This window comes from Strongylocentrotus purpuratus, unplaced genomic scaffold (genome assembly GCF_000002235.5).
Source record: "Strongylocentrotus purpuratus isolate Spur 01 unplaced genomic scaffold, Spur_5.0 spur5_scaffold_2, whole genome shotgun sequence".
Taxonomy (NCBI): Eukaryota; Metazoa; Echinodermata; class Echinoidea; order Camarodonta; family Strongylocentrotidae; genus Strongylocentrotus; species Strongylocentrotus purpuratus.
In genome coordinates this window covers 40103355-40175443 of record NW_022145605.1, presented here as the reverse complement: position 1 = coordinate 40175443, position 72089 = coordinate 40103355, and the positions used below count along the sequence as shown (strand labels likewise).

Below are 72089 nucleotides of genomic sequence, written 5' to 3'. Positions count from 1 at the left end.
CAGTGTAGATAGTTGAAAAGATTTCAAGTCTGTCAGTATTTTCGGAAGGAATTAATATTTGACGGAATCTTTGTTCGTGTGATCTCTTGGTTGAGCGTGTAATGAGGTTAGACAAACTTCAAACAAACAAGAAATAAATTCAGGAATAGAGACTGACCTGAATCCATTGGTTTAAATCGTTTGTTTTGGCAGTCCAGGCTCCGCACAGGGCTCCGACTTGAGCTACGTTTAACCGTCCTCGACGCGGACCGTGGTTGGCGTCCCACTCACTAAAAGCTGTCAAGCTCGAATCTGGGATTGCCCCACTTTCTAGGCCTAGAGGGCTAGCATCCTGGATAGGACCTTATTTTCAAAGAAAAAAACTATGGCTTGATAAATGAAATAGACTCATCCATCCTAACGAAAGTCATGTACGTATAAATAATACATATTGGCCGGAGCTGCATAGTCTTCCAACTCAATAAAGCTACTGGACCTCACTCATTGGCATTGTATTTGTATGTCAACAAATGTCGGAGACATTTCGTAAACAATCAAAGAGAACATTGCAGGCCGCATGTCTTTCTCTGGCTAAAATGTTATGCTTTAATGTACTGAAATGACTGTAGCGTTGATGAAAAGTTGACTTTAAATATTATTTCTTTCTTCTTGATTCCCTTTATTTTTATTGTTTTCATTTTTTTTTTCCATCTTTTTTTTTCTTTTGTTTACATTTTTCTCGGAGTTTCACTGTTCTGGGACTTTTTTTCTCCATTTATTTGTTAATTTTTCCAATAATTTAATGAAAAAATTAAATAATGTTTTTCATTCTACAGCATTCCATAACCTGAGCAGTTATAGTCTTTACTCTGTAAACCGTGTCTCCTAGCCCCGCCCCCGAACATTTCCGGGGCGTTTCCGCGGGCAAGAGCCAGGGACCGTCACCCTGATAAACTAGCTCATCTAATATATATATATACACTACATAACATTTAACCATTTCTTTGTTTAAATGAACTCACCAAGGGGTTTCCCAAAGATCTCCATACGAAGAGAAATACGTTCACGCCAAGTGTAAGGTAAAAGGCGAACATATCGACACGACATTGGCACGGGAAAGCGATTGTAAACCACGGTGTTTCGGTCACTATTTCCGGCAAAGATCTGAGGAAAACACGCTAGATCAATTACTTGAGAATAGAATAAAGTGTAATTTCAAAGAGAGAGATAAATGCTATGATTAACATCATGAAAAATAAAAGGAATTGAGAAACGCTCAATAAACGAATCACACGTGACCGGTAATCGACCAATTAACTGATAAGGGTCGAAGGATGAGTAAATCGGTACGTACGTTGTCGTTGTCGATGTTATTCGGGTCTTTCACTGTATCAAAGGTAATACTATTCATACTGCAGGCAATCTTGAAGCTGGATACCCACTGGGACACGGACACATCCTGGCGACCTTGCGTTGCCACTCCTACGATGATGTACGTAGCTAAAAGATCAACCTGAGATTTGAATGATAATGGCGTTGAAAATAATATATTTTTTTGTTTTTTTAATGTTTATGTATAATATTATATATATATATATATATACCATTTTTTTTGGTATTAACAGGACATATAACCCTATATGAGTTACCTCGTCAATTCCTCAAGAAAATATTTAGCAATAGTTAATCGTTAGCAATAATTTGAAAAGAGCCTCATTTTAGTTTGTCGGCTGCTCTGAAAATTACTTTTTTGATTTTCGTCATTTGAATCTTGTTTTTATTTTTTTAATATTTTTTTTGGGTTCTTTTTCTGAAAATGAGATAGGGAAACTGTTTGGCATATTCTGATTGTTTTTATTTTTTTAAAATTAAAACTGTGTTCATTTCCTAAAGAAAGTTCTGCAATAGAATGCAGAAGTGATTTGTCACGTGGTTCAATTGCGGGATAGCTTATTCTTGCATGCTTGATCGGAAGTATTTATGTCTATTTGTGAATGTGTACCTGTATAGTAATACGGCTCAGCGCTCGGACCGGGTGTGTGCATACTAAATTAATACATGTATATTTGAAAATGATGTAGATCATGAGCCTGAATACGTCGAGATTAGATGTTACATTATAGATAGTTGAAAAGATTTCAAGTCTGTCAGTATTTTCGGAAGGAATTAATATTTGACGGAATCTTTTTTTGTTTAATCTCTTGGTTGAGCGTGTAATGAGGTGAGATAAACTTCAAACAAACAAGAAAAAAAATCAGGAAAAGAGACTGACCTGAATCCATTGGTTTAAATCGTTTGTTTTGGTAGTCCATGCTCCGAATAGGGCTCCGACTTGAACTACGTTTAACCGTCCTCGACGCGGACCGTGGTTGGCGTCCCACTCACTAAAAGCTGTCAAGCTCGAATCTGGGATTGCCCCACTTTCTAGGCCTACAGGGCTAGCATCCTGGATAGGACCTTATTTTCAAAGAAAGAAACTATGGCTTTATAAACGAAATAGATTCATCCATCCTAACAAAAGTCATGTACGTATAAATAATACATATTGGCCGGAGCTGCATAGTCTTCAAACTCAATAAAGCTACTGGACCTCACTCATTGGCATTGTATTTGTATGTCAGCAAATTTCGAAGACATTTCGTAAACAATCAAAGAAATCATTGCAGGCAGAACGTCTTTCTCTGGCTAAAATGTAATGCTTAAATCTACTGAAATGACTGTAGCGTTGATGAAAAGTTGAGTTTAAATATTATTTTTTTCCTTTTTAATTCTCTTTTATTTTTTGTATTTTTTTTTCTTCTTCTTTTTTTCCCTTCTTTTTTCTTCTTTTTTCATATTTTTCTCGAAGTTTCACTGTTCTGGGATTTTTTTTCTCCATTCATTTGTTAATATTTCCAATATTTAAATGACAAAAGTAAATAATGTTTTTCATTCTAAAGCATTTCATAACCTGAGTAGTTATACTCCTTACTCTGTAAACCTAGACTCCCAGCCCCCCCCCCCGAACATTTCCGGGTCGTTTCTGCTGGCAAGAGCCCGGGACCGTCACCCTGATAAACTAGCTCATCTAATATATATAGACACTACATAACATTTTACCCTTTCTTTGTTTAAATGAAGGAGGAACTCACCAAGGGGTTTCCCAAAGAGCTCCATACGAAGAGAAATACGTTCACGCCAAGTGTAAGGTAACAGGCGAACATATCGGCACAACATTGGCACGGGAAAGCGATTGTAAATCACGGTGTTTCGGTCACTATTGCCGGCAAAGATCTGAGGAAAACACGCTAGATCAATCACTTGAGAATAGAATAAAGTGTAATTTCAAAGAGAGAGATAAATGCTATGATTAACATCATGAAAAATAAAAGTAATTGAGAAACGCTCAATAAACGAATTTCACGTGACCGGTAATCGACCAATTAACTGATACGGGTCGAAGGATGAGTAAATCAGTACGTACGTTGTCGTTGTCGGTGTTATTCGGGTCTTTCACTGTATCAAAGGTAATACTATTCATACTGCAGGCAATCTTGAAGCTGGATACCCACTGGAACTGGTCCTGACGACCTTGCGTTGCCACTCCTACGATGTTGTACGTAGCTAAAAGATCAACCTGAGATTTGAATAAAATGACGTTGAAGATAATATTTTTTTTGGATTTTTTTTTAATGTTCATGTATATATATATATTCATATATAAATATATACCATTTTTGTGTATTAACAGGACATCTATATATATAACCCTACATGAGTTACTTCGTCAATTCCTCAAGAAAATATTTAGCAATCGTTAGTCGTTCTCCGCTCACTGACTCAAGATGTAATTCAATATTGTTCCTTCTCATGCTTATTTCCTTTCTAACGCGCATTTCTCTTTCCTTATCCCCTTTTCAACCCCACATGCAGCTCATCATTTAGTATTATTTTCTGTACCCTCGATATCTCACTTCTTTTTGTCATTGTCTACTCTTTGTATTATGACCGGGTTCTTCTATCTTTGTCGTGTAAAGTATTGTCTTATCCCTTTCTCGTCTCTGTTGGCATCCCCCTTCCCCCCCTATTTTGTAGTTCCTTTTGTAGTTACAGATTAGTTAATTTAATTACTCATTATTCCTAAGTTTCATTTGAGGTGTTCATACTTGTACAAGCATTGCTTTTTAGTGAACCCTCTGTTTCCAACATGTATTTCTTAATTTTTTTTTAAAAATGCTTATAATTGATTTGTAATGTTTTGTTGGAAACATAAATGAATTTGAAATCTTCAAATCTTGTTAGCAATAATTTAGAAAGAGCCTCATGTTAGTCTGTCGGCTGCTCTGAAAATTATTTTTTTTGATTTTCGTCATTTGAATCTTGTTTTTATTCTATTTTTTGTTCTTCTTTTTCAGAAAGGGAGATGGGGAAACTGTTTGGCATATTCTGACATTTTTGGTTTATTTTATTAAAACTGTGTTCATTTCCTAAATAAAGTTCTGCAATAGAATACAGATGTTGATTGGTCACGTAGTTCAATTGCGGGATAGCTTATTCTTGCATGCTTGATCGGAAGTATTTATGTCTATTTGTGAATATATACCTGAAGTAAAATGGCTCAGCGCTCGGACTGGGTGTGTGCAAATAATACTTAATAAATACATGTATAATTGAAAATGATGTAGATCATGAGCCCTGAATACGTCGGGATTAGATGATACATATATGTACTTAAAAAGATTCTGTCTGTCAGTATTTTTGGAAGGAATTAATATTTGACGGAATCTTTTTTTGTTTAATCTCTTGGTTGAGCGTGTAATGAGGTGAGATAAACTTCAAACAAACAAGAAAAAAAATCAGGAAAAGAGACTGACCTGAATCCATTGGTTTAAATCGTTTGTTTTGGCAGTCCATGCTCCGAATAGGGCTCCGACTTGAACTACGTTTAACCGTCCTCGACGCGGACCGTGGTTGGCGTCCCACTCACTAAAAGCTGTCAAGCTCGAATCTGGGATTGCCCCACTTTCTAGGCCTACAGGGCTAGCATCCTGGATAGGACCTATTTTGAAAGAAAGAAACTTGGCTTAAATGAAATAGATTAATGTGTTCTTACAAAAGTCATGTATCATACAAAATAATACATATTGGCCAGAGCTGAATAGTCTTTTAACTCAATAAAGTTACTGGACATCACTCATTGGTATTTTAATTGTATGCATATCGCTCCGTTTAGTCTCATTTCACAACGCCCCCCCCCCTATCGTCAGAGTCAGCAGCTTAACATGTTGGCATTTTACCCCCCCAAAATCGTTAAAAAATCTTCTTTTTTTTGTTAAAACGAAAAGCACATCAACCCCGACGTACGTTTTCACTAGCTCTTTCATTGGAACCCGCATGTCCCATGGACTTTTGAAAGTTCACCTACCGTAATTTGATCAAAATGGGTTGCAAGCTCGTCATTGCCTATAATACACATGTGAAACAAGTCGAACTTTGGACTCAGTTTGCCAAGAAGGATAAGAAGCATGAATTATCATAGATCTCTTCTGCTTGGTTCATTTAGTCCATTTCATCAAACCCCCCACCGTAATTTTTCCATTTAGTAAAAGAAAACATTTTGCCGAGGTAAGCAAAAACATGAATATTCATGAACGGTCAGACAATACAGCCTTTTAGTACGTAACGTATAGTGAATAGGAATGGGCGATGATCCGTCCAGGAGGTAGAGGTCAGTGGTTTGTGCTGGCAATGTTCCAGCGAGCGAAAATGAGACAACCGGAGCGATATGTCTACAAATTATGAAGACATTTCTTTGAGCAAAAAAAATGTTTGCAGTGCAAAGAAATATTGATGTCTGGAAATAAGTTATACACATCATTAATTACAAAAGTGACACAATTACTATTTTGCATAAAAAAGCAAAAGCAACAACTGCTTCAACTTATTCCCCGTTAGCATCCAATGTTCCCATCTTTACACAAAAAAAATCCTGTGTCAAAATATGAACCAGAAATACCCTTCATGTATATCGTGCAGGACCGAGACTCGAATCTTAAACCTATACATCAACTGCCAAGTGTTAAAACCACTTAAGCACCACATTTCCGACTCTGGCACTTCTTGTATAAATGATGTCTTCGAGTGATATATGTTTCATAAACAGTCTAGGCCTACTGTCAATTGCATTACCTTTCAATTATCCTACTGGTGAAAATATTCACAATGTATCCCTTTTTTTTATTCCCCTTTCATTGGTTTAGATGGATGTTTCATCCATAAACAAGGATATCATTTGGCAATTTGTTGGCCTCGGTTGGCTCGTCCACTATTTGATCATAATCAGCCCCCCCCCTCTTTTGTTCTCATCTACGTACATGACTTGTATATGCATATGCTTTAACTGATGCTGGTATCGTTTGTTGCTTTTATCTCTTCGATTGCTATCTTTATTTAAAAGAAAAAGATATGCCTAATCCATTGCCTCGGTAGTAAACAACACATACTTGTCTTTTCATTAATTTTGTCTTCGAGGTTAAATAGCTATTGAGTTCATAACGTCTTCGAGTTTCTACAGGCAACATGGTGTAACCGACAAATAAATAAACGTGAAAATAATAGCACGATTATCATCTAAAGTACTACAAACTTACTCATATATCTTCCCCTCTACGAAAAAATCCCAAGAAGATCAAGAACAAGGAAAAGAACAACTACATCAACAACAAACACAACAACAATGAAACAACTTTTTGTTAAACCAAAAGTGGGTTGAGATGTCAGAGTTTCCGACTGTACAGGTGTCAGTGTTGTTGGGTTAGTCATGGGTTCGGTCGTTGCTGTAGGAATAAGGCGCCTTGGATTAATTCTCATGTGCGAGAAGCCGCGTGTTTTTAACCTGAGAGCGCATGCATGAAAGCCGTATTGAGTTAATCCCGGATGCACGATTCGCCCACGAGAAGACGCATTGTGTGTGTCCGAACACCGTTATTATGTTCTTATAAAAGACCAGTTGGAGAGCTTTGATTGAACTAACAAGTTGTATAGCTTTATTGAGGCTCTGTGTCAGTCAGACATCTTTGTAGGCATCTCATGTACAAGTACTCATTGTTTCATAACATGACCTGGCATGAGTCATGGGTTGCAGGTCATTCTATATTTAGTTATACATGCTAGTCTGTATTTGCAGACTCTGTTAAACTACATGTAGCTATCACTACACCTCCCTTCTTTAAAAGAGGTTTACATATACATATATAAAACTTCTTAAACTGTACAGAGTGACAGGGTGGACTACCTGTACACTCGCGACTGTACTAGGGCATTATTCTGTCCCTTAAAGCTGGAGTACTGTCGCTTTCAAATATATAACTTATTACGCGACAGTCCATATCTTTCAAGATTGCGATTCGCGAAACTGGAATTCTCCGTTGAGGTTGAGTGATATCTGTTGATTTTTGTAATCAAAGTGACTGATTAAATCCGGTTATATTTTTAAACTATAACATGCAAATATATATGTCATGCTCATGCAATCCTGCAGTTATGTTTTAAAGTCCAAGTTGAACTCTGTAACTATAAACTATTTACAAAACGCGAAAGTCTTTCTCTGTAGTTCGCTTTCATTTATTTACAAGTTCAAGCGATCTGGCGGTTTAATAACTCGTCCGCTTCTGGTTCTGGTTGATGACGTAGTTGAGCTTTCTTCAGATGCTGGTTGCTCTGTAGCTTCTGCAGTGTCATCTAGCTCGAAGTCATCCTGTGTTGGTAGTGGAATAGACTCGGCTTGTTGTTGACGTGGGACTGGCCTGAGGTGACGTCTGTTTCTGCGACGTATCTCTCCTGTTTCTGTCTCGATCTGGTATGATCTGTTTCGATCCTGGACAGACCTGACAATACCACGTTTCGACCAGGTGTTGGTTTTCATGTCTTGGAGTATGACATGATCTCCAGGCTTTAGTTTTGACAAGTCTCGAGCATGTTTGTCGAATCGCTCTTTTTGCTTCACCTTATGATCCTCCTTTCTTCCCCTCACTGATCGAGTATTGACCTGTTTTGGTCTGGACATTAGGCATGAAGTACAACTTAGGACCATTTCAGTGATTTCTGTGTTGATTCTGGGCCAATAGATGACTTCTCTAGCACGTTTCTTACACTTCTCGATGCCTAAGTGTCCTTCATGGATTTTGTTTAGCATGAACCTTCTCATAGTAGTGGGAACCACTATTTTGGTGCCTTTGAAGATGATGCCATCTGCTTCAGAGAGTTCACTCCTGATGTTCCAGTATTCCCTGACTCTAACTGGACATTGCTGCTTCGTTTCCGGCCAACCATCTCTGATGATGCCTAGCAGCTCTTGCAGTTGATCATCTTTCTTTGTCTCTTCGACAATCTGATTTCGTTTGTTCGATGTAACTGGCATGCTCTTTACAATAGCATCTACGTAGACTCTGATATCTTCCTCAGTTTCAGCATTCAACTCAGCCTTTGGATCTACTGCTCTGGACAATGTATCAGCAGTATACATGTACTTTCCAGGCGTGTACGAGACCTTGAGATCATATCTCTGTACCCTGATGAGTAACCTTTGAATGCGTAGGGGACAGTCACCCAGTGACTTTACAAACAGTGGAATAAGTGGCTTGTGATCAGTCTCCACTTCTACTTGTTGTCCATAGATGTATTGATGGAATCTTTCACATGCGTATGTGATTGCCAGCAATTCTTTCTCGATCTGTGCATATCTAGTCTCTGCATCAGTCATTGATCTAGATGCATATGCGATCGGAACCCAATCTTGATCATATTGCTGTAGTAGCACTGCACCAATACCATCCTTTGATGCGTCTGCTGACAGCTTGGTTGGTTTCTTGCTGTCATAGAAATGTAGGACTGGCTCTTGTATCAGAGCTTGTTTCAGCTGATTCCATGCATCCTCTTGTGCATGATCCCATGTCCATACATTCTTTTTGTCTAGTAGATGTCTCAGCGCTGCTGACTTGGTCGACAGATCTGAAATGAACTTCCCTTGGTAATTGATCATACCCAAGAACCGTTGGACATCTTTCCGACATTTCGGTCTCTCAATGTTCAAGATAGCAGACACTTTCTTTGGATCAGGTTGAACTCCTTGATCACTGATCAAGTCACCAATGAATGTGAGCTTCTTGACATTGAACTCGCATTTGTCTTTGTTCAACTTGAGATTCATTTTTCTCACAATGCTGAGAACCTCTCTCAACCTGTCATCATGCTCCTGTTGGGTAGTTCCCCATACAATCACATTATCCATCATTGTGTTAACTCCCGGAATATGTGCAAACAGTTGGTGCACTATCTTGTGATAGACTTCCGGAGCACTAAAAATACCAAAAGGTAGTCTCAAGAACTTGTACCTTCCGTATGGCGTGATAAACGTACAAAGTTTGGAGCTTTCGTCATCTAGTTGGATCTGCCAAAAACCACTAGACGCATCTAACTTGCTGAAGTATTTGGCTCCTGCAAAATGTGCAGTTATTTCAGCTCTTGATGGCAATTGATAGTGTTCTCTTTTGATTGCTCGGTTCAGGTCTCTTGGATCTAGACAGACCCTGAGCTGACCATTCTTTTTCATCACCACCACGAGAGAAGAAACCCAATCAGTTGGCTCATCAACTCGTGTGATTACGTCCATTCGTTCCATCTTATCTAACTCGTCTTTGAGTTTATCTTGAAGTGGAAATGGAACTTTGCGACATGCATGCTGAACAGGATGTGCGTCCTCTCTTAATGTGATGTGGTGTTTACCAGGAAGACAACCTAGACCTACAAACACATCTTGATAGTCTTGAACTACACTTTTACCCATTACGTGTTCAGTTTGTTTCTCAACATGATACACCCGTTTCACCAGATACAAGTCTTCACTCGTCCGTAATCCTAACAAAGGCTGACGATTTCCAGGAATGACTAGACACGGCACATTAAGTCTGATCCCTTTGTACTCAACTTGTACACAACAACGACCTTTGACCGGAATATCTGTCTCATAATAACCTGTCAACATCACTTTGGCCTTTTGTAGCTTTGGTTTTGGTTTCAATTTGTGAAATACTGTCTCAGGAAGAAGATTCGCCTGAGCACCAGTATCAACCTTGAAGTCAACCGGCTGGTTATTGACTAGTAGATTAACTATCCATTCATCCTTGGATTCTTTTGATTCAACAGAGCAAATCATGAAACCGTCTGAATCTACCTCCAAGTGCTGCAGTTCATTGACCTTGGCTACTGGGGTTTCACAACATTTAGCAAAATGATTCTGCTTACCGCACTTCTTGCATGTTTGACCTTGTGCAGGACATTTGTCTTTGCTATGTCGGTTTCCGCACCTGCTACATGCATCACTTTTAGTACGACCTTGAGGTTCTGACCGTTTTGACTTTGAACCAGGAAATTTCTTCTTAGTCTTGCTGAAAGAATCTACCGGAATTGAGGCGTTTCCCCCTGCGGAACTCAACGCTTGTGCCTGCGTTCGAGTTTGTTCAGCCGCACGACATACTTGCAACGTTTTAACAATGTAAGATCATCTTGCCTCAACAAACGTTCTCTTAGACCATCGTCTAAAATACCACAGATAATTCTGTCCTGGATAAGACTCTCTTTCAACATGGAAAACTCACACGACTGAGCACGACTCCGCAATTCCGTTGCGTACTGATCAACACTCTCATGCACTAACTGAGATCTTGTGAAAAATCTATGTCTCTCATACGTTAGATTACGTTTCGGCATGCAATATTCCTCATATTTGTTCAACACTTTCTCAAGCTTCATGCCCTCACCCTCAGCAAATACAAACGTATTATACAATTCCAAGGCAGCATCGCCAATCACGTGTAGAAGCATTGATGTTTGTAACTTTTCATCTTTTTCAGACATTCCTGAGGCAACATTGTATAGTGTGAATTTCTGTTTAAATCTTCTCCAGTTCTCGGAAATATTTCCCTTTAAGTCGAGTGGAGGAGGTTGACTGAGATTTGCCATTTTGTTTCTTTTTGTTTCTTAGCCTAGTGTAGTCACTCACATGAACAGCATAACAATTAGCTTTTCCTTTTTGTATCTTTGCAACAATTACTTTAAGCTCAACTATTAACTTTCACTGAGTTATTCTGTATGTTCATGTCCCATATATGTCACACTTACTGCCCGTTATACTGGAACTGGCCCGGCACAGAACTATGCACTCCAATCCATACAACGACAGCGCTAACTATTATGGACATAACTACATTCACTGGACATACACTTAGACTCTAAGCCCTCTAGCTCTCATCATCTCTCACATCACAAAGAATTGGATTGAACTGGCCTGATTTCAATGATTCCTCCATATATATATATATGCTGTAGGCTGGGTCGCTCAGCACAAACACTGGCTGCTAAGTTCTGACACCATATTATGTTCTTATAAAAGACCAGTTCGAGAGCTTTGATTGAACTAACAAGTTGTATAGCTTTATTGAGGCTCTGTGTCAGTCAGACATCTTTGTAGGCATCTCATGTACAAGTACTCATTGTTTCATAACATGACCTGGCATGAGTCATGGGTTGCAGGTCATTCTATATTTAGTTATACATGCTAGTCTGTATTTGCAGACTCTGTTAAACTACATGTAGCTATCACTACAACCGTGACGTCCTTTTCAAGCCAGAAAATTTTCAACCTATTGAAAGATTCGTCATACTTGTTTAGCTCCCTCTGCGGCTAAACTAAGTTATTTAGCTTAGCTTGAGTTCGTGTCTAATTAACACTGTACTCTGTATGTTAGGAATGGATCATTATGCACAATAAAAACACCGTTTAAAAGGGTTGTTTACAAGTAATAAGACCTGTTTAAAAAATTCAACAAGCTGTTGTATTGTAATGTACTGTTAGCATTTTAAACAATTACGTTTTATCTGTGTATATATAACCGAATTAATTTTTAAAAAGTAGATTTTTTTCGGGGAGGTAACTTGGGGGTGTCAATCTAGACACACGGGTTATGGGCGCCCCATTCAAATTTAATTCTCCAGCAATTAATGGAAATAAAGACTAGTGGGTTTTTTTCTATCTCGCCGTTAAAAACAATTACGTGCTCGCCATAAAGCCAACGTGTTGATTCATGAATTCTTGTTTGGAGACTATGCTATTCCATTGTCATTTAACTCATAGAGGCAAAACACATTTTACGGAAGGTTTTAAATATGATTTTTTTTCTTTGAACTTGGTACAAAGCCCTCTCCAAAGAAAACATTTTCTCTTGCTCCTGTTCATCTCTTTTCCTCTCTCTCTTCTCTTTCTCTCTCTCTCTCTTTTCTCCCCACTCTCTCTTTTGTTTCTTCACTGGCCACCCATTATGGGTGCAGTCTGCCTCTATATCCGCATTCTGCACCGTGCCCCCCCCCCCCGTACGCTAGTGTTTCTCCGGCTTATTATTATCATTATAATCATCATCATATCATATTATTATTATCATTATTTAGATGTGGAGGGTGATGAATAATGAAAGGAAAGCAATGAATTATAAAAATTCGTTTATAATCGTTTAACAATTTGGGTTGATTTTACTCTTCCATTCAATAAATCTCATTAAAATGTGAAAGCTGCACTCATTATACATTTTTGTCTTCCTCCCTCCCCCAAGTATACGAATGTGTCTCCGGCTTTTCTTTGTTTGTTGTTAGGTGGGGGTAATGGAAGGAAGGTAACAAATCATTCATTGACATTCGTTTAGAAATTAGCGTTAATTTTGCTCACATCACAAAAAAAAATCTTATTAGGATAAATCAATACTCTTGCACAAGATTCGAGATACTTTATTTCTCCAATCGTGCAACATATAAACTAACATTACCAATTGCTCCTGTTTGTTGTACTTTCATATTATTCATTATAATCGTGTGTTTTTTCATAAGCATGTCCATTTTTCTTTCATATGAAATTCTGATATTGCTTGTAATTCATTGGGAGCAGCGTAATCCGCGCTCGCCCTGAAGAAATCTCATGACGGCAAGCACCCTAGTACCTCATGTTAATTTACTTACACACTATTATTGTCAAAATTTGCCAATACTACCAAACTATTACGTTTTCCCCATCATCTTCCGCTCTAGAATCTTCTTATTTATTTATTTTTATTTGTTGGGTCCTTTTCACATTTTTCTTGTCTCTCTCTCTTCAAGATTTATTCTGTTTTTGTAAGGGTATTTATGCTGTTAATGTTTGTATAAATAAAAGAGAAATCGTTATTCTTTCTCTTATAATTTTGTCCACCTTCTTCTATAGATAACCCTTTTGTGCTTTGGTATAATGTTCGATGTATATTACTTCTGTCAATAAGCTTTTGGAGCTTTGTTGGAGTACTTGTATGAAAGAAAGCGTTATGAACTATATAATGCACATGATATGTATGACTTGATATTGATCGCGATCACTTTGCCATTCAGTCAAGTAATGAATAATAATATTATAGAAATTCAAGCATTTATTTTGTGTTTCTATTCAAGCTTGTATTATAGAAAACAATATAATATAAAAAAAAATACAAATTCAATTCATTATGTCTGTACGATGGACATAGTACAATCAAAATCTAGTTCAAGCAAAGCGTGACCAAAGAAAATCATTATAATAATATATCTTATAAATATATATATTTGTGTAGATTATTCATGTTTATTTATACAAGCATATAATGTAAGTATAAATACTAAGTATAAATACTTGAAGTTGAATTCAAAATAAATTGTTCATAGTATTCGGCAATAATGGTCATAAACTGACTTGCTAAACAACAACAACAAAAACTCATTCACCGGCCTGTTTGTGTGTGAAGATGGAGCTGGGGGATTATTCCAATGAAAGAAAACAATAGGCAACGACTATATGGACCATCTTGAGTAGAGTGGGGATGATATTTTAATACTGTGAGATATACCTAGTTTAGAATATTTAAAATACCGTAGTCCTACATTAACCAAAGTGCCATTTACTTTCTGGGCGCAATGTGAACACTACTTAGATCAGCGAAAATGTGGTGTCGTGGTCGAGTGGACATGTCGCCGGACTGTCGATTGCAAGGTTCGCGGTTCGAGTTCCGCCGTGGCACTAATGTCCTTTGGCAAGACATTGATCTACATTTGCCACACTCAACCCAGGTGACGTAAATGGGTACCTGGTAGGAATTAATTCCTTGAAATGCTGGAACGCTGTATAAACGGCTGCTAGGCTAAAGCCAGGGTAATAATAAATGTGCCTAGGAATAAAATTATCTAGATAGATGGCGCTATAGAAATGCCTATTTTTATTATCATTATTATTGTTAGCTTGGCATCTGGGGCCAAGGAAACCTACAGCACAGTACTCCCATCTTATCAAAGTTTTGGTAGAGTAACACCAACCAGAGTCTTCATTATCCGGGTTTCTGCAATAGTTGTCGTCTATAGTTCCGCGTTAGGATAGTTAGCTGGAGTCCTAGTGTGATTACGGGGATACTGAGAGACCATGCTTGACAAGTATGACCGTGGATTGTCTGAGATAAGTTTCCTCTGTAGTTCACTCCTGTAGGATCTTCGTGACATGCAGGTGCGTCTTAAGAAACACAATCAAACGATGTTATTATAAACATGAAAAGTCTGAAACTCTGAATAACAATTTGGTCCACCCATTTTACCCGTGACATCTACATTTAAACACGGATGCGGATACTAGGATGCAGTCCACCCATGGATGGCATCAAAGGGAGTAAAACCGAATAAAAACAAGCCCTAGCTAGTTGATTTTTGTTGTTATTCTCTTATTCTAACTAAAATACTTCATTTCATCAATTTTCAGTATATGATAAGACACTCAACGAATCATACCCAAGGGGCCTATCCTGGGACTGTGATAATTATGTTGGAGTTGGGATACAAAACTGTTATTCAACTGTTTTTTTGTTAAACCCGGTTTTAATAATCTGATCAAGGTAGCTATGGTATTGATAACAGCCTTCCCTTTAGTGCCCCGAGTAATATCGAGTTTATCATCCTGCACACCTGATGATGCTCACTGCCTCATTGATGTACTTGTTACTCGGGTCAAGGTTTATTAGAAGCGTCTCTTATGTAATTCCGCATAATAGTCAGAGATCCGTAAAACGACACCCCCAAAAGTGGTTTTTCGATATTCCGTTCATTTAGATTATAGCGTGTTTAGCGTACCAGCAAAATATTATACCTTGGCGTAAAGTAGAGCAATTAACTATTAAGTATCGTGTGCCTTAAAGTGCCCTTTCAAAGAAAATCATAAATATGGCAAATTACGTATCACTAGAAAATGTTAAGCTAACAGATGGCCACCGTACAAGTTTTAGCTCAACTACATATCGGGTCATTTTTAAAAAGACATATAAAACCAACTTCATAGCATCTAGGATATACGAGAGATTCGCCAGAAAAATAACGATGTTTTAATGACATCACATTATGAACCAATTCTGCCCAAACAGACGACATCCCATAAAGAATAAACATAATTGCAATGCTATTATTTCTCAAATTATAATGAGTTCAGTGTATATAAATGTGATGGCATCTGACACCATTCAAAACGGGATATGATACCGATTCTGATGACTTAATTCTTGGATTTGTAAATACAAAGGATTAGGCTTAATGAACAATCAAAGCAACCACACTTTCAAATTTAGCCTGACGGTAGGGAAGTAAACGAAACAACTGAAGTGAAGATGATAAATTAAAGCAGGCACTGGAAATATGTGAGATGTCATGGGACATGTTCAACATAATTATGACGTCACACGCTCAGCAGCGTACGGAGAGCTTTTTATGTGCTATGCCGGGGCTGTATGTAAGTGTTTTGTAATTGATAATAGTCATTAGTTCGAATTTGTCCTAGCATTGAATTTTGATAACCTTGTCTAATCAAAATTTTACCTTTGCAATAATGACAATAAAGTTAGTTCTAAAAATCAGTTAACCTTTTCTTTAAAGGTCAAAGACACACAAATGGCTCTGCCATCGTGTATCATTTAAAGCCTTCAAAGTGTAAATACACTCTACCATGAAAATATATCGGAGTATAACAAGGTAGCGACTTGAAAATACGGTAAGAAATTAATGAATTGATATGTAAAGTTTTACTAAATCGAAGATTACATTCTGTATATGGGACACGTTGGATAAATGATGTAATTTTTAGCAATTCAGATAATGATTTTCCAGAAATACCATTATAGGATAGAAAGAACCTTTGGGAGTTAATCAATGAAGAATATAGTTTGTACTAGCAGGACCCGTGGAAAATCCACGGGATTCTAGGGGAGGGGGCCAAATAGATAGATAGATAGAGGCCTATGTGCTATCCAAAAAAAAAATAGATTATCTTTATATAGAGAATTTTTATAATATATGCTGTTTGACCATAAATGGCGCATCGTAAAACAAACTATGTCAGATAGGATCTCGATAATTACGATTTGCATTATTAATGTTGTGATTTCAATGTAGTTTCATGAAAAGACTACATATGCAGAGGCTTGGATTATGATTATGTTGGCATTGTTCACAAAATGTGTACAATTATTTTCAAAGTAAAGATTTTACGCGAAAAATCGGACGGTTTGTGCACAAATTGACTCGACTGTGTGTGGGACTGTGAGCGTAGAATCCAGTGAAAGATTTTTTTTTTCGGGGACTCGATCTATATCAAATTTTGGGAAAATTTGGGGGGGGGGGGGGGGCTACTTTTTTATCTTTCGGGGGCTCATTTTTCTTGGGCTAATTTTTCATTAATTCATTTAAAGATGCAGTTTGTTTAGTTTAGTAGCGTAGTGTTACGTAAAAAAAGGCGTACTTTCTGCGTCAAGTTTCTACGCCGAAAGTACGCGAATTTTGTTAAACATATTAAATTGTTTGCGTCCATCTTGCGTACTTTTTTGCGTTCCTCAGGGTATGGTAACGTAGGCCAGCGTACTCTCAGCTCAGCGTAGTTGGTACGCAACTCTACTATGGACCCTACGCCAATTAGTGATCGACCTGCCAGTGTCACAAATAAGGTATTAAAAATATGCTCATCTGACCGTAATTAAATGCCCAAAACCCCCGAGCTTTCAGGGGTTCAGCCCTTTGTACCCGTGGACACCACGCCTGCACTCAAATCGCTTTGAGTTACCTGACCCCCCCCCCATACTTTAAAAATTGATTTGATGCAAGAAATGTATCATACTAAAAGTATTATCATGTATTTAAACGACCATGACGACCGTCTGATTTTCTTGTGAAAACTTTACTTTGCTTGTGAAAACTTTACTTTGAAAAATGATTATCGAAATTCAGTATACAACTATACATGGCCAGAATAATCACAATCTAAGCCCAGGTTTCATACATCTATTCACGAAACTATATTGAAATCGGGGCAATAATAGACCCCCCGCGGCGATTTTGCGTATTAATAATATAGATGTGTATGCGTGTGCGTGTGTGCGTGTGTGTGTGTGTTGGGGGTGCGTGCGTGTTTGTCTAATAAGGGAAAAACAGTGGAAAGGGAATTGTATGATGAAAATGAATGTGTTGAATATGATAGGAACATAATTTTGGCGATGATTAGGAAGTTTTATACAAATTTATATGCGGAAAATTAAGTGTTTTTAATAAGGACACGAACAATTTGTTTTTCAAAAATGTTAAAAAATTAAGTAAAAATTGAAGGAAAGAATGCGAAGGTAAAAATAACAAAAGAGGAGTGCTTAAAGATATTGAAGGTTATGAAATTAAACAAGTCTCCTGGCAATGATGGCCTTACAGTTGAATTTTATATTACGTTTTGGTTAAGTATCGGAAATATTTTGCTAGATGCTTTAAATGAATGTTATGTCATGGGGAGTTTATCCATATCACAAAAACAAGGGGTCATTACTTTGATTGAAAAGGAAGGGGAAGACCCTCGATACATAACAAATTATAGGCCGATCACGTTATTAAATGTTAATTACAAAATTTTGTCAAAGGTGTTAGCTACAAGCATTAAAGGAGTACTTGAGGAAGTCATACACGTAGACCAGGTGGGCTACATGAATAATCGTAATATTGGAGAAGCGGTACGTTAAATTGATGATATGTTGTGTTTTTTAAATGAGGAGTCAGATGATAAAGCCAGTAGTTATTTGATTGCGGTTGATTTCGAAAAAGATTCGATTCCGTATCTCATACTTTCCTCTTTAGAGTCTTAGAAAGGTTTGGGTTCGGTCCCTCATTTTGTTCATGGGTAAAAACTATTTACAGTAATATAAGTAGCTGTGTTATGATTAGGGGTTTTGCTACTGGGTATTTTGATATTAAGCAAGGGGTAAGACAAGGAGATCCACTCTCGCCCTATTTATTTATTCTCGCTATTGAGATATTGGCAACAGTAGTGAGGAATGATGAGGCTATTAAAGGCGTTAATATTGGAGGAGTTGAAGTCAAACAAGTTTTATATGCAGATGACATGACAATATTTGTTAGAAATAAAGAATCCGTAGAAGGAGTAAAGGAGATGTATACGTTATTTAAGAAAATAAGTGGTTTACGGGTTAATGCGGACAAAAATAATATTATGAAATTGGGGATAAAAAAAGACAAATCAGAAAAACTTCCCTTCGGGAATGTGGTGAAAGAAATTAAGATTTTGGGAGTGTATTTTGCGTTAGACGTCAGAATAAGAGAGGAATTGAATTATAAGCAAATTTTAAGCAAGATAAAAAGACTTTTCGGAAGGTGGAAACAGATGGACCTTACGGTGTTTGGAAAAATTCTTGTATTAAAATCATATGCTTTATATAAATTAAATTACGTTTTTGCTTCACTAGTGGTTCCAAAGTGGGTCATATCGGAAATACAGAAAATATGTTTTGAATTTATATGGAATGGGAAAGATCGAATTAAAAGATTAATATTGTATCAAGGTTATGATGAAGAAGAGTTACGAATGACTAATTTTGACTCGTTTGTAAAAACACAACGGGTAATGTGGGTGAAAAGACTATTGTAGGCTCGGTGTAAAAATGTCAGAGGAAAAAATGTTAGAGGTAAAAATGTCAGAGGTAAAAATATTAGAGGTAAAATATATAAAAAAGCATGTTACAGGTTGAATATTGGTAATGTTTTTATATTTGGCTTATCGAAAAGATATAACGAAGGATGCTCTGCAGTCAATAATTTCAGCGCTGCTTTATTTTCTTCTTTCTGTAACTTTTATTTACCTTTCTGCCCGAAATTGGGACTTTTTGCCCGATTATTTCCGAGGGCAGACGGGGGGGGGGGGGGGGTGTATCCTTCTTTTGGGGGCATAGTGACCCGGCTGCTTCCCCCTTATATGCCTTTGTCTTAGCAAGTGATACTGGTACACTGAGCAAACTTCTGGGTCAAAATAATGTCTAAAATCGAGTAGTTTGGCCATGAATAATTAAAGGCCGAGTTGTGGCTCGATGGTGTAATCATTAAAAAAAAAGAAAATTCATCACAGCCCCCCCCCCAAAAAAGAGGATTAGATATCACACTGTGAGTCCTCCGCCCCTACTTCACCATCCCTTCTGAAATTGATGGACATTTTTAAACGTGGCAATGACTACTATAAAATGTAATTTCCTACAAAAGCATATTTCCAACAATTTCACTTTCTTGTGGGCTCGATACTTTGATACTTTGATACAAAGCAGAAAGCCGCCCATGTTACATCTAATGCTAACCGCACCATCACATTCCAGAGAAGCGCGCGCTTTGCAAAGAGTTGATTGTCGATCACTTTTGCGGTTTAAATAGTCTGGGAGAACATCAATAAGCAGCTTTGATACTCTGATACAAAGCAGAAAGCGGCCAATGTTACATCAAATGCTAACCGCACCATCACATTCCAGATAAGCGCGCGCTCTGCAGAGGTTCTGTTTAAACTACATCGTTCTATAATTATTTGCTGTGAGAGATCAAACTCTGAAATTAATCTTGAAAGTAACTGTAAAGGTGACATGTAATTGTGTCCCCCCCCCCCCCAAGCTCAAACTCGGATTGACGCCCTTGATCATGATGCTATAAATGTGTACAGTAAAACTATGTTTCTGATATGTTATAACATATTCATTTAGGGTTGTCTGGTAACTCCCCACGAAAAAAAATGTTTTATACAATTATTTTTGCGTTGAAATATTGGATATATAGATGCAGGGGAAAGTCCGTAATATTGTCTTTGGGGGAATTTCAAAAAGAACTGTTAAAATTTAGGGAAGAAGAAAATAATATTGCAGGGAGGGCAGGTAAATCGGCCTTATATTTACAGAAGTGGGAACAAGTAAAGTTTTCATGAACTTTTTACACTGGACTATTGTAGTCTCGCTTAAATGATTTTGTTTTAAAAGTTTTAAATAGATTGTTTCGGTTTTGTCTGTCGCTCCAATTTGGGGTATTCTGGGGGGCTAGGAACAGTGTGTGGTGGAAGTGTGGTCGGATGGAGTGTGTGTCGCATGATGGGGAGGGTGGGGGTGGGTAGTAGTAGTAGTAGTGTATTTGGTTGGATGGGGTTATTTTTTATGATACAACTGATTTCATTTTTGTTTTCATCAATTGTACAATGTATGTAATGTAAATGTTTTGAATTATGTCAAGGCAGGGGCGTAAATCCGTACCGAGGAGTGGGGGGGGGGGGGATGATCGGCGATAGCCATCACATACTAGCACGAGCACACGCCCACACTAATTTACGCAAGCGCGCGCGATCGCGCACGCACAAACACACAACACGCACACACACAAACGAACAAACAACAACAAACATTGGAGAAAGAAGACGATTCGTTGTACCGTTCTCGACTCTTAATCCTCGTCTGAATTCAGTACCCGCCTCCCCTCCCGCGCGAAGCGCCTAAGCTTTTACGTTTCATTAAATCATTAGGGAAAGAAAACGATTCGTTGTACCGTTCTCGACTTTTAATCCTCATCTGAATTCAGTTTTTCCCTTTCCCCCTCCTGCGCGAAGCGCGGAAGCCTTTACGTTTCATAAAATCATTGGAGAAAAAAGACGATTCGTTGTACCGTTCTTGACTTTTAATGCTCATCTGAATTCAGTTTTTCCCTTCCCCCCCTCCCGCGCGAAGCGCGGAAGCTTATACGTTTCATTTAATAATTAGAGAAAGAAGACGATTCGTTGTACCGTTCTCGACTTTTAATCCTCATCTGAATTCAGTTTTTTCCTTCCCCCATCCTGCGCGAAGCGCGGAAGCTTTTACGTTTCATAAAATCATTGGAGAAAGAAGACGATTCGTTGTACCGTTCTCGACTTTTAATTCTCGTCTGAATTCAGCCCCCCTTCCTCACGCGCGAAGCGCAGAAGCTTTTATGTTTCATTAAATCATTAGAGAAAGAAGACGATTCGTTGTTCCGTTCTCGACTCTTAATCCTCGTCTAAATTCAGTTCCCGCCTCCCCTCCCGCGCGAAGCGCCGAAGCTTTTACGTTTCATAAAATCATTGGAGAAAGAAGACGATTCGTTGTACCGTTCTCGACTTTTAATCCTCGTCTGAATTCAGTCCCCCGCCCCCCTCCTCCCGCGCGAAGCGCGGAAGCTTTTACGTTTCATTAAATCATTAGGGAAAGAAGACGATTCGTTGTTCCGTTCTTGACTTTAAATTCTCATCTGAATTCAGTTTTTCCCTCCCCCCTCCCGCGCGAAGCGCGGAAGCTTATACGTTTCATTAAATCATTAGGGAAAGAAGACGATTCGTTGTTCCGTTCTTGACTTTAAATTCTCATCTGAATTCAGTTTTTCCCTCCCCCCTCCCGCGCGAAGCGCGGAAGCTTATACGTTTCATTAAATCATTAGAGAAAGAAGACGATTCGTTGTACCGTTCTCGACTTTTAATCCTCATCTGAATTCAGTTTTTCCTTACCCTCCCCCTCCTGCGCGAAGCGCGGAAGCTTTTACGTTTCATAAAATCATTGGAGAAAGAAGACGATTCGTTTACCGTTCTCGACTTTTAATCCTCATCTGAATTCAGTTTTTCCTTCCCCCCTCCTGCGCGAAGCGCGGAAGCTTTTACGTTTCATAAAATCATTGGAGAAAGAAGACGATTCGTTGTACCGTTCTCGACTTTTAATCCTCGTCTGAATTCAGTCCCCCCCCCTCCTTCCGCGCGAAGCGCGGAAGCTTTTACGTTTCATTAAATCATTAGAGAAAGAAGACGATTCGTTGTACCGTTCTCGACTTTTAATCCTCATCTGAATTCAGTTTTTTCCTTCCCCCCCTCCCTCCTGCGCGAAGCGTGGAAGCTATTACGTTTCATTAAATCATTAGAGAAAGGAGACGATTCGTTGTACCGTTCTTGACTTTTAATCCTCATCTGAATTCAGTTTTTCCCACCCCCCTCCCCCCTTCTTCTTCTTCTTCTTCTTCTTCTTCTTCTTCCTTTTTTTTCTTCTCTTTTTTTTGCAATATCAGGGGGAGATGATTGTACAGGCCATCCCCCCCTACTTCAAGCCAGGGGTGATGCAGCCCCCCCCCATCCCCCCCCGGATTTACGCCCCTGTGTCAAGGGAAAAAAAGTACTTTATTTCTAAAAATTAATTTGTATTGTTTGGAATCAATAAAAAAAAAAAAAACTATTAAAAAAAAAAAAGTGTGTGTGTTGGGGGTGCCTGCGTCCCCATAATTTTCTTATTGCAACCCCTTGGCTTAGCTTGCATGTATAGTTCCATATACTTCTTTTTAAAAAGTAAAGGGAAAGGGCATCGTTCTTCCAAAGTTTTCTTTGGAAAAAACAAATTCCTATACTAGAATTTGTATTATTCAGAAAATAGCATCGAATTAATGATCATCAATTGTTGCATTACACTGAAGGTCCATCGGTCTGGAAAAGTAATACAGTTTATAGTTCTTAAGCTAAGTAATTCTGAAAATTACACGGGGGTTCTATTGCACCCAATAGAACATGACATTACCAATATTCTTAAACCGCTATAGCAAATTCTCGAAGCGAGATGCTCTTTTTTATTTCAATATTATTTCATTTCGTATATTTTGATATTTTATATAATTAGATGAGCTACATGACATTAAAGGCGAAATTGATGGGGCCTTATACGTATATGGGACTACAAGTAAGTGATTAATTAAACATATTTGGGCTTACACCCAGTAAATGAGATCGATTGATCGATCTGTTTTGAAAAGCAATACACAAATATGTTTGAATAATTGAAATTTCTCACAGAAAGCATTACATTTATATATTAAAAAATGTAAGTGATTGTAGTACAGTTACTCCCAGTTTACATTTAGATAAATGTTTGGTAGTAAACTTTACCCTATTTATTACTTACCACAGTGCCCTCCAGTACAACATATTGATACAATGATCAAAATCAAAGCAGTTGCGTCCTGAAACATTACTGAAGCCGCCAATAAAAACACTCGAAAATATCAAATGGAAAACACCTTCAATCAAGCAGTGAGGCATATAGACTATACTGCCTTAGAAATGATTTGACCATCCATCTGAGGAGCTTCAATTATTCATTAACTAAATGTAGTTGATATTATATAACGAATATAAAGATTCGAGGCCTCTGATTGGTCAAAACTGCAGTCATGATATTCACTACTGACTGTTTAGGTCAATGACCCACAACCAGCAACTTTTTTTAGTTTCGACTGTCTACTGTCTGTTTTCTCCTTCATTTTTTGAAAAATGCATTTTGTCTCTGCTCGTATTCACTACTCATTTTTTTAGTATTTAGTATTCATGACGTATAATACCTGAATTTCTTGAGTTTTTGTGATTTCTTTTCTTTATTCTTGCTTCATACAGTGTCAGATTTAATGGTACAGTTTAAAGAAAAGTACTATCATGTGTCTGTTTTAAGAATATTATGGAAGAAAGTGTGTTGTTTAAAAAATAATATATATTGATAGGAAATAATATCAAGCATTCTTGCTTATGATAGTTGGCCTCTGCATTTATCTTGATTAATTTTTACTTACCTTGGCACTTTCAAGCTTTCAATTATGCATTTTCTATTTGTGTGTATTTAAGTTGTCACTCTTTGTGTTAATCAATTATATTATATACTATTATTTGATGAATAAATGCGGAAACATCTGCTGAAAAAATGGAAATTGCGTATTTTGAACTGAGTAACTGTTATTATTTGTTTTAGAAATGTTAAAGGAGAATGATATATCTACTTTAATATAATAATATACTAATAAATTAAGAGAAAATGACAGCTATTTCAAAGCATTAAATAAGAAGAGTTTGGCATTGTACGTCAGTGTGTGCGTGCGTGGATGTTTGTGTTGTGTTTGTGTGTGTGTGTGTGTGTCAGATCAAATGCCTGCCTGTTGCATAGGGGTTCAATGAAATCTAAAACGATAACACCATCACCACTGCAGCATTGCGGGTAAGAACCTAACTAAAAACACAGCTTTTACTTAAAAAATATCACATGATTTAAATTATTAATTATGTTACATGAATATTTTGTGCTAGAAAATACCATGTAATATCATACTGATACCAAATTTGACTGTAAAATTAATGACTGACAGGAAACGGAAGGGGATTCAAAGCGCAAGAGAGGAGAGAAAAGAGAGAGTGGAGAGCGCTTGATATATAAACACTGTCGCTCATATAGTTGGAATATTTTTGTTTTACTCCAATATATGGAATTATTTTAAAAATAATTTAAAAAATGTAGATCTCGATAATAGTATACATTCTCAGATTTTATTGAATAATAATTTGCCAACGTGTGTTTTTTTGCGTGACTGCTAAAGCATGTGTATGCTTCTATGCTTATCAACTAGGGGACCTACGTCCTTAAGTCATTAATGACAGTAATGAGGATTAATGCCCCACAAAAGGGCACTAATATAGCATATCGACACGGTTTTGATCCTGGGGCCTCACAGTTACGAGGCCATTGCTTTGTCACTGAACCATGACTGTACGCAGCGGGGGCTAGGGTATGGGGCAGTTTTCATAAATTTAAAACAAAAACAGAAAATGCAATAAATTTTCAATATTTTATTGCATTTTATCCCGGTCCCCAACATAAAAAATCCTCTGGACGGCCATGCATTATGGCTCAAGGCATGGGCACACAGAGGATTATTTTTTACCATAACCATTTGGCAAACGGTTTTAAAAATGTGTAATTCTAATCATAAATATCTTGATAATCAGACAGACGATCGGCTTGTAAAAGTCATGCGGTTCCTGGCTGACCTATCATTGCAGCATGAGCTAAATCCAGGACTTTGTTTCAGAATCTGGGACAATGTAACCGGATCCCTTTAAAGAGAATCAAACCTTGTTGTTGATAATGATGGGCAATGGGTTCCATGTTTTCTAACCAGATGATTTCGATACCAAGCACTCATGTTAAGGTGTGTTTGCTGAATGACAAAAAGGCGAGTTCCATCTGACGGACAATGTATTTTGAAAGTGAATTAGCTCGCATATATATAATCATCCTACACTTGTACTCCCATAGACCTTGAAGGTAGGGTTCAATTCCAATGCTAGATCCTGTATCCTGCACTGGACCGGGTTCGTGTAGTGACTCAAGAAAATCATGTCACACTCATACAATAGGAGCGACAGATAATTTTAAAGTATATATTCATTGATTTTAAAAACTAACTTGATTTCAATATTGCAAAGTTGAAACTTTGATTCGACATGGTTATCAAAATTCAATGCTTGGAAACATTCGAAGTAATGATTATTATAAATTATAAAACGCTTAAATACAGCCCCGGCATAGCACCTGAAGAGCTCTCCGAACGCTCCTGAGATGTGTGAGATCACAGTATGGACACGATTTGCACAAGCAGACGATGTCCCATGACATGACAAAATAAAGTCATCTTTTACAAACCAGGTTTTTAAAAAACGCGTCAAAACGCGTCATATGACGCATGAAAACCAAGGTTTGTCGACAAAACTCCTTTGTAAATTCGGACCAATGTGTATGTTATCTTGTTCCAACACAATTGCTCTCTTTTTGCATTGACTATTAGACAGTAAGGAAAAAAGTGATAACATCAACTTAAACTCAAAGATATGCTTATTACAAGCAAAATTTATGAAATTCTCTTCGTTATGGTGATTAAAGTTTTGCCTTCATTCTCATCCCTTGTTTAAGGTAAACTTCCAATTGAGTGATAACAAATTGATAGGGTTTATCAAGGATGTTACCTTATATTTAATGAATGTCTTTCGTCAATTTCTTCGATGTTTACCATCGTAAATGTTCTTTCTTGCATTGGGTATAAAAGTAACCTTTGATTTTTCGATCGCTATTCGATATAAATACCTTATGCTCCTTACGCGTATGAAATGGCGCAGTATACAAGTGAGCAGAGAGAACTTAGATATCATAATACAAGAAATTAGTAGACTGTTTAAAATAAATAAAGGTTATCCTGTCGATTGATACAAGCTTCTGTGAAAGCCTATTTACATCTTTTTGAACAATGAAGCACTGAAAAAGGCAGAATTTAACTTTTTTTTATTATATGGCCTCACTTTAATACATTAGTGCCTAAGGCACAAACTTGGAACAAGACGATTTTGTCAACACTTTTTAAAGACCTTGCTGCTCATTCACCCGTGGCAGAAATTATTATCAATAGGGTATCATTGGATAGGAAATAGGTTTTGATTTGATTTGATTTGATTTATTGGTTTCTGCATCTTTTTTCTTTTTTTCATCATACATTTTCATGAACATAATATGGCTTGATACAATATTTTAAGTGTATATAATTTTTATACAGATAATAAAAAAGGTTACTTTTTATCATGAAAACAATCCCAAGGTCATATTGGTTATGAATGTTCAATTAGGAGCAACCAAAGTAGGGTAAACTTGTTATTGATACACTCTGTACAATTTTACTTTGTTGAAAATACAAATATTTCAAGAGATTATTTTACAAACATTATGAACATGCAATTTCCATGAAAGTTTATCACTTACTATTATTCCCAGGAATTTCGTAGAACAGACTTTATGTATGACAGTATTATCAAGTACAGTATTTCCTGGTCAGTTATCAATAATATTAATAAAGAGCATAAACTTTTTTGTGTGTGTAAATTCAATGAAAATTTATTTGCCTTGATCCAGTCAGCATCTACTCGTAATTGATGATAGTTCATTGTTATCAGTTAAATTTCGGGGTCTTGATGAGAACACAAAATGTTAGAGTCGTCACCAAACAAAAGGAAGGGCAGGGTTGTTGAGGACATGTAAAAGTCATCAATACGTACAATAAAAAGTAATGGACCTAACTAGAACCTTGAGGCACACCACATTCAATGGTCTTTATTTATAAAGAATGTGCATCATCTAGGAGTCATATTGCTTTCTACTGTGGAGGTAGTTCTTAAACCAATCTAAGGCTATTCCTCTGATTCCGTAGTTAGACATTTTTGTATTTTGTTTTCGTGATTTATCGTGTCTAAGGCCTTCCAGAAATCCAAGAAAAAAAAAAACCGTATGGACGAAATTGTCAATAGAGCGAACCACCTTCTTTACTTAGAGTCAAAAGGGCATGTGTTATATTGTGCTTTTACGGAAGCCAAACTGTGACATATAGGAAATATTACTAGTACATAGTTATTCATTTACAACTGCAAGCCATGCATATAAACATTACCTGTTTGATTGGATAATTTATACCTCGTCTGTTTATTGCATCTGTAGTTCATAATCATTTTGTATCTTAATATGTGAAACCTATGTCCCGGATCTGCTCTCTCTATTGAAGGATTTTTTCTCGGTTCTGCATCATAATTGGATCATTAGAGTTTAAATGTGAGGTAGAATTGAGAACAGATTGATTCCTGATAAACTAAGTATAATATTACTAATCCATATGTTACTATTAAAGGTAATACAAAGTTTTGGTATGGGGTCATGAATATGGTTCAAATGAACATATTGGAAGCACATACGATCCTACAATATTCAGTGATCGTTGTCGCGGTCGAAATCGACTCTAAAGTTATGAAATTGCAAAAAATAAACACTTTATGTTGAATAGCTCCCTCTCAAGGTCGAGATATTAATTAAGCTATAAAACAATGTTTATTGACTAAAGTCGACCGATTAGCTATTAACGTTCGGAAATTATATACCACAACTACATACTCTGAGATTTTCATGGTTGCAGCTACCATTGTACGGCCGTAAGAGCTATTTGAAATTTATCAACATTTACCGGGAGCACCGGTAAATTTTTATATTCAATTTTTCTCGAAAGCGGAAGTGTTTTAGGGGCTAAAATTCTGATGTTTTTAATACATCCACAGGGGCATCCAAATATATCAAAATTGTAAAGAATCACTATCCACCCATTTTTCAAAATTTCCCAAAACTTTGTAATACCTTTAAGACATCAAATACGCTGCCAAGTAGTGCAGTGATTCCGTAACAAAGTGTTTCATCAAAGGGTTCCATAATTGTTAATGTACTTTATATGGTTAAGGTGCTCAAAATGTGCGAGCTTGTCATATTGAAAGATAATCATTTAGTAAACGCTTTAGGATCTCATCATCATTCATTCTTATGTTATGCATTTCATGTTAACCTATCATTATCTCCTCACATTCCATTCTCGTTTCATAGCAAGTTCACTACCACCATCATACTAGTACGACACAGAAACTTTACATGCAACCCAGCTATTATACCTTTAATCAAATAAATTGGTAATAATGATTAATATTCATGAATAATGATGTAAAACTGTTATCCATTTTCAATACAACAATGTATCTTCTGATGAATTTAGTTTTCACAAAGCACACCATAAATGTAGGGTACTTTTAATATGTAAATGGTACAAGTTTAGGCAAAAATGTTGATTCTTTGCAAACATTGCTGCATACTCTTAATAATGTTCCCTTTTCCATTATTGGTGTCACTGAAACTTTGGTTCATATCACTTCGCGTACTTTATTTCACTTGCAAAATCTTACATTGATCAGACTATGGCCATGTATTATAAAGCCTTGTGATTGACCGTACGGTTGCTATGGAGCGTAAGTCTATGGCTTATCGTGTATTGATTAATATAATATCAGTCATAACTCTTTATAATACCCGACCTAGATCTTGAAGAAATACAATGAGGTGGTGTCGCATGTTATGTCAATGAACATTTACAATTTAAATCCGAAAAGAACTATCTTTAAAACGAAGTGAATCATTATGTTTAGAAATATTAATCCAAACAACACACAAATAATCGTTGGATTAGTTTATACAACCCCTCATGGTCATACAGATTTATTTTGTGAAGATCTTGATATATTCTTTCATACTCTTACTGGAGAAAATAAACACTTATACTTAATTGGTGACTTCAATATTGACCTGTTATCTAATTGTAGCTACCAGGATACACTTTGTTATCCACATATAAATACACCAACCATAATTGATAGTCAATTTTCAACCCATATAGACAATATTTTGTTCATATATCTTTGATAAAAATATTACCGGTGGATCAATATATTCTGATATATCTGATCATTTGTCAATTTGTTTTAAAGTAATAATGACATTTCAATGAAAAAGTCAGCCTAATCAAACATGTACAGAAAACTCCACCCTAATAAAGTGTATCATTAAAAGTTGATCTACAAACAAAGAATGGTTGGGGTCTTTCATGAATCAAATGCAGATATGGCATACACAAAAATAAAAAAATCAAACGAAAAAAATCAAAATTACCGACATATTTTAACAATTTTTTTTTTCTAGTATCAGCTAACAAGAAAAATAAGCGTCGTAAAATGCAATGGATAACAAAAGAAATTCTACGGTAGATACACACAATGAATAAACTGTACCAGGCTTATAAAAATGAACTCTACCATTCATATAAAACATACCAATTTTTTTAAAATTAATTATAAATAATTTGATTGGAAAGAAAAAAAAATGCCCAATTAAGATTTTACAATAGTTGATACAGTTATAAAGTCTGAAGATATATCCGATACCTTTAATTCCCATTTGTAAATATAGGACCCAATTTATCAAATAAACTTGATACACCCAATGAAAAATTACTACCCTAAATATATTACTTATTACGGATATAGTATCGAAAATAAACCGCTGGTGACATTCGTTTGTCTCACAATGTATCGTCAACAAGGGATCTAAAAGATCACGACGTTTCGTGTGCCGCTGCTACAATTCGTCAGGTGATAAAATATATTGTAAGCAAGCGTCTTTTATACTCTACGGATGGACCGGGTGGACCGGCGGTCGAATAGTTAGAACAATAACGGACCATGCCTATTGGTCGAGTACGCCAATGTTCTCCCCGGGCAGGCGAGCCGAGGCGACGGCCTGTTGATTGGTTGAGCACCCGTGTGCTTTGATCAATTGGCTTTGTCCGGTATTGTTTTAATTATTGACAGCCGCTCCACCCGGTCCATCCCTAGAGTATAAAAGACGCTTGCTTAATAATATATTTTATCACCTGACGGAGTGTAGCAGCGGCACACGAAACATCGTGATCTTTTAGTTCCCTTGTTGACCATACATTGTGAGACATACGAATGCCACTAGCGATATCATTTTCGATTTAAGAGTTGTTACGAGTTATTACGAGCTATTTACGGTCTATCACGGATTGTTACGAGTTTACGAGTTGTTACGAGTTGCGACGGATAACTATGAGCAAATTACGGGCATTTCATGACCTGTTTACGAGTTGTTACGAATGGCTACTTGTTAGTTACGATTTTTTGTTGCGATTTTGTAGATTTCGTACGTTTTCCAAAATCGTATACAATACGTAAGAATACGTAAAGTATACGTACCTATTCGTAAAGTACTCGTAACTACGTGTTAAGTGCTCGTAATAGCTTGTACCATTCAGTAAAGCCATCGTAGCACGACCCCGAATAAAATCGTAAACAGCTGTATGGGCTTTGTACATGTTCTGGGCGATGCGTTCATAGCGACAGCTCCTTCACATGATGTCTTCAAGGTTGTTGATACTTCAGTTGATGCTGGAGTTTAATAGAAAATACTAAATTGTTTATTCAGTTATTCATCTATTTACTCTTTTACACATTAGATTATTTATTAAATTTTTCATATATTAATTCCTTACATCATTTATTCAATTCAAATAATCATACATGTACAGGATGGCTCATTTAAAAGTGGTCTTCTATGAGGTTTTGCTAAAGGTATAGACCAGTTCTGGGAACGCCCCCCTCTCAAAAAAAAAGAAATGGAAGCTCTTATTACCAATACGTTTTGACTAAAACGTGATGATACAAATTTTGCCGGGAACCCGCCTAGTAAATTATATAATTGGTAAATTTTCATATCTATCCGGCCAGGATAGATATCGCGTAGTCCCATATACGTCTTTATGTGTACAGCGCTTGTGACTTTACCAAGAGTGGGCCAAATTTCTTATCACTTTGAAGATTCCAGAACCTTGCAGTACACACCAATACCTATATGGTAGATGATCAACCATTTCTGATCGATTCCACTACGTTTCTTTCACAATGCAATCGCATGACAACCTCCATACCAAATTTTATTATAGACAACACTCATTAGACTGCATTATCACATAGTGACACACCATTAGGCATAATAGGATGATATATATACAACATTATGTAATCCAAATTAGTCCGTAAATAATCATAGAGCAAATTGCTGTTCTGGGAATTTGTTTTTCTTCTTCTCATTTGTTAATATTTCCAATGATTAAATGATTAAAGTTAATAATGTTTTTCTTTATTATAAAGCATTTCATAACCTGAGCTGTTATATTCTTTACTCTGTTAACCATGAACCCCCCCCCTTCAAATATTTCAATGGGCAACAACCCGTGGCCGTCACCCTGGTAAGCTAGCTCATGTAATATATACCACATCACATTTTACCCTTTCTTTATTTGAATTAAGGCGACTGAAACTCACCAAGGAGTTCTTCAAAGAGCTCCATACGAAGAGCAATACGTTCATGCCAGGTGTAAGGTAAAATGCGAACATATCGACACGATATTGGCACGGGAAAGCGATTGTAAACCACGGTGTATCGGTCACTATTGCCGGGAAAGATCTGAGGAAAACACGCAAAATCAATCACTTGATAATAGAACAACGTGTAATTTCAAAGAGAGAGATAAATGCTATAATTAACATTATTAAGAGAACAATAATAATTAAGAAACGCTCTATAAAAGAATCACATTTGACTGGTAATCGACCAATTAACTGATTAGGGTCGAAGGGTGAGTAAATTGGTACCTACGTTGTCGGTGTCAGTGTTAGTGGGGTCTTTCACTGTATCAAAGGTAGTACTGTCTATACTGCAGGCAATCTTGAAGCTGGTTACCCACTGGGAATAATCCTGACGACCTTGTGTTGCAACTCCTACGATGCTGTACGTAGCTAAAAGATCAACCTGAGATTTGAATGATAATGATATCGAAAATGGAAATAGTAAGAACTGTGTTTGTATATATATATACAAACTTGTTGTATTCACCCTACGTGAATTACCTCGTTAATTCCACATGAACAAAATTAGCAATAGTTAATACTAAAGTCCGGCTAACATAATAGCGGCAAACGACGGAATCACAACGAAGCTTCATTTTATTCTGACGACTGCTCTAAACATTTGTTTGGGGATTTTGGGCATTAAGACCTTGCTGTTGTTCGTTTTTTTTTGTAGAGGGTGGTATTTCCGGAATTTGTTGACATTTTCTGTTTATTTAATTAAAACTGTGTCCATTTCCTGAAGAAAGTTCTTCAATAGAATGCAGATGTTGATTGGTCTGGTGTTTCAATTGCGGGTAGCTCATTCTTGCATGCTTGATCGGAAGTATTTATGTCGATTAGTTAATATGTACCTATAGTAATACAGCTCAGCGCTCGGAATGGGTGTGTGCATCAAATACATGTATAATTGAAAATGTTGTTGATCATGAGCCCTGAAAACGTCGGGATTAAATGTTAGATATAGATAGTTGAACAGATTTACAGTCTGTCAGTGTTTTTGGAAGGAAATAACATTTGAAGGAATATTTGTTCTTGTGATCTCTTGGTTGAGCGAGTAACAAGGTAAGACAGGTTTCGTGTTGTGACGGAGAGATACCCTTTATGAGCTTGAGAAGCTTCAGGAGTGAGACTTCAAACAAACAAGAAAAAAATTCAGGAATAGAGACTGACCTGAATCCACTGGTTCAAATCGTTTGTTTTGGCAGACCATCCTCCATACAGGGCTCCGTCTCTGGCTATGTTTAACCGTCCTCGAAAAGGACCGTGGTTGGCGTCGTACTCACTAGAAGCTGTTAAGCTCGAATCTGGGATTGCCCCACTTTCTAAGCCTATAGGGCTAGCATCCTGGAAATGCCCTATTTTCAAAGAAAGAAACTTGGCCTAAATGAAATAGATTCATTTGTTCTTACAAAAGTCATGTATCTAAAAATAATACATACTGACAGGAGCTGCATGCTCTTTTAACGCAATAAAGTTACTGGACATCACTCATTAGTATTTTAATTGAATTTCTTCCTATTTAATTCATAACGTCTTCGAGTTTATATAGGCAACATGGTGTAACCGACAAATAAATAAACGTGAAAATGAGAGCACGATTAACATCTAAAGTACTAAACACTTACTCATATATAGATGTGCCCTTTTACCAAAAAATCCCAAGAAAATCAAGAACAAGGAAAAGAACAACAACAACAACAAAAACAACAACAACAACAATCAAACCATTTATTTCTTTACCAACAGGGATTAAAGATGTCACAGTTTCTGAGTGTACAGGTGTCAGTGTTGGGTTTGTCGAGGGTTTGGTCGTTGCTGTAGGAATAAGAGTGGGGACTATTGAGAACAAAGATTACAATAATGACTGGGAACTGTGAGGGACGGAAAGATGAACGATGGCGATGAGGTAAAATTGTGTTAACAACGAAATGTATATATTAATGATGAACAGTACAAAATAGTGTAAAATACACAATAAACAAACAACAACAACAGCAACAATAACATTAACAACTAAGAAGATATAAGAGCAAGTAGGAAAAACTTCTATTTGGTAGGGTTTAAAAAAATTTCCGGACATGTTCCAATCGGCAGGTGTTAAGCAACGACTATATGGACCATTTTGAGTGGAGCAGGAATGATATTCTAATACTATGAGATTTAAGTAGTTTGGTTATGAGTACTGTATTCTTACGTATGAACCAAAGCACCATTTCTTTTCTTGGGTCAATGCAAACACTACTTTGCATAGTTCTGAATGCATGTATATCAATTAAGATCAGCAACCCCATTACATTCTTAAGGCTTAATTCGTTCCACGATGCTTTCGCATCGGATCGGGTAGTCTAGTTACACGAACATTTGCGAAAACATTCCCCCCATATATCCATGAAAGGTCGGGTAATTCAAATGATAATGCTAATCTTTTACACATTTCTGAAAACTATCCAATGCAATGTCGATGTGTCGATAGCTAACTATTTTACTAACTCTTATGTGGATTATTCACCTCGTATTCAAAAGTATGGGGTCAAGTTGCGACTTTTTGTAGATTTGCTGTAAGTCTTTTAGAAAATGTTCGGGTATACTTGACATAACGCTTTGGTGATACGAGGAGTGCATTCACAAGTGCTGCATGGGGAATTAGGGGTTGATCATTCACAAAAGTAAGTTGATTTTTGTTGTTATTCTCTTATTCTAACTAAAATACTTCATTTCATCAATGTTCAGTATGAGATAAGACACTGAACGAATCATACCTAAGGGGCCTATTCTTGGACTGTTATAATTATGTTGGAGTTGGGATATAAATCTGTTATTCAACTGTTTTTTTTAAACCCGCTTAAATCTGATCAAGGTAGCTGTGGTATTGATAACAGCCTTCCCATAACTATAGTGCCCCGAGTAATATCGAGTTTATCATCTTGCTCACCTGTTAATTGGTGCTCACTGATATACTTTTTACTCGGGTTAAGATTTATTAGAAGCATCCCTTATGTAATTCCGCATAATGGTGAGAGATCCGTAAAACGACACCCCCAAAAGTGGTTTTCGATATTCAGTTCATTTAGATTATAACGTGTTTAGCGTACCAGCAAAATATTATATAGTGGCGTAGAGAAGAGCAATTAACTATTAAGTATCGTTGCTTTAAAGTGCCCGTTCAAAGAAAATCACAAATATGGCAAATAACGTATCACTAGAAACTGTTAGGCTAACAGATGGCAATCGTACGAGTTTAGCTCAACTACATATCGGGTGATTTATAAAAAGATAAATAAAACCAAAAACATAGCATTTAGGTTATACGAGAGATTCTCCAGAAAAATAAAGATTTTTTCAATGAAATCACATTATTAACCGGTTTCGCCCAACCAGACGACGAAGAATAAACATAATTGCAATGCTGTTAGTTCTCACATTATAATGAGTTTAGTGTATATAAATGTGATGGCATTTTACACCATTCAAACGGAATATGAAACCGATTCTGATGAATAAATTCTTGTATTTTAAATACACAGGATAAGGTTTAATGAACAATCAAAACAACCACACTTTCAAATTGGAACCACCCCCCCCCCCCCGAATGATAGCGTAGACGGCATTTGTTCCCTCTTGAAACACCGAACATACTGCGGCGTATGCAGCTGGATATACAATGACTTTATTATTTTATCCCTGCATTTTTCATCAAAATAATTCCATGCGGGGGGTCTAGAGTAAAGCAATAGATTAAACACTAAAGCATATCAATTCCTTTCATAGCAAAAGTGCTCCTCACAATTTCTGTAAATTTGACAGTTTAACGCTACAGTTCAACGCCTTGACCGGACTGTGCGGTATCTGTGCAGTTCTGTGTGTAGAGAGGTCGGGCCGTATTCATTATTTCTTGGGGGTGCATAAATTGCTCTAATTATACGTACGCGTGTAATGCGCAATTTCATTGTGACGGCACTAAACCCATCCCACTCATTGGTCCCCTATTTTCATAATGGTACTGACCCAATGAAATGTGCAGTGCGCTCGTACGCGCTGCGCTGCGTGTGTACATGTACTGTACTTATGCATGTTCAGTTATATGTGTATGCATAGCATTACGTACATGTATGCATACACGGCTAGCTGGCACAAAACCCTGGTTCGCGCTTCTAAAATGGGACATGAATGATTTGACATGAAAATTGACGGGGCTAAAAATGAATCAATCAAAATGAGCTTTATATGTATGAAAAGCTTACGTATTATATGTCATTGTCTGGGATTGAGGATTTACAAATTTGACGCAAAACGCGTTGCTGCAAAGTTGAAGATTGGTATATTGAAAGGCAATCGAGCACAGTGCGACCGATCAATGGACATTATGTATGAGAAAGTAAAACAAGTTAAATGGATTGTAAAGTTTAACGTCAAAATGACGGAGGTTTTTTTTCAAGTAAGGGCATGGTTTTACATGGAATGTAAAGGAAATGTTTCCTTCTTCTCATATCTCGATTGAGGATATTATACTCAATTTCGATTTTTTATGGTAAAGAAAAGTGTAAAAAGATGTCGAGAATTTTACAATATGTCATGTAATATAAAATGCGCGCCGGTCGGTTGATCTCCCAAAAGGAGCGCGAAGGAATTGATATGTTAGTTTTAAAAATCAATTAACCTTCTCTTTAATGGTCAAAGATCCACAAATGCCTCTGCGATCGTGTAACATTTGAAACCTTCAAAGTATAAGTACACTCTACCATGAAAATATGAAGGATTATAAGCGACTCGAAAATACGGTGAGAAATTAATTAAAGTTTTACTAAATCGAAGAGTACATTCTGTATATGGTACACGTTGGATTAATGATGTAATTTTTAGCAATTCAGATAATAATTTTCCAGAAATACCATTATAGGATCAAAAGGACCTTTGGGAGTTAAGCAATGAATAATATAGTGTGTGTGTGTGTGTGTGTGTTTGTGTGTGTGTGGGCGTGTGTGTGTGTGTGTGTGCGTCCCCATTATTCTCGTATTGCAACCCTTGGCTATTAAAGATTGCATGTATAGTTCCAGATACTACTTTTAAAAAAGTTAAGGGAAAGGGCATCGTTCTTCCAAAGTTTTCATAGGAAAAAACGAAAATCTGTACTAGAATTGTTATTATTCAGAAAATAGCATCGAATTAATGATCATCAATTGTTGCATTACACTGAAGGTCCATCGGTCTTGAAAAGTAATACAGTTTATAATTCTTAAGCTAAGTAATTCTGAAAATTACACGGGGGTTTTATTGCACCCAATAGAACAGGAAATTACCAATATTCTGAAACCGCTATATAATATTCCTGAAGCGAGATGCTCTTTTTTATTTCAATATTATTTGATTCCGTATATTTTGATAATTCTGATAATTAGATGAGGTTATCATGGCATTAAAGGTGGATTTTTTTTCCTAGCTAGCTTCAATAGCTCAACAAAAACCATGAAACAAACTGGAAAGTTGGTTTTCTAGCAAGAGACGTTTGATATTCTATCGATCCATTGGCGAAATTGATGGGGCCTTATACGTATATGGGACTACATGTAAGTGATTACTTAAACATATTTGGGCTTACACCCAGTAAATGAGATCGATTGATCGATCTGTTTTGAAAAACAATACACAAATATGTTTGAATAATTGAAATTTCTCACAGAAAGCATTACATTTATATATTAAAAAATGTAAGTGATTGTAGTACAGTTACTCCCAGTTTACATTTAGATAAATGTTTAGTAGTAAACTTTACTCTATTTATTACTTACCACAGCGCCCTCCAGTACAACATATTGATACAATGATCAAAATTAAAGCAGCTGCGTCCTGAAACATTACTGAAGCCGCCAATAAAATCACTCGAAAATATCAAATGGTAAACACCTTAAATCAAGCAGTGAGGCATATAGACTATACTGTCTCAGAAATGATCTGACCATCCATCTGAGGAGCTTCAATTATTCATTAACTAAATGTAGTTGATATTATATAACGAATATAAAGATTCGAGGCCTCTGATTGGTCAAAACTGCAGTCATGATATTCACTACTGACTGTTTAGGTCAATGATCCAAAACCAGCAACTTTTATTAGTTTCGACTGTCTACTGTCTGTTTTCTCCTTCATTTTTTTTAAAATGCATTATGTCTCTGCTCGTATTCACTACTCATTTCTTTATTATTTAGTATTCATGACGTATAATACCTGAATTTCTTGAGTTTTTGTGATATCTGTTCTTTATTCTTGCTTCATATAGTGTCAGATTTAATGGTACAGTTTAAAGAAAAGTACTATCGTGTGTCTGTTTTTAAGAATATTATGGAAGAAAGTGTGTTGTATAATAATATATATTGATAGGAAATAATATCAAGCATTCTGCTTATGATAGTTGTCCTCTGGATTTATCTTGAAAATAAAAAAAAATTAAAAAAAATCCTCTGGACGGCCATGCATTATGGCTCAAGGCATGGGCACACAGAGGATTTTTTTAATGTTGGGAACCGGGGTAAAATGCAATAAATTGTTGAAAATTTATTGCATTTTTTTTTTTTTTTTTAAATTTATGGAAACAGCCCCTATCCTAGCCCCCGCTGCGTACAGTCATGGTTCAGTGACAAAGCAATGGCCTCGTAACTGTGAGGCCCCAGGATCAAAACCGTGTCGATATGTTATATTAGTTCCCTTTTATGGGGCATTAATCCTAATTACTGTCATTTATGACTTAAGGGCGTAGGTCTTCTAGTTGATAAGCATAGTATTATACACATGCTTTAGCAGTCACGCAAAACACACATTGTCAAATTATTATTCAGTAAAATCTGGGAATGTATACTATTATCTAGATCTATTATTTTAAAATTATTTTTAAATTAATTCCATGAATTGGGATAAAACACAAATATTCCAACTTAATGAGCGACAGTGTATATATCTATATATATATATATATATATATATATATATATAATATATAAAGAGCAACAGACAGAGAAAAAGAGATAGTGAGAGAGTGTAAGACCCGAACAGACTGACAGAAAGACAGAGGCAAACAGACAGTGAGAAAGTGAGAAAGCAAGAGAGAGAGAGAGAAACAGACAGACAGAGGGGGAAGAGAGAGAAAGCGAGAGAGAAGGGGGAGGTAGGGAAAACAATATACATGTAATCGTACATTTTAATCTCGGATCTAATTGTGAGCTTTTACAACGTTTCGCAGTTTGTTCCATATCAATTACTTGTGTTCGTTGTCATCAGTAGTAGTGTCATACGTAGTAGTAAATATTGATGTTCACATATCAAGGCGTTGACTTTAGTTCGGAAGGGGTATCTGTAAGCATCGTCTGCAGAGAACGAAGAGGGCGATGTCTTAATTGACATGAATGAAAATTAGAGCAGGTAAAGGCATCGTTTAACAATGTTAAATCTAAAATGCACGGCCCTACGTGTTATCAGTGTCTCTGATATGGTGTGATATTGAAGCCCTAAAAGAATTGCACTTCAAAATGATCAAGAAGTACCTCAAAAAACCAAAAATATTTGAGTGACCGGTTTTACCATACTTGTTTTCCCCAACTTGTTTTCCCCAGTAGACTGTACTATGTTATGAAAACCGTTTGGCAAACGGTTTTAAAAATGTGTAATTCCAAACATAAATATCTTGATAATCAGACAGACGATCGGCTTGCAAAAGTCATGCGGTTCCTGGCTGACCTAAAGGTTTATAATTATCACTGCAGCATGAGCTAAATCCAGGACTTTGTTTCAGAATCTGGGACAATGTAACCGGATCCCTTTAAAGAGAATCAAAACTTGTTGTTGATAATGCTGGGCAATGGGTTCCATGATTTCTAACCAGATGTTTTCGATTTAAAGCACTCATGTTAAGGTTTGTTTGCTGAATGCCAAAAAGGCGAGTTCCATCTGACGGACAATGTATTTTGAAAGTGAATTAGCTCGCATATATATAATCATCCTACACTTGTACTCCCATATACCTTAAAGGTAGGGTTCAATTCCAATGCTAGATCCTGTATCCTGCACTGGACCGGATTCGTGTAGTGACTCAAGAAATTCATGCCACACTCATACAATAGGAGCGACAGATACTTTTAAAGTAGATATTCATTGATTTTAAAAACTAACTTAATTTCATATTACAAAGTTGAAACTTTGATTCGACAAGGTTATCAAAATTCAATGCTTGGAAACATTCGAAGTAATGATTATTATAATTTATAAAACGCTTAAATACAGCCCCGGCATAGCACCTGAAGAGCTCTCCGAACGCTCCTGAGATGTGTGAGATCACAGTATGGACACGATTTGCACAAGCAGACGATGTCCCATGATATGACAAAATAAAGTCATCTTTTACAAACCAGGTTTTTAAAAACGCGTCGAAACGCGTCATATGACGCACGAAAACCAAGGTTTGTCGACAAAACTCCTTTGTGAATTCGGGCCAATGTGTATGTTATCTTGTTCCAACACAATTGCTCTCTTTTTTCGTTGACTATTAGACAGTAAGGAAAAAGTGATAACATCAACTCAAACTCAAAGAAATGCTTATTACAAGCAAAATTTATGAAATTCTCTTCGTTATGGTGATTAAAGTTTTGCCTTCATTCACATCCATTGTTTAAGGTAAACTTCTCATTGAGTGATAACAAAATAATAGGGTTTTTCAAGGATGTTACCTTATATTTAATGAATGTCTTTCGTCAATTTCTTCGATGTTTACCATCGTAAATGTTCTTTCTTGCATTGGGTATAAAAGTAACCTTTGAGTTTTCGATCGCTATTCGATATAAATACCTTATGCTCCTTACGCGTATGAAATGGCGCAGTGGACAAGTGAGCAGACAGAACTTGGATATCATAATACAAGAAATTAGTAGACTGTTTAAAATAAATAAAGGTTATCTTGTCGATTAAAACAAGCTTCTGTGAAAGCCTAGTTACATCATTTTGAACAATGAAGCACTAAAGCACGAGGCACAATTTAACTTTTTGTATTATATGGCCACACTTTAATACATAAGTCCCTAAGGCACAAACTTGGAACAAGACGATTTTGTCAACACTTTTTAAAGACCCTGCTGCTCATTCACCCGTGGAAGACATAATTATGAATAGGGTATCATTGGACAGAAAATAGGTTACTTTTTATCATGAAAACAATCCAAAAGTCATATTGGTTATGAATGTTCAATTAGGAGCCACCAACGTAGGGTAAACTTTTTATTGATACGCTCTGAACAATTTTACTTTGTTAAAAATACAAATATTTCAAGAGATTATTTTACAAACATTATGAACATGCAATTTCCATGAAAGTTTATCACCTACTATTATTCCCAGGAATTTGGTAGAAAAGACTTTATGTATGACAGTATTATCAAGTACAGTATTTCCTGGTCAGTTATCAATAATATTAAAAAAGAGCATAAACTTTTTTTTTTGTAGTATCAGCTTACAAGAAAAATCAACGTCGTAAAATGCAATGGATAACAAAAGAAATTCTACGGTAGATACACACAATGAATAAACTGTACAAGGCTAGTCAAAATGAACTCTACCATTCATATAAACAAAAAAATATAAAACATACCGAATTATATTAAATTAATTATAAATAATTTGATTGGAAAGAAAGAAAAAAAAATGCCCAATCAAGATTTTACAATAGTTGATACAGTTATAAAGTCTAAGATATATCCGATACCTTTAATTCCCATTTGTAAATATAGGACCCAATTTATCAAATAAACTTGATACACCCAATGAAAATTTACTACCCTAAATATATTACTTATTGCGGATATAGTATCGAAAATAAACCGCTAGTGACATTCGTTTGTCTCACAATGTATCGTCAACAAGGGATCTAAAAGATCACGACGTTTCGTGTGCCGCTGCTACAATTCGTCAGGTGATAAAATATATTGTAAGCAAGCGTTTTTTATACTCTACGGATGGACTGGGTGCCGGACCGGCGGTCGAATAGTTAGAACAATAACGGACAAGGCCTATTGGTCGAGTACACCAATGTTCTCCCCGGGCAGGCGAGCCGAGGCGACGGCCTGTTGATTGGTTAAGCACCCGTGTGCTTTGATCAATGATTTTGACGATGATTTATTTCTACTAGATCTAGATAAAAGTATACATTCTCAGATAACAACTGGGGAATATGGGAATAATAACAACTGGGGATAATAACAACTGGGGAGTGTTTGTTTTGCGTGAATGCTAAAGTATGTTTGTGCTACAGTGCTCATCAACTAGAGGACCTACGTCCTTAAGTCATAACTGACAGTAATGGGGATTCAATAATTCATTGTATTTTGCCCGACCCCCAACATTAAAAAATCTTCTATGTGGGCATGCCTTGAACCATAATGCATGGCCCTACGGAGGAATTTTTCCTAAAGTAATGAATTGTAAATAATACACTCTTTATGTTGTATAGCTCCCTCTCAATGTCAAGTTATTAATTAAGCTATGAAACAATGTTTCTTGACTGAAAGTGACCGATTAGCTATTTTCGTCTGGATATTATATATCACATCTACATATTCTGAGATTTGCATGGTCGCAGCTACCATTGTACGGCCGAAGGCGCTTTTTGAAAGTCATCAATTACCGGGAGCACCGGTAAATTTTATACTTAATTTTTTTCGAAAGCAGAAGTGTTTTAAGGGCTAAATTTTCAAGTGCTTTCAATACATCCACAGGGACCTCACTCATTAGCATTTTATTTGTATGTCAGCAACTTTTGAATACATTTCGTAAACAATCAAAGAGAAATTGCAGGCAGTATGTCTTTTCATGGCCTAAATATTGTGCCTAAATCTACTGACATGACTGTAGAGCTGATGAAAGGTTTCCTTTAAATAATGATTTTTCTTTTTCTTCATATTTGTCTCGAAATATCACTGTTCTGAAATATTTTCAACAACAAAAAATCAGGGTGCGTTCCGCGGGCAATAGCCCGGGGTGTCATCCTACTAGCTCATCTACAAACTCACCAAGGAGTTCTCCAAATAACTCCATACGAAGGGAAATATGTTGATGCCATGTGTAAGGTAAGAGGCGAACATATCGACACGACATTGGCACGGGAAAGCGATTGTAAACCACGGTGTTTCGATCACTATTGCCAGGAAAGATCTGAGGAAAACACGCAAAAAGAACAACGTGTAAATTCAAAAAGAGAGATAAATGCTAAGATTAACATCGTGAAAAAAAAGGAATTGAGAAACGCTCAATAAACGCATCACACTTGACTGGTAATCGAACAATTAACTGATTAGGGTCGAAAGATGAGTAAATCGGTACCTACATTGTCGTTGTCGGTGTTAGTGGGGTCTTTCACTGTATCAAAGGTAACATTATCCATACTGCAGGCAATCTTGAAGCTGGTTACCCACTGGGAATAATCCGCACGACCTTGTGTTGCCACTCTTACGATCCTGTATGTAGCTAAAAGATCAACCTGAGATTTGAATGATAATGATATCGAAAATGGAAATAGTAAAAACGGTTTTTGTATAAACACATATATGTACAAACTTGTTGTATTAACAAGACATCTATTTATATAACCCTAAGGAGTTCCTTCGTTAATTCTTCATAAAAAAAATAGCAATAGTTAAACTTAGCAATTTGTTTTTGGATTTTGGGGCATTTGAACTTGTTCTCCTTCCCTTTTTCTTCTGTTTTTGGTGGGGGAGGGGGTGGGGGTATTTTTCGGAATTTGTTGATATTTGTTGTTTATTAAATTAAAACTATGCCCCTCATCTAAGAGAAGTTCTTCAATGGACTGTAACTGTTGATCGGTCATGTATTTTATTCTCACAATACTCGGCTTTGTAACACATTTCATTCATGGAAAGTAAAATGTTCATTCTCTCAAAAATCTGTAAGACATAGTTTGCCAAACAAATGGAACACTCTACCTCCAGTCATTCGCCTATATAAAAACAGTCCAATGTTTAAAAATTAAATAAAACTGACCTTTTATTTTGAATACCATTAAATTTGCCTTCTAAACCCTCCCCCCTCCAATTTTAAATTATTTCATACTCGTTTTGTAGTGTTTTTATTTCTTTTTATTGTGTTTATCGCTGTATTTTGTGATATCTTTAACTAATATATGCTCAGTAATATAAATAATATAAATTATAATATTCGGGGAACTTCTTATACAAGGCCATCATGGGCTTTTCCTTTTTTCTCCCATTTCATTTGAAACTATTGTATTAACTGAATATTCTTTGTATCTATATAACCTTGTATGTTTTTTTGCATTTGTTGTGTTTTCTATGAAAAAGAAATGAATAAACGAACTCGAACTCGAACTATTCTTGCACGCTTGATCGGAAGTATTTATGTCGATTCGAGAATATGTACCTCTAGTAATACGGCTCAGCGCTAAGACTGGGTGTGTGCATTAAATACTAAATTAATACATGTATAATTATAAATGCTGTAGATCATGAGCCTTGATTACGTCGGGATTAAATGTTAGATATAGATCGTTGAACAGATTTACAGTCTGTCAGTGTTTTCAGAAGGAATTAATATCTAATGGAAAATTTGTTCTTGTGATCTCTTGGTTGAGCGAGTAACAAGGTGAGACAGGTTTCGTGTTGTGACGGAGAGATACCCTTTATGAGCTTGAGAAGCTTTATGGAGTGAAACTTCAAACAAACAAGAAAGAAATTCAGGAATATAGAGACTGACCTGAATCCACTGGTTCAAATCTGTTGTTTTGGCAGACCATCCTCCAGCTTGGGCTCCGACTTTAGCCATGTTTAACCGTCCTCGACGCGGACCGTGGTTGGCGTCCCACTCACTAAAAGCTGTCAGACTCGAATCTGGGATTGCCCCACTTTCTAGGCCTAGAGGGCTACCGTCCTGGATAGGGCCTTATTTTCAAAGAAAGAAACTTGGTTTAAATGAATTAGATCAATTTGTTCTTACAAAAGTCATGTATCTAAAAAATAATACATATTGGCAGGAGCTGCATGGTCTTTTACGCAATAAAGTAACTGGATATCACTCATTGGTATTTTAATTGTATGCATATGGCTCCGTTTAGTCTCATTTCACAACGCCCCCTATCGTCAGAGTCAGCAGCCTAACATGTTAGCCTATGGAATTTTGCCCCCCGAAATCGTTAACAATTTTTGTTTTTTTAAACGAAAAGCACATCCACCCCGACGTACGTTATCACTAGCTCTTTCATTTGAACCCTCATGTCCCATTGACTTTTGAAAGTTCACTCACCGTTATTTGATCAAAATAGGTTGCAAGATCGTCATTGCCTATAATACACATGTGAAACAAGTCGAACTTTGGACTCAGTTTGCCAAGCGATTTTAAGATTATAGGTCAAGCACACGAAGGATAAGAAGCATGAATTATCATAGATCACTTCTGCTTGGTTCATTTAGTCCATTTCATCCAACCCCCTCCCCCCCCCCCCCCCACCGTAATTTTTCCATTTAGTAAAAGAAAACATGAATATTCATGAACGGTCAGACAATACAGCCTTTTAGTACGTAACGTATAGTGAATAGGAATGGGCGATGATCCGTCCAGGAGGTAGAGGTCAGTGGTTTGTGCTGGCAATGTTCCAGCGAACGAAAATGAGACAACCGGAGCGATATGTCTACAAATAATGAAGACATTTCTTTGAACAAAAAAATGTTTGCAGTGCAAAGAAATATCGATGTCTGGAAATAAGTTTACACATCATTAATTACAAAAGTGACACAATTACTATTTTGCATGAAAAGCAAAAGCAACAACTTTAAACTGCTTCATCTTATTCCCTGTTAGCATCCAATGCTCCCATCTTTACAAAAAAAAATCCTGTGTCAAGATATGAACCAGAAATACACTACATGTATATCCGTGCAGGACCGAGACTCGAATCTCAAACCTATACATCAACTGCCAAGTTTTGAAACCACTAAAGCACCACAGTTTCGACTCTGACACTTCTTGTATAAATGATGTCTTCGAGTGATATCTGTTTCATAAACAGTCTAGGCCTACTGTCAATTGCATTACCTTTCAATTATCCTACTGGTGAAAATATTCACAATGTATCTCTTTTTTTTATTCCCCTTTCATTGGTTTAGATGGATGTTTCATCCATAAACAAGTATATCATTTGGCAATGTGTTGGCCTCGGTTGGCTCGTCCACTATTTGATTATAATCAGCCCTCCCCCCCTCTATTGTTCTCATCTACGTACATGACTTGTATATGCATATGCTTTAACTGATGCTGGTATCGTTTGTTGCTTTTATCTCTTCAATTGCTATCTTTATTTAAAAGAAAAAGATATGCCTAATCCATTGCCTCGGTAGTAAACAACACATAATTGTCTTTTCATTAATTTAGTCTTCGAGGTTAAATAGCTATTGAGTTCATAACGTCTTCGAGATTCTACAGGCAACATGGTGTAACCGACCAATAAATAAACGTGAAAATAATAGCACGATTATCATCTAAAGTACTACAAACTTACTTATATATCTTCCCCTCTACGAAAAAATCCCAAGAAGATCCAGAACAAGGAAAAGAACAACTACAGCAACAACAAACACAACAACAATGAAACAATTTTTTTTTTACCAACAGTGGGTTGAGATGTCAGAATCTCCGACTGTACAGGTGTCAGTGTTGTTGGGTTAGTCGTAGGTTCGGTCGTTGCTGTAGGAATAAGAGTGGGGACTATTGAGAACAAAGATTACAATAATGACTGGGAACTGTGAGGGACGGAAAGATGAACGATGACGATGAGGTAAAATTGTATAATTTTATATAGTAATGATAAACAATAACAAAAATAGTTTAAAAAAAACAATAAACAAAACAACAACAACAGTAACATTAACAACTAAAAAGATATAAGAGCAAGTAGGAAGAAGCGCCATGAGAATTAACTCGGAGCATATTTGTTAAAGCTCCTTTCGTTTAGGGATATGTTTTTGGATATCTGGACCACAACGCGAAATTTAATATAATTTACTTGCAAGTTAAATGGCAATGCAGTTAGTTAGCTCTTAAATCCTGTTAAGGTACCCTACCTAAACAGTTTTGCTTAGAGTAGATATTCATTGATTTTAAAAACGAACTTCATTTACATTATTGCAAAGTTGAAACATTGATTCGACAAGGTTATCAAAATTCAATGCTTGGAAACATTCGAAGTAATGATTATTATAAATTACAAAACGCTTAAATACAGCCCCGGCATAGCACTTGAAGTGCTTTCCGAACGCTGCTGAGATGTGTGAGATCACAGTATGGACATGACTTGCACAAGCAGACAATGTCCCATGACATCTCACACATTTTCAGTGCCTGTGTTTTCAACTTCTCTCGAGTTCTGTCTCTTACTTCACTACCGTCAGGCTAAATGTATAATCTATTGCCTCACTCTAAACCCCGCGCATGGTTTTATTTTGATGAAAAATGCAGCGATACAAAAATAAAGGAATCTGTCGCTTGTAAACAAAATAGGACGCCATTGTATATTCAGCTGCACACACCGGGGTATGTTCGGCGTTTCAAGAGGGAACAAATGCCGTCCTTAATATCATTCCGGGGGTTTTTCAATTTGAAAGTCCGGTTTCTTTGATTGTTAATTAACCCCTATCCTGTGTATTTACAAGCAAAATATTTTAGTTATCAGAATCAGGTCATATCCCCTTTTGAATGGTTTGACATGCCATCACATTTATATACACTAAACTCTTTATAATTTGAGAAATAATAGCTTTGCAATTATGTTCATTCTCTATGGGATGTCGTCTGCTTGGGCAGTGTTGGTCCATATAGTGACGACATTAAAACATCGTTTTTTTTCGGCGAATCTCTCGTATATCCCAGCTGCTATGGAGGTGGTTGTATTTGTATTTTTATAAATCACCCGATATGTAGTTGACCTAAAGCTTGTACGATGGCCATCTGTTAGCTTACCAGTTTCTAGTGATACATTAGTTGAAATATTTGTGATCTTCTTTGAATTTCACCTTTAACTGGGAGGGTTAATGTAAACCACACTGACGGAAAATGTCATTAAAATAAGGAACCCAGGATGTGTATTATTGATGTAGGAGAAAAGCATCACAATAGTGTCGGATCGAAGGTCGTCATGAGTGCACGTGAGAAAAAGATATGTGCCCCAAGATTGTAGCCCGTTAAGCTTTTCAGAGAACTTCTTTTTTTATTTGTTTATTTTATTTTTTATTTTTTTATTTCAGGACATGTTCCAGTCGGCAGGTGTTAAGCAACGACTACATGGACCATTTTGAGTAGAGTGGGAATGATATTTTAATACTGTGAGATATACCTAGTTTAGAATATTTAAAATACTGTAGTCCTACATTAACCAAAGTGCCATTTCCTTTCTGGGCGCAATGTGAACACTACTTAGATCAGCGAAAATGAGGTGTCGTGGTCGAGTGGATACGTCGCCGGACTGTCGATCGCAAGGTCCGCGGTTCGAGTCCCGCCATTGCACTAATGTCCTTTGGCAAGACATTGATCTACATTTGCCACACTCAACCCAGGTGATGTAAATGGGTACCTGTTAGGAATTAATTCCTTGAAATGCTGGAGCGCTGTATAAACGGCTGCTAGGCTAAAGCCAGGGTATTAATAAATGTGCCTCGGAATAGTAATATATAGAGATGGCGCTATAAAAATGCTCCCATCTTATCAAAGTTGTGGTAGTGTAACACCAAGCAGTGTCTTCATTATCCGGGTTTCTGCAATAGTTTTCGTCCAGTTCCGCGTTAGGATAGTTAGCTGGAGTCCTAGTGTGATTGTGGGGATACTGAGAGGTCCATGCTTGACAAGTATGATTGTTGATTGTCTGAGATAAGTTTCCTCTGTATTTCACTCCTGTAAGATCTTCCTGACATGCAGGTGCGTCTTAAGAAATACAATAAAACGATATTTTTTATAAACATGACAAGTCTGAAACTCTGAATAAAAATGTGGTCCACCCATTTTACCCGTGACATCTACATTTAAACACGGATGCGGATACTAAGATGAAGTCCACACATGGATGGCATCAAATGGAGTAAAACTGAATAAAAACAAGTCCTAGCTACTTGATTTTGTTGTTATTCTCATATTCTAACTAAAATACTTCATTTCATCAATTTTCAGTATAAGATAAGACACTCAACGAATCATACCTAAGGGGCCTATTCTGGGACTGTGATAATTATGTTGGAGTTGGGATATAAAACTGTTATTCAACTTTTTTTTTTTAAACCCGGTTAAATCTGATCAAGGCAGCTGTGGTATTGATAACAGCCTTCTCTTAAAGAGAATGTTCATTAATTAAAAAAACTAACTTTAATGTCATTATTGCATAGGTGACACTTTGATTAGCCAAGGTTATCAAAAGCCAATGCTTGGAAACATTCGAAGTAATGATTATTAACAATTACAAAAAGCTTAGATACAGCCCCGACATAGCACCTACAAAGCTCTCCGGTCGCTGCTGAGATATGGCGTCACATGTTGAACATGATGTGCACAAGCAGACGATGTCCCATGACATCTCACACATTTTCAGTGCCTGTTTTGTCATTTTTTCTTCAGTTATTTCTCTTACTTCAATACCCTCAGGCGAAATGTTTAATCTGTTGCCTCACTCTAAACCCCGCGCATGGTATTATTTTGATGAAAAATGCAAGGATAACAAAAACAAGGAATCCGTCGCTTGTAAACAAAATAAGATGCCATTATATTTTCAACTGCATACACCGCGGCATGTTCGGCGTTTCAAGAGGGAACAAATGACGTCCATGCTATCATTCCGGAGGTTTTTTTATTTGAAAGTGTGGTTTCTTTGATTGTTCATTAACCCCTATCCCGTGTATTTACATACAAAAGAATTTAGTTGTTAGAATGGGGGTCATATCCCTTTTTGAATGTTGTAAAGTTCCATCACATTTATGTACACTGAACTCATTATAATTTGAGAAAAAAAGCATTGCAATTATGTTCATTCTTTATGGGATGTCGTCTGCTTGGGCAGGGTTGGTTCATAATGTGACGGCATTAAAACATCGTTATTTTTCAGGCGAATCTCTTGCATATCCCAGATGCTATGGAGGTTGTTTCATTTGTATTTTTATAAATCACCCGATATGTAGTTGACCTAAAACTTGCATGATGGCCATCTGTTAGCTTACCAGTTTCTAGTAATACGATATTTGCCACATTTGTGATTTTCTATAAACCCGTACTTTAATAGTGCCCCGAGTAATAACGAGTTTATCATCCGGCACACCTGATGATGCTCACTGATATACTTGTTACTCGGGTCAAGGTTTATTAGAAGCATCTCTTATGTAATTCCGCATAATAGTGAGAGATCCGTAAAACGACACCCCCAAAAGTGGTTTTCGATATTCAGTTCATTTAGATTATAGTGTGTTTAGCGTACCAGCAAAATATTATACCTTGGCGCAAAGTAAAGCAATAAACTATTAAGTATCGTGTGCCTTAAATTGCCCTTTCAAAGAAAATCACGAATATGGCAAATTACGTATCACTAGAAACTGTTAAGCTAACAGATGACCATCGTACAAGTTTGAGCTCAACTACATATCGGGTGATTTATAAAAAGACATATAAAACCAACTCCATAGCATCTAGGATATACGAGAGATCCGCCAGAAAAATAACGATGTTTTAATGACATCACATTATGAACCAAATCTTCCCAAGCAGACGACATCCCATAAAGAATAAACATAATTGCAATGCTATTATTTCTCAAATTATAATGAGTTCAGTGTATATAAATCTGATGGCATCTTACACCATTCAAAACGGGATATGACACCGATTCTGATGACTTAATTCTTGTATTTGTAAATACAAATGATTAGGGTTAATGAACAATCAAAGCAACCACACTTTCAAATTGGACCCCCCCCCCTGAATGAAAGCATGGACGGCATTTGTTCCCTCTTGAATTGAAACACCGAACATACCGCGGCGTATGCAGCTGGACATACAATGGCGTCTTTTTGTTTTGTTTACAAGCCTCGGACTCCTTTAATATTTTATCCCTGCATTTTTAATCAAAATAATACCATGCGCGGGGTTGAGAGTGAGGCAGTAGGGACTTTTAATACTGTGAGATTTAAGTAGTTTAGTAATGAGTACTGTATTTGTATGAACCAGGGACCTTACTCATTAGTATTTTATTTGTATGTCAGGAACTTTTGAATACATTTCGTTAACAATCAAAGAGAAATTGCAGGCAGTATGTCTTTCTACCGACATGACTGTAAAGCTGATGAAAAGTTGGCTTTAAATAATGATTTTTCTTTTTCTTCATATTTGTCTCGAAATGTCACTGTTCTGAAATATTTTCTTCTTCTCATTTGTAAATATTCCTAATGGTTTGATGTAAAAGGTTTATAATGTGTTTCATTCTAAAACATTTCATAACCTGAGCAGTTAAAATCTTTACTCTGTTAACTGTGAACTCCCCCCCCCCCCAAATAAAAAGGGTTAACTAGCTCATCTAATAATATATATATATATATGTATATTTACTACTTTGCATTTTACCCTTTCTGTATTCGAATGACGGCGACTGAAACTCACCAGGGTATTCTCCAAAGAGCTCCATACGAAGAGAAATATGGTCATGCCAGGTGTAAGGTAAAATGCGAACATATCGGCACAACATTGGCACGGGAAGGCGATTGTAAACCACGGTGTTTCGGTCACTATTGCCGGGAAAGATCTGAGGAAAACACGCAATATCAATTACTTGAGAATAGAACAACGTGTAAATTCAATGAGAGAGATAAATGCTAAGATTAACATCGTGAAAAAAAAAGGAATTGAGAAACGCTCAATAAACAAATCAAACGTGATTGGTAATCGACCAATTAACTGATTAGGGTCGAAGGGTGAGTAAATTGGTACCTACGTTGTCGTTGTCGGTGTTAGTGGGGTCTTTCACTGTATCAAAGGTAACACTATCCATACTGCAGGCAATCTTGAAGCTGGTTACCCACTGGGAATAATCCTCACGACCTTGTGTTGCCACTCTTATGATGCTGTACGTAGCTAAAAGATCAACCTGAGATTTGAATGATAATGATAATGATATCGAACATGGAAAAATTAAAAACTATGTTTGTATATACACATATATATACAACATTGTTGTATTATAAACAGGACATCTATATAAAACCCTACGGAGTTCCTTCATCAATTCCTCAACTTAGCAATTTGTTTTTGGATTTTTGGCATTCGTATCTTATTCTCCTTCCCTTTTACTTCTGTTTCAAGTAGGGGGAGGGGGGGGGGGGGGGTGGGTGTATTTTTCGGAATTTTTTGATATTTTCTGTTTATTTAATTAAAACTGTGCCCTTTATATAAATACATTTCTTCAAAAGAATGTAGATGTTGATTGGTTATGTGTTTCAATTGCGGGATAGCCTTTTCTTGCACGCTTGATCTGAAGTATTTATGTCTATTTGTGAATATGTATCTGTAGTAATACGGCTCAGCTCTCAGACTGGGTGTGTGCATAAAATACTTAATTAATACATGTATAATTGATAAATGCTGTTGGTCATGACCCCTCTATACGTCGGGATTAAATGTTAGATATATATATAGATATTTGAACAGATTTCCAGTCTGTCAGTGTTTTCGGAAGGAATTAATATTTGAAGGAGTAACAACGTGAGACAGGTTTCGTGTTGTGACGGAGAGATACTCTATATGTGCTTGAGAAGCTTTATGGAGTGAGACTTCAAACAAACAAGAAAGAAATTCACGAATAGAGACTGACCTGAATCCATTGGTTCAAATCGTTTGTTTTGGCAGACCATCCTCCAGTCAGGGCTCCGACTTTAGCTATGTTTAACCGTCCTCGAAAAGGACCGTGGTTGGCGTCGTACTCACTAGAAGCTGTCAAGCTCGAATCTGGGATCGCCCCACTTTCTAGGCCTAGAGGGCTGCCATCCTGGATAGGACCTTTTGTCAAAGAAAGAAACTTGACTTAAATGAAATAGATTAATCCCTTCTTACAAAAGTCATGTATCTTAAAAATAATACAAATTGGCCAGAGGTGCATAGTCTTTTAACTCAATAAATTTACTAGACCTCACTCATTGTTATTTTATTTTTTATAAACATGAAAAGTCGGCTGATGTTCTATTCTGAATAACAATTTGGTCCACCCATTTTACACGTGACATGTACATTTAAACACGGATGTGGGTACTAGGATGCAGTCCAGGGTAGATGGCATCAAAGGGAGTAAAACCCAACCAAAACAAGTCCGAGTTTCATAGTTTTGTTTTGATTATCTCATTCTATTCTTGCGATAATAATAACGTGTTAAATGATTATATTTCATCAATTTTCAATAATGGATAAGACAATGTACGGATCGTGCCATAGGTGCCTACTCTTGGTCTGTGAGGTCATTATTAAATTGTTTTTCTTAAACCCGGTTAAATCTGATCAAGGCAGCTGAGGTATGAATAACAACCTTCCAATAGTGTACCGAGTAATATCGAGTTTATCCTCTTGCACACCTGCTTGGTGGGTATAGCTGGTATACTTGTTACTCGGGTCAAGTTTTATAAGAAGCATCTCTTATGTAATTCGGCATACTGGTGAGAGATCCCTTACGACATCCCCAAAAGGGGATTTCGATAAAAGGTAATACATTTATAGCGTGTTTAGCGTACCATTAAAATATTCTACCGTTGCGCAAAATAGAGCATTAAACTTTAAATTGGACTTAGTAACATTGTTCAGATGAGAGAAAATGGTGCTCAGGTAGATACTTCAATGCTAGATGTACATCCTTTGTTATTTACTCTAGCTGTACACTGCTAATCTCAATCTCATACGACCATCAGACCGACATAAAATGGAAAGAGAGAGGCTAGGGAGTAAAGAACATGTATAGCGCCTCACTCCCCCGCCGTAAGTCGGCCCTGCTGCATCGCCGGGGCATAACGCATGATATAATCTGACCTTTTCTATTACATAATAGAACATAGTACATCAAATACCCCACAACATGAACAAAACAAAAAAAATGTAACAAAAACAAAACAAATCTATCCCTTGAAACGTTTTGCACATAAAATAACATTTATCACTACGCAACGCGGAAACACTTGATGATGTTTTGCCACTTTGCCATATGCTTCTCAAATTTGTTTTTCTTTTTTGCAATATCTTCTTCAGTGGATCTATAAGACAAAATATAATTATTAAATTGTTTCAAACTAGGCATACTCTCTTGATATTTACAACGTAAAATGAACTGTTTACCAAGTAAAGTAAGAAAATCAAAGGCTGAGGTGGCTTGCCTTTTTGGTTCAGTAATTCCAAATAAATTTATCCATTGTCCCGGGTGTCGCATTGCAAAAAGAGCACAGTGAGCTATTTTTCCTTCCTATACGTGCCTGCCATCCATTAGTTGGTATTAGGTTATTCATTAGTTGGTATTATAGGTTATTCAAAATGTTAAAGTGCGTATTTCGGAGTCTGGAGTCAATTGTAACATTTGCTGGTAGAGTGAAAAGATTTGACACTTGTCGCTCATTCATATTATACAGCTCATTGAAACGAGTAGATACCTTAGACATTTCTGGTTATTAAGTCTTAGAAAAGTTAGATAAAGTTGCTTCGTCATTTTGTTATGGATTTGTTTGAATTCGGAATCACAGATAACAGTAAGAAAATCTCTTAAATCTTTAACGAGATGGGGATAGTTTTGCTGCAAAAAGAAATGCTTCCATGCTCCTCTTTAACAAAAATAACAATCTAACAATACAAAATACTCAGTGAATTTTAGTCCCTAATCTTTAAAGTCTTTCCATCGCAGTGGACGTCCAAATTCATATCTGCAACTTTTACAAAACCTTTTTCTTTTATATCTGGTTTAAATATAGATTTCCCGTTTAATATGACAGTTTTGTTATTCCAAATACATTAGTTAGCCATATCGGTTTTCTATTCAAAAAATGTCCCTGAACCATTTTGACACTTCAATGTTTAAATATTTCATATCAAAATTACGATAAAAAATACATTTTCCGCCGACGGGTGACAATTTAAAGCATATGTTTTTCCAACCTATAGAATTTGACGTCAATAGTCTCGTAAGTTGGAACCCATTTAATCTTCTGAGCTTGAAGAATCGATTTAATACAAGCCATTTTTAAACCTCCCTCATTGTACTCCTTTACCAAGACTTCACGTTTTATTCTATCTGGGCCCCCCATACGAATTCGTACAGTACCGTGTTAACCTTATGAATAAATGAATCGGGAATGGACACAATGCTGGCTACATACAACAGCTGGGAAATAGCAACAATGTTAATTATTTGAATTTTTCCATATAGTGACAGATTCCTGGCTTTCCATAAGTTCAGTTGAGATTTGATAACATTCTTTGGAGTTGTGCAATTCTATCTTCGAAAGAGTAGGAGATATCGTTTCCGAGAATTGTCAAAACATTATCAAACTTTATATTTATTTGAATTGCTGGGTTTTGTACGTTAAAGTGTCCTATAAACATTTCCTTCGTCTTTTCGTAATTCAGTGAATGTGACGAACAAATTTAAAAATAATCAAGCATAGCCGTTAAATAAGAATATAATTCGAAATTGAACAAAAACCTGCTAGGTCGTCTGCGTCCATAGAAAATTTAATTTCGTCAATATTCTTTAACTTTGTGCCCTGGATATTTTGGTTTATTCTTACATTTATTGCCAGAGTTTATATAGCTAAAAAAAAAGAGGTACGGAGAAAGGGGGTCCCCTTTTCTTACTCCTTTTCCTACTGGATAAAATCCAGTTGAAATGCTATTGTTCATTAATCATTACGCAGCTATCCATGTCTTTGCAAAGAACATTTACAAAATTGCAACAATTATTTCGAAAATTGAAATATTTCAACACTTCTATTAGAAATTGATGATTTAGAGTTTACATTTAGACACATGTTTTGTAGTAAACTTTGTCCTATTTGTTACTTACCACAATGCCCTCCAGTCCAACAGATTGATAGAAGGACCAGAAGCAAAATAGTTGCGTCTTGTTCCATTGCTGAGAGCTGAGGCCGCCAAAAACACTCGAAATTATCAAATAGTAAACACCACAAAACAAGCAGTGAGGCGTATAGACTAGGCTGTCTTAGAATTGATCTGACCATCCATCTGAGGAGCTTTAAACAGTAAATGTAAATGATATTATATAACGGATATAAAGATACCAAACATCTGATTGAGCACAACTACAGGTATGAATTCACTATTATAGGGTGGGTTCTAGAATTTAAGAAATCTGATTGGTCAATTCGTCGCTGTTTTCACGAAGTGACGGTAGTGAAACGATTATTGACATCAAGTGGGCGTGCATTTATTTTTTCCCACCGTGCAAAACATCTCCCATCAAAAAATGATATCGCTTTTGCGTAATTCAATCTCAATAGGCGGGCGACAGATGTACTAATGCAAGGACGCAAAAGATGCGCATGAAGTTAACAACGAAAGCGCGCTTTTCCTCAATAGACATTTCAAAATACATTTTGAACGGTTTTTTTTTTTACTTAATGGGTTTTATTTGCCTTTTTAAGAATCCACAAATGGGATGCGGTATGTAACAACAAAAATTAACTGCCTAATTTTCGGGTCATGTTAAAACTATAGCTCCTCGGTGACCACAAGCCTGCACTACAGTTTTGAGATCACCTTGGGCCATAGTTTTAAATTTGCCCCTCAGAACAGTGAACTGTGAACGATTCGTGGAAGCCACTGGCTAGTGTAACGCCCCATGCAATATTAATTATCTGCGTCCTTCTAAATAACCGAAAGGCAAAATATTTAGGAGTACTTTGATTTGATTTGATTTGATTTATTTATATATTTATTCACGGTTAAAACCCAGTTCAGCTTTAAAGCTGTTTTACAATGGGGCCGTGCATATACAATAAAAATACAAAGTAATCACAAGAAAACATAAATTATGGCCGACCGCGATCACGTCCTATCACTCTTCCAGTCCCAACTACGCAGCCGCACCCTAGGAGCCGGACCAGGAGGTAACCAGCCAACGCCCACCCCCGGCCCCCCCCCACTCAGTGTTATTTAGGGTACGCATATGCGTGTTCCAACCGACCCCCCCTTTTCAGCAAAAGTCCGGTGTGTAAAGTCAATACGGCTCGACCTTTTTCTTTTGTATACGAGCCTTTTTCAGCACCCCCCCCCTTTCAGCAAAAGTCCGGTTTGTAAAGTCAATACGGGTCGACCTTTTTCTTTTGTTACGAAAAGGACATTTTGGCAACACGCATGGGGTCCGTCCGTTCTCGGAGTGGGGGGGGGGGGGCGGGCGCCCACCCCACCTGCCCAAGCGAGCCGTATCACTGTCAGGACGGACCTACCGCCTGTCCTGAAACAACGACGCGGCATCTTAGCTAACGAGGCCTACAATCTCCGAAAGGAACGAGGTCTATCAACCAGGATAATTGTTCAAGGCACCTCTGTGATCTTACAATGGAAAAACAAAGGCACCAACACATGGAATAATCACCAGGAATGATGTTTATCGAAACAACAAAAGCTGTAAGCATGAACTACGTATTTATTGTACGATAAAATACGCTTTTTGTTTTCTTTTTTCTTCTTTGCTGTATTTTTATAATATTACAGACTCTAATATACGCCGAAAGAGAATTTTGTTGTGAAAAATACTATGTGAGAAATAATGACTTTACATACAAAGAATGAACAATGATCAAATTATACATTTGATTGAACATTTATTTTAAACATGTTTGCCCATTAATACCTCTACACAACATTTTAAGGAAATGTATAATCACGAACGCGTACGAATATTCATCAGCGAAATATTTACACGCATGCAAAGAGTAAGATAGCTCCTAAGACGAGTACAGCTTCGAAGAGACTGAGGTTTTCTTTTTTGTTTACTCATCCAACGAATAAAGTGTTTGTGACATATTAGGGAGCAAAAAGCCACTCTACATACTTGTGAATATTTTTACTCATTCGGTCAATAAAGCTGGAGAATACTCATCCAATATTATATTACATGTACTTTAATGAGTAAAAAGACTCATCGAGAAAATAATCGGGTCACATAATCATTTTAAATATCATGTGTGTACAATTTCACTAAGAGAAAGGTGGTGTATTCACCAAATGTGTAAAATAATTCTCTCGACTAAATGAATTAGCTACGATTTTGACTCACCATACTTAGTTCCGTTTTTTTGTGTGTACACTTGTACTCATATAGACCTTGAAGGGTTCAATACCAATGCTAGATCCTGTATTCCGCACTGGACCGGGTTCGTCTAGTGACCAAAGCAGATCATTCCACACTCATAAAATAGAAGCGACAGATACTTTTAATTATTTCTCCTTAAATGGACATATTATAGTATGGTATTAATGACTGCTTTACCGAGGGCAATAGCTCGATTGTAACCTTCCCGAGAGCGTATAAAAACAACTATGTCTCGATAATTAAAGCAGTCATTAATACTTTTATATACCGAAAAGGGTCATAGAATACATGAACGACTTACCAATCATGATAATCAAGTTTGTTTACGCTATCGAGACAGAAGACTAACTGACTAAGCAGTGTAAGGCACAAGTTACATACACATACGTGTGTGGGACTATGAACGGGCTCGATTTTTTGTGTTACTGTAATGTGCTCAGAATTCCAGTAATTATTCTATTAAATGACTATAACAGGCAAGAAACAAGTCAAAGGTAAGGACAAGAATCAGTGCTTATCAATATAACAGAAATTTTGCATGAAATACCATCAGGAAAGCTATCTAAATTTGTCAGAAATTAGCGACAAACACACCAAATTCAGCGCTGCAATGACGCACAAAACGGCGTAGAATTCAACTTTTCATCCATCAAATGAATTCAAACACTTGCATTATACAATCTTCAAGACGTGAATCACCGTTATCGCAAGCAATACAATCACAATCTATATCTAGACCTAGATCTACGGCTAATAATAAGACCAATTCATTCACGTAGGGCCTACCCTTTTGGTATTCTTGCTGTCCAGCGACCAATTCTTCGCACACGTACACGTATGGTATCCGCGATCGCTCAAACCAGTTTTTAAGCAAGACTGAACTATTCCCGGTAACTTGAATTTTAGCCTCGAACTATTACATGAGCGTGGCATTTTTCGTTTATTTACGGGAATGGCTAAAACCATGACTGCAATTTCGACCAATCAGATGGCTGGATTTCTTAGGTGAGGTATATAATATAATATAGTATAGTAGTCGCTCAATGCAGAGAAAATCTATTTCATTTTCCACATAATATGAACAATTACAAGATAATCACAATGATAGAAGCGTAATGATATAACAGAAAATGAGCATGGAAATATCCTTGACATTGGTTTTTGTTTTTTTTAATCTTGCAATGCGAAATTATTTATTAGTTACCGGAAATGAAAAACGAAACTTCTTGGAAGCAATGCTTGTTTGGTGTAATTCACAAATATCGTTCTTGTTTTTGGTAGGTGATAAGAGCTAGCTCATCTTGTGGGATAACTATGGAATTTATTATTTTTGTTTCACATATTGGAGAGAATTTGAGGGGTGTCATTTTTCTGAAGTGTGTCCATAAATATTACAAGGTTTTTTTTTTTTTTTGTTGTTGATTTTTGTTGATTTTTTTTTGCACACATTGCTACATACCTTAAATAGATCTTGAAGAAATAAGAGGAGGTGGTGTCGCATTTTATGTCAATGAGCATTTACAATTTAAAATCCGAAAAGAACTATCGTTAAAACAAAATGAATCATTATTTATAAATATCATTAATCCAAACAACAAAAATATGATCGTTGAATTAATCTGATAGTCATACAAATTTATTTTGTGAAGATCTGGATAAATTCTTTCATACTCTTACTGGAGAAGGTAACACTTATATTTAATCGGTGACTTAAATATTGACCTGTTATCTAATAGTAGATACTAGGATACACTTCTTTATATTAATTATTCTAATAATTGTTATCCACATATAAATAAACCAACTAGAATTGATGGTCGATCTTTGACCCTCATAGAAAATATGACCACTGGATTAATAACTTCTGATATATCTGATCATTTGCCAATGTTTGTGATAAGTAATAATGACATTTCAATGAGAAAGTCTGCTAAATCAAACATACAGAAAAGAAACACCCCAATATAGTGTATCATTCAAAAGTGATCTACCAACAAAGAATGGTTGAATGTCTTTGAGGAATCAAATGCAGATATGGCATACAACAAAATTAATAAAACATTACAGATATATTATAACAAAAATTTCCCTCTAGTATCAGCTAACAAGAAAAATAAGCGTTGTAAAATTCCATGGATTCTACGATCGATACACACAAGGAATAAACTGCACAAGGCTTATCAAAATAAAGTCTACTATTCATAACAAAAAATATAAAAACATACCAAATTAAATGAACGAACATCATTCGAAACTCTCTAAAATGTACTATTTCGACAAACGTAATAGAGTGAAATCAAATATGAAATTTACCTGGGAGATTATAAATCATTTGATTAGAAAGAAAACAAAAAAATACCCAATGGAAATTTTACAATAAAGGATACAGTTATAAAGTCTGAAGATATAACCGATACCTTTAATTCTCATTTGTAAAGATAGGATCTTATTTGTCAGATAAATTTGATACACCGAACGAAAATTTACTACATTTCTTCCTGAACTTTCAAATTCATCATTGTCTTTTAATCCCCCTTATCCAAATAACCGAAATAACAAAAAAAATTAAATTAAGTAGATTACAAGGTCACGCTAGAATTAGTACTTTCGTTTTTAAACACATTATACACCTTATCACTTTTCCTTTAACTCACATTTTTAATCTATCAATTAATACCGGAAAGTGTCCCGAGTCCTTAAAATTAGCTAAGGTAAATCCTGTTTTTAAAATTGAAAATCCTCACGAAATAAATAATTACAGGCCTATTTGTATTCGTCCCAGTATATCCAAAATCCTAGAAAATAATATTTACAATAGGATCTATAAGTTTTAAATACTTTTCATTTCCTAAATCTAAACAAATATGGTTTCAAAAAAAGACATTCAACCTACCAAGCTTTAGTACAATTATATGATAAAATAACGAATGCTATGGCCAATTAAGAAAATGTAATAGGAGTATTTATGGACTTATCAAAAGCGTTGGATACGCTTGACCACCAAATTTTACTTTAAAAAAACTTCACTGTTATGGAATTCGGAAGATGCCCTGTCATGTTTTTAGGGCTATTTATCTAACAGAAAACAATATGTAGTGTATAGTGATGTTTTTTCAAATTTCTTGCCTAGCAAATGTGAAGTTCCGCAAGGGTCAATACTAGGCACCTTGCTTTTCCAATATTATTATTTAATTAACCAATACAACACCTTTATTTTCATTTGTGATATGTGCTGATGACAATGACATTGTCTGTTGACATCATAATTTACACACTTAGGTAAATACACTTAATAACGAGTTACCAAAATTATCTCTATGGTTTCAATACAATAAGTTATCCCTTAAAGCCCCACTGCACTATTTATAACCACTTGCGCCCTCCATATAGAAAGCAATAATTAATCATTGACCATTTGTGCCCCCATGGTCCCCTTTTACTTATGTTAATTGAGAGCTGTTTTGATGAGATCAGTTCAGTTCAGTTCATTTTATTCAAAACCACACAAAGCATGATATAATCTGTTACATAAAAAAGAGACTGATAATAGTACATCAATCAACATATTCTAACTTGATTACATCATAAACTGAATGGTTTTAGGACCCCTTTAGAAACTAAGCTTGTGAGCGGGGCCCTATAGTCAACAAAATACATACATTTACAGTAAAAAGAATGTTACGTATGATTATACAATGGATGAAAATACTAAGCTACAGAATATAGAACATACAAATACTCTCTCTCACACACACACACGCACACACGCCCATACACAGAAAACACACTGACGAGTAGGTCCTTAGTGGTCGAAAAGCATTTCAGAATAAGAAATTACTAAGAGGCAAATAAAAACTATGTCAGTCTTTCAAGTAGGTACGTTTTAGATAACCTTCTAAACCTAGAAAGAGTTGTATCTGACATTGACTATGCCGGGAGGTCTATTCCTTTAGGCCAAACTAGTGCAGATAGGCTTTAATATAAATAAAAACAAATTTCCTGCAGTACAAACATGCAAATTCTCATGTCATTGACTTTTCGTACAACATAATTATAGATAATCTCCCTCTCCAAAGACAGAGGAAAACAAAATGTTGGGCGTCTGGCAGTTTCATAGAATCAAATGGGGAAAATTAGGGAGAAAAATAGCCCTCCCAATTCGGCTTTGCCATTCACTCATGGAAAAATGGCATCTATTGCGAAGTAAAAATTAGACGTCATTTCTCTTTTCATCGTTGGTGGGGTACTCGAGTCATCAGTAGGAGATTCCTACTAGCTCATACAACTGACGAGGGCGTGCTTGGTCTGGTTTCAGATAGGGGAAGGTGGAAGAGAGAGGGAGAGAGAGAGAGAGAGAAAGAGAAAGAGAAAGAAATAAAATTAGTGAGAGTAAGAGACAGTGCACGAGTCATTATAAAGTACACAAATATTCAAGCTCTTATATCTCACAAAAACCAAGTGAAATTGTTGAAATGTATCACAACAGTATCAACATTTATAGTAACTTCTTTGATAATATTGAATAGGCTGCTCATCAAAATGTGATTATGGATGACTGAGCATTAACAACCAATAATACATTTAATGATAACATGATCGTAATGACATTTGACAAAACAACCTAAGAGCAATTGCAATACCCCATTGTTTATGCGACAGAAATCACTTTCGGATTACGTAAAACGTCATTGTAATGTTCGCACGCTTCAAACGGTGATAGAGGGAGCTATTGAACTTCCATTTAGTCGATTTGTTGAAAGTACATGTATATTGCAATCATGTTAAATCGCCTTTACTTAAGTTGGTATGAACGAAGTTCAGGACTTAATAAATAAGATGATTGTGTGAGTACTTTCATTTTAAATAGAAACCATTCCACCAAAGTTTTGATTGACCTTAAAGGTAATGCAAAGTTTTGGGAAATTTTGAAAATTTGACTTTAGTAATTCTTTAAAATGTTGATATATTTGGATGCCCCTGTGGATGTATTATAAACACTTGCAAATTTAGCCCCTGCTGCTTTCGAGAAATTGAATAATAAAAAATTTACCGGTGCTCCCGGTAAATTTCAATTATTTCAAATAGCTGTAACCTTGGTAGCTGTAACCATGAAAATCTCAGAATATGCAGTTCTGATATACAATTTCTAAACGGGAATAGCGAATCGGTCGATCGTAGTCAAGAAACATTGTTTTAGATCTAAAGTAATATCGGTCTTGAGAGGGCTCTATACAACATAAAGAGTTTATTATTTACAATTTCATCACTTAAGAGTCGATTTCAACCGCGACAACGATCATTGATTATTGCATATGCTTCCAATATTTTCATTTGAACCAAATTCATGACCCCATACCAAAACTTTGTAATACCTTTAATTCTTGTTTTATCTTCAAAACTTAAGAAGAGGAAAAATCGACATGGATCGGGAAAAACAATATTTAATTAGCTGTCTATGCCAAGATTCAATTAATCAAGTTGTCAAATCAAATCGTTTGCTATTTCGCTTACCTCTTCTTTTGTGAAGGACAATGCAGCGAATTAGGAGAGCCAGCATGGTAAATGTGAAATAGAAAATCACGAAGATCAAAATTCCATAACCTACAGTTTCTACCATGTTCATATCCGCAAAAACACGCAAGAGACCTGTAGATTCATAGACAAAAGATTGATAATGTATAGGACTCAACCGCAATATAGCAGTAGCCATCATGACAAATATTACTTTATTCCTAATAGGCATATATTTGAATAAAATATGGTTGACTTCAGGAAGACTTGATATTTTGACTACTCAGTTATAAAGCGATTTCTATTCCCGTTTCAAATTCGCAACAAATTGTTCAGATATACTTTATATGTACAAAATATGTTTTGGTACATAATTATAGCTATCAAATGGCAGGGTGACATCATTCAGAAATAAAGTTTACGCATGTACAGATTAAAGGTCGTGAATACAAAACTGTAAAACCAATCGAAACGAATGCTGGAAACGGGTTCCTGAAAGTTCGGCAATCATTACCGAAGGTGCAATCTATGATGCACAAGCGGAAGTATTTTTCATGAGGTCAAACATGCATGACGAACCTCCTCCACTTGAGTAGGGAATATTCTAAAAAGCACAAAGTTAGAATTCTCCATACAAGTGTGAAAGATCTGTGCATATTCAGGTTCGATTGTACAAGAACTATCTCTTAAGTGGTCTATCAGAAGGTTTTATAGGAAGGATGTTCATCCAATATCTTCAGAAGCAGTTGATGAACGCTAAGGCCAAATGTGATGGCAATTCCCTTCTCTTTAATGTCGCTTTCACTAATATATCCATTTCATTTCGGGGAACGATAATATACGAGGTTTACCTTGAGGCGGTGGGGGCGTTGTTTTGGCAGTCGGTGGGTTCACAGCGACAGCTCCTTCACTTAATGTCTTCAAGGTTGTTGATGCTTCAGTTGATGCTGGAGTTTAATATGAAAGACTTAAATATTTATTCATTTATTCATCTATATACTCTTTTACATATTAAATTAGTTATTAAGTTTTTAATATATTCATTTCGTATATCATTTAATCAATTCAGATAATTATACATGTACAGGATGTTTTTTTTTTTTTAAAGTAGTCTTCCATGAAGTTCTGTCAAAGGTATAGACCAGTTTTGGAAACGCCCCCTCTCAAAAAATTAAATGGAAGCTTTTATTACCAATCATGTGAAAGAATATGTTTTGACTAATACGTGATGATACAAATCTTGCCGGGAAACCGCCTACTAATTGATATATTTGGTAAATTATCATATCTATCAGGCCTGGGTAGATATCGCGTTGTCCCATATACATCTTTCTGTGTACAGTGCTTGTGACTTTACCAAGACTGGGTCAAATTTCTTATCATTTTGATGATTCGAGAACCTTGCAGTACACACCAATACTTATATGCTAGATGATCAAGCTTTTCTGATTGATTCCACAACGTTTCCTTCACAATGCAATCGCATGACCCAAACTGGTCTATACCTGTAGCAACCTCCATACCAATTTCATTATAGAAAATAATAATTAGACCACATTATCGCATAGTGACACAACATCGGGTATAATAGTAAGATATACATAACATTATGTAGTCCAAATTAGTTCGTTAACAAACAAAGAGAAAATGGCTGTTCTGGGATTTTTTCTTCTTCTCATTTGTTGATATTTCCAATGATTTAATGATTAAAGTTAATAATGTTTTTTTTTAATTCTAAAGCATTTCATAATCTGATCAGTTATATTCTTTACTCTGTTAACCATGAACTTCCCACCCCCCCCCCCCCTCCGAACATGTTTTCTCTTTAATTTGCGCTTTCACTCATCTATCCATTTTATTGTCGGGAACGATAATACCGTGCGTCCCCCAAAAAACTATACACTTTTGAGATGGCTGCCGAATAAAACTTATATATGATTCTTAGCCTTCCAATTTGTGAGAGGTAAATCCTTTGGAGCTTACAAAATTGAGGGTGATATGATACATTCATGATTTACTGAGTGAATTCCATGGTTTATTAAACCAAACTTGTATGCATGAGTGAACAGGAATTGCATTTTTTATTGTAGCATTGTAACTTTCCCTGGTAGACTCATTGGTATGTTCATGGGAGTCAGGATGGGGTGATGGTACAGGTTGTAATTGCCATGTTACAAACTTTGAATAAAAACCTTCACCCCACATTTCAATTATTGTAAGATTAGTTTAACATCTCATTGATTATGTAAATTGATTATTCAAATACGGTTTGTTAAAAAAGGAATGTCCAAGATGTCGGTTACTTATTCTTCAGGTAACTGGTAACTGATATGTGGGGTGAAGGTTTTTATTCAAAGTCACAGATGAAAAAAATAACAGTTTGTAACATGGAAATTACAACATGTACCATCACCCATCCTGACTCCCATGAACATACCACTGAGTCTACCAAGGAAAGTTACAATGCTACAATAAAATATGCAATTCCTGTTCACTCATGCATAAAAGTTTGGTTTAATAAACCATGAAATTCACTCAATAAATCATGAATGTATCATATCACCCCCAATTTTGTAAGCTCCAAAGGATTTACCTCTCAAAAATTGGATGGCTAATTCCTGCGCAACTTAATTTTCATACCCTTTACAAAAGTGAGTAGTGCTCACCCAAGCATGAATTATTTTCGGACTTTTTGGTGTCATATGAAAGTTGAGTTTATGAGCTTTCCATACATATACAACTTTTTCCCACGAATTATATATTTGTTATTAATTCGGCGGCCATTTCAAAAGTGTATAGCTCTTTTTTTTGGGACGCACGGTATACGAGGTTTACCTTGAGGCGGTGGGGGCGTTGTTTTGACAGTCGGTAAGTTCACAGCGACAGTTCCTTCACTTGATGTTTTCAAGGTTGTTGATGCTTCAGTTGATACTGGAGTTTAATGGGAAATATTTACTTGTTTATTCATTTATTCATCTATTTACTCTTTTACATATCTAACTATTTATTAATTTTTTCATATATTCATTTCTTATATCATTTAATCAATTACACATGTACAGGATGGCTCATTCAAAAGTGGTCTTCCAAAAGGTTCTCTTTACAACCTCTATACCAATTTCTTCATAGAAAACAATACTTATACTGCATTATCACATATGACACAACATCGGGCATAATAGGATGATATACATAACAATGCGTCATCCACATCAGTCCATAAACCATCAAAAAGAAAATTGCTGTTCTGGGATTTTTTTTCGTTTTTTAATATTTCCATTGAGATAATGATAAATTTTATCAAGTAAATAAGGGTTTTCATTCTAAAGCATTTCGGAACCTGGGCATTTGTATTCTTTACTCAGTAAACCCGTGAACCCCCCCCCCCGAAATTTATGGGTGTTTCCGCGGGCAAGAGCCCGCGGGTCCGTCATCCTGATAAACTAACTCATCTTATATATATATATATATATATATATATATACTACATCACATTCTACCCTTTATTTTGTTTGAATGAAGGAGGCTCAGTTTAAACCTGAAACTCACCAAAAAGTTCTCCAAAGAGCTCCATACGAAGAGAAATATGACCATGCCAGGTGTTAGGTAAAAGGCGAACATATCGGCACAACATTGGCGAGGGAAAGCGATTGTAAACCACGGTGTTTCGGTCACTATTGCCGGCAAAGATCTGAGGAAAACACGCTAGATCATTTACTTGAAAATAGAACAACATGTAATTTCAAAAAGAGGTAACTGCTAAGAAAGGCATCATCGGTGGAGATGGTATTGGAATGTATTGCACGATAATTTGAAAGAAACAAAAGAAATGAAAAAAGGGTTAATAAACGAATCACACGTGACTGGTAATCGACCAATTAACTGATTAGGGTCGAAGGGTGAGTAAATTGGTACCTACGTTGTCGTTGTCGGTGTTAGTGGGGTCTTTCACTGTATCAAAGGTAACACTATCCATACTGCAGGCAATCTTGAAGCTGGTTACCCACTGGGAATAATCCTGACGACCTTGCGTTGCCATTCCTACGATGCTGTACGTAGCTAAAAGATCAACCTGAGATATGAATGATAATGATATCGAAAATGGAAAAAGTAAAAACGATGTTTGTATATATACATAAACCAAACTTGTTGTAGAGACCTGTATAATAATCATACGTGAGTTCCCTCGTCAATTCCTCATGAAAAATAGCAATAGTTAACATTAAGCAATGGAATGGAATGAGCCTCATTTTATTCTGTCGCCTGCTCTAAAACATTGTTTTGAGATTTTCGGCAGTCGAACCTTGTTCTTCCTTTTTTGTCTTCTTCTTTTTTGTAGGGGGAGAGGGGGAATTTTTCGGATTTTTTTGATATTTTCTGTTTATTTAATTTAATTCAATTCCTTAAAAAAGTTCTTCAATAGAATGTAGATGTTGATTGGTCACGTGTTTCAATTGCGGGATGGCTTATTCTTGCATGCTTAATCGGAAGTATTTATGTCGATTTGTAAATATGTACCTGTAGTAATACGGTTCAGCGCTCGGACTGGGTGTGTGCATAAAATACTAAATAAATACATGCATAATTGAAAATGTTGTTGGTCATGAGCCCTGAATACGTCGGGATTGAATGCTAGATATAGATAGTTGAACAGATTTCCAGTCTGTCAGTGTTTTCGGAAGGAATTAATATTTAAAGGAATATTTGATCTTGTAATCTCTTGGCTGAGCGAGTAATGAGGTGAGACAGGTTTCGTGTTGTGACGGAGAGATACCCTTTATGAGCTTGAGAAGCTTTATGGAGTGAGGTTTCAAACAAACAAGAATGAAATTCAGGAATAGAGACTGACCTGAATCCACTGGTTCAAATTGTTTGTTTTGGCAGACCATCCTCCAGTCAGGGCTCCGACTTTAGCCATGTTTAACCGTCCTCGAGAAGGACCGTGATAGGCGTCGTACTCACTAAAAGCTGTCAAACTCGAATCTGGGATTGCCCCACTTTCTAGGCCTAGAGGGCTAGCATCCTGGAAAGGACCTTTTTCAAAGAAAGAAACGCGGCTTAAATGAAATAGATTAATCCGTTCTTACAAAAGTCATGTATTTAAAAATACTACCGAGTGGCGGGAGCTGCATGGTCTTTAAACTCATAAAAATTACTGGACATCATTTAGTGGTAGTTTATTTGGATGTCGGCACATTTCGAAGACATTTCTTTGAACAAAAGTATGTTTGAAGTGCAAAGACATATCGATGTCTGGAAATAGGTTAACACATCATAATCTAAAATAGCATAACAATTTGCATAAAAAAGCTAAAGAACAAGTTTAAACTTTTTTGACTTATTCCCTGTTCGTACTAAAACACCACACCTCTGACTCTGAAACTTCTTGTATAAAATGGTGTCCTCGAGTGGTATCTGTATCATAAACAGTCTAGGTCTACTGGCAATTGCCTTACTTTTGAATTATCCTACTGGTAAAAATATTCACAATGTATCTCCTTTCTATTCCCCTTCCATTACTTGCTCAAGATATACGAGCAAATAGGTAGAAGAGAATGGAGAATTAAAGCTTTTTTAGCGATATGTTTTGGGTAACTGGACCACCAAGTGAAATTTGATGTACTTTACTTGCAAGTTAAATGACAATGCAATTAGTTAGCTCTTTTTATCCTTTTCAGGTACCGTACCAAAAGAGTTTAACTGGCAGGGTTAATGTAAGGAACATTTACGGAATTGTCATCAGAATAAGATACCCAGGATTGGTATTATTGTTGTAGGAGAAAAGCATCACAATAGTGTCGGATCGAATGTGGTCATGAGTGCACGTGTGAAAAAGATATGTGATCCAAGATGTACAGCAATTGGAGCCTATTAAAGGGCCCATGACATCGAAATACAAGTGTATTTTTGTTGGTGTGCATACATCTCATATTTTGATATGTAAACTTCTGAATTTGTTTCATAGATTTTTTAATATAAGAGCACTTTTTTTTTCTCCCAAATTTTTGAAAAATTGTTCTATCGATATTTCGTACCGTTGGGGGGGGGGGGGGGGGGGGGGGGGGGGGGGGTCAGGTCACCTTTTGTTGGTCCCTCTATAGCACAATTTTTGTTTTCAATTAACAAAAAAATTAGGGAGGGGGGGGGGTGGTCCTCCAAAATAAACACACAAACAAAACTTGAGCGGACACAAATGTTCTGATCGATTCCTGAATTCTCCTACTATATTATTATAATTCAATACAATTTTAGGTGATTGCGCACGAGGGTTTACAGCCTATTTATTTTTTAAATGCGATCCGTAAAAATGTAGGTAATATCTCATACAATCAGTTGGTACCACTTTTTACTAACAATTTCTAAGGATATCTGCTCTAAAAATGAAGATTTCCAGACCGTTATCAGTAAGATTTTTCGGAACGGATGCAAATGTCTGCAAAATATGCCGATCTGTCGTCAATATTTTAATAATTTCACATCAAATTTCAGAGAGAATCCCCTGTCCGAGTAATTTTACGTTTTATTGGTGATATCAGATTCTCGAAATCTTACAATTTTTTTGAGATCTTAGGTCACGCGCGTACTATGGTCACACCACCATACAGTAACTCCCAGTTACATTTAGACAAATGTTTGGTAATAAACTTTACTCTATTTTTTACTTACCACATTGCCCTCCAGTCCAACAGATTGATACAAGGACCAGAAGCAAAGTAGTTGCGTCTTCCATTGTTGAGGGCTGAGGCCGCCAAAAACACTCGAAATTATCAAATAGTAAACACCTTAAATCAAGCAGTGAAGCGTATAGACTACACTGTCTTAAAAATGATCTGACCATCCATCTGAGGAGCTTCAATAATTCATTAAAAGTAAATGTAAATGATATTATCTAACGAATACGAAGATTCTAGTCAACTGATTGGTCACAACTACAGGTATGAAATTCACTATTAATATACGGGTTCTAGAATCTAAGCAATCCGATTGGTCAATTGACATCACGTGGGCGTGCATTCAGAGGGGGGGGGGGGGGGGAGCGAGTGGAGGACAATTAAAACATGGATGACAAGGAGGAGATGACCAAGATAGAGGGCGAAGTGAAATGTGGACTTCGTCCCCTTTTCTTTTACAGGAGTTGATAAGTACCCTCTAACACCTCCTCGTGTAGCAAATGCTGATTGTAGTAACAAAAAACTGTTTTAAAAAGTGGTATTGCCCTATTGTAAAACTCACTATGAATTTATCATTTTCATCATCGTTAAAAGTTAAAAAGTCTATGCCTCGGTGTTTAAGATCAACAGCGCTATTGCCAAGATACACACGTTTGAAAGGAAGTTTTTTAAGACACTGGGGCAACCTCGAAAGTGTATAAATAACATAAAGTGTTGTTTCTCTATCAATCAGACTATGTAAGGGGAAGCAATCGTTATCAGTAGTGATCAATATGATCAGGTCAAGAAGGTCCACATACAAAAAAAATTCCCTGAACAATATAATAGTTTCTCTTGACTGCAGGGATGCATGAGTGAATCGGTGATTCAAATGGAGCACCGTAGGGCCAGTCAGTTGTGTTTCTTCGAATCTTTTTCCATGAATATTTAATGAAGGTAGTTGGTTGCCTTGAAGGCAAGATATAGCCTCTTTACCATGCAACTGTCCGTTTGATGTCCATCGTACGATGTACTCTCCCCCTCGACAACCCAAATATTATTCTTAAATATCAAAATTAAAGTGTAACAAAGGTAATTGAGTGCGAATATAAAAATGACAAGAAACAGGAAATGTAACAAATAAGATACTACCACATGCCTCTTGTATAATATATTAAGCCCCCCCCCCCTTGACCCCAGTGCCCCCTCAGAATGGCTATAGACACACTTCACCTATCGGATCCAGAACAAAAGACTGCAATGGTCATGAAATTGAAGTAATTGAATACCATATTTTTGTTTATTTTGTGAATACACCCATTTGTTCGGCCCTAACTGTGTTTCGATTGAAACTCTTCTTTTTTTTTAATTGCAAAAAGCGAAGATTTTTAGAAGGGAAAGAAAAACTTATTTCTGATTGAGGCATGTGTTGTGATTTTATAAGTATTAATCCGTTATTATGGACAAAATATATGTGTTC

The 72089-nt window shown here is 36.3% G+C and overlaps 2 protein-coding genes across 4 annotated transcripts in view; both read right to left on the bottom strand.

Annotated features, from left to right (window-relative positions):
- Positions 1 to 5320, bottom strand: part of LOC593195 (lactadherin-like) — an 11321-nt gene extending 6001 nt beyond the window's left edge. The window contains exons 1-7 of the mRNA XM_030992438.1: positions 4833 to 5320; positions 3443 to 3595; positions 3111 to 3252; positions 2252 to 2436; positions 1334 to 1492; positions 1002 to 1143; positions 158 to 342 (exon numbers count right to left, since the gene is read on the bottom strand). Of these exons, the coding sequence (XP_030848298.1) occupies positions 158 to 342; positions 1002 to 1143; positions 1334 to 1492; positions 2252 to 2436; positions 3111 to 3252; positions 3443 to 3499 (870 nt within the window). The 5' untranslated portion in view covers positions 3500 to 3595; positions 4833 to 5320. The remainder of the gene's footprint in view (positions 1 to 157; positions 343 to 1001; positions 1144 to 1333; positions 1493 to 2251; positions 2437 to 3110; positions 3253 to 3442; positions 3596 to 4832) is intronic.
- A 25003-nt stretch (positions 5321 to 30323) lies between these two features.
- LOC578661 (lactadherin) lies at positions 30324 to 56395 on the bottom strand. Of its 3 annotated transcripts, XM_030992435.1 has the most exons (13): positions 56178 to 56394; positions 52962 to 53146; positions 52086 to 52238; positions 51755 to 51896; positions 46739 to 46816; positions 44834 to 45018; positions 43431 to 43583; positions 43117 to 43258; positions 33815 to 33889; positions 33245 to 33429; positions 32322 to 32474; positions 31988 to 32129; positions 30324 to 31051 (listed from the first exon to the last, which is right to left on the bottom strand). In XM_030992435.1, the coding sequence occupies exons 1-13, from the start codon at positions 56350 to 56352 to the stop codon at positions 30915 to 30917; spliced, it is 1905 nt and encodes a 634-aa protein (XP_030848295.1). In that variant the 5' UTR covers positions 56353 to 56394; the 3' UTR covers positions 30324 to 30914. The 3 variants fall into 3 exon arrangements, with proteins under 3 accessions (XP_030848295.1, XP_030848296.1, XP_030848297.1); XM_030992436.1 differs by lacking the exon at positions 33815 to 33889 and having other exon boundaries at positions 56178 to 56395; XM_030992437.1 differs by lacking the exon at positions 46739 to 46816.
- Between the last annotated feature and the right edge of the window lie 15694 nt (positions 56396 to 72089).

Bases quoted from the DNA above. Each gene is read 5' to 3' on its own strand.
- LOC578661 (XM_030992435.1), bottom strand. From the start codon at position 56,352: ATGGTCAGATCAATTCTAAGACAGCCTAGTCTATACGCCTCACTGCTT. The intron at 51,897-52,085 runs GTAGGTACCAAT...TGTTTTCCTCAG, and splicing joins CTAACACCGACAACGACAAC to ATCTTTCCCGGCAATAGTGA. The intron at 45,019-46,738 runs GTAAAAAAAAAA...TTTGAAAATAAG, and splicing joins GACATCTCAACCCACTGTTG to GCCCTATCCAGGACGGTAGC.